Here is a 72,089-nt window from a genome sequence, read left to right on the forward strand (position 1 = left end):
AATTGTGGCTTTAAATTTTTTCCTTGTTCTTTTACTTTTTTTTTTACATTATACATTTAAAGTTTGTTAAAAGAACCAATCTACCCAATTATTGTTTAATGTTATATTTGATTTAACCCAGTGTTTTATGCTTGATTTTATTTTAACCCAGTGTTTTCTCTTCTATCTTACCTTCCTGTTTTATTTTGTTTTGATTAAGGTTTCTTTCTTTCATACTTCAAGCTTCTGAAAGTTAGTCATTCTATACCTTTAGTTATCCCTAAAACAATGACCAAAAAATGTTATTTTTATGTCATCATCTAATATTTTTAAAGATTATTTGACAGAAAGAGAGAGGAGAATATGAACTGGAGAGGCAGAAGGAGAGGAAGAGAGAATCCCAAGCCAACTCCACACTGAGAACAGAGCCTCATGCAGGCCTGGATCCCATGTCCCTGAGATCATGACCTGAGTCTAAGTGTCCAGTGCTTAACCTACTGAGCACACCCAGGTGCTGCACGTCATCATCTAATTTATTATGTGTTATCTTCACACTGAAATATCTTTCACTTTTTTTTTTAAAGATTTTATTTATTTATTTGACAGAGAGAGATCACAAGTAGGCAGAGAGGCAGGCAGAGAGAGAGAGGAGGAAGCAGGCTCCCTGCTGAGCAGAGAGCCCCATGCGGGACTCGATCCCAGAACCCTGAGATCATGACCTGAGCCGAAGGCAGTGGCCCAACCCACTGAGCCACCCAGGCAACCCCAATCTTTCACTTTTTTACCCATATAATATCTCTTAATGAAGAATCAAGAACCTTGATTATCCAATGAAAATGATTTAAAAATGTTAATTACTTAAAATTGGTCCCTCCTTCTATAAAGGTAAAAAGATCCTCTTTTATTTTCAGGTATCTCCTCCACTGTTTGAGGGAAATAAAATATTTGCATTGCCTACTAAATAAGATTGCCCATTCCTTCTGACCCCCAGCATGAACTTAATGGTTTCTTCCACTACATATGGAAAAAGAAAAAAAAAAGCGTTTTCAAAAACCATTTGAACATGTTTTTAAAAAGTAAATTGATTCTAGTATTCTTATGATGAATTGATTCTAGTATTCTTCCTGTCTTCACATTTGGTGGGCAGTAATCTTGACCAGGAGCTTGTAACTTACTCTATACAGACAAGAAGGGTGGGGAGTGAGGGAGAGAGAGGGTGGAGCCAAAGGAGGAGACAGAATGGGAGGAGACAGAGAGGGAGGAGACAGAGGAAGGAGATAGAGGAAGGAGACACAGAGGGAGAGCAAAAAAGAAAGAGTTAAATGTTTTTGAATCAAGAAGCAAGGATAAAATATATTTCTGTTTACTTTAAGATTGTAGATTTTATATAATTTTGTCATTTTCTGACCTCCATAAACTTCACATATAATTTAATTTGTGTGAATTGAAATTAGTCAAAATATCTTCTAAATTTTATCAGATTATTGTCAGATGTAGTACTTATTGTTGAAAGAAATTTTTTTTTGTACTTTAAAGAGACAGTAAAAATTATTCTTGTACCTTGAGATAGTACTAAAAGTATACTATTTTAAATGTGACATATTATTTTAAAAGACACTTTCAAATAGAACTTAACGTGCTTTAGAAAGCAGACATAAGATACCATCTCAATAATTAATCTCATTCTCTTTCTGCTTTGTTAATTTCTGAAAAAGCAGCAAAGAATTAATTATAAATGTAAATATTTGATTTTTAAATTCAGACAATCTTTAACTTATGAATAATCATGTACAATTTCATAAACATTTTCAAACACATATTTAAGTCCAAAAGAAATTTTAGACTAATTTTAAGAAAATGTATCTACATTTTAAAAAAATTAAGAAAATACATATATTTACATTTAGGTTCTAAATGTAAATATGTGTATTTACAATTATTTCATTGGATCAAAATTCAATTAGTGGTAATTTTTACCTGTTTTTCCTCAAGTTTTTATATTTATATGTTTAAGTATAATTATGGATGGAAATGTGTCTCCCTCAAAATTCATATAATTGAAACCTTTATCCTCATACTTTAGAATTGTCTGTATTTAGAGATAAGGACTTTAAAAATATACTTAAGTTAGAATGAGACCTCTTGGGTGGGACTTAATCCAGTCTGACCCAAGGGAGAGACGAGAGACGAGACCATGGAGAAAAGACACTTTGCCATCAGTGGGGGCAGTGATCGGCAAGTCAAGGAGAGAAGACTTAAGAGAAACAAACCTGCAGACACCTTGATTGTGGACTTCTAATTTCCAGCACTGTGAGGAAATAAGTTTCTGTGGTTTAATCCACCCACTCTGGGATTATAGAGTACTTATGTAAAGAATATACTTGTCATAACATAAAAGTACATAAATCAAGGAAAATAAAATTACATTTAATAACTCATGTGATTGTTCACAGAACAGATTAGACTTTCAATAAAATTAAACCATGTCCTCTTTTCACAATAATATTAACCATATATCTTTTATTGCTATAGTCACTGGGAAACATAATATTAAAAAATAATAAAAATAATAAAATAATTATTGGTAAAATTAGCTGACAGAGTCCTATACAAATTACTTAGATTAAAGTCTTTAGCTTCATGGATACTTCTGGCTTTAATTATCTTATTTTATCATAATATTAATTCATGTATTCATTTACTTTTGGTTGAACACTTTCCAAAAACAGCGGGATAAATATTGAGGAAATAACCAGGAATAAGACATGTAACCCTCAGTTCAAGAAAATTCATAGCTTGGATCTGAAGGACATATGAAGTATCGATAGAAAACAACTTTTATAGGTGAGAAATTGTGTTCAAGATAAAGGTAGCAAGATGCAAGAGGTCAATTCTGGAAGAACTGGGCAATAGACTATGATAGTTTGACTTGAAAATTAGCTAGGACATCTAAAAATTCACTTCTTCTGTATTTGGAACAAGATAACTTGAATCAAGAATGAATACTTAAATATAGCCCCAGAAATGGAACCAGCTATTAGTTGAATACTGACAATGGTTTGAACAGTGCAATTCAGATCTGGAAACCATTTCTACAGACAAATCTGTTTCAGCAGATGTTTTGGGAGGATGGGATTTGTTTCTTCATCAATGGTGGAAAATATGTACAGTTACCATAGAAAGAATCCCTAGGAAGTATGACATAAGGCAAAAAATAATGTTATATAACTTGATGTAAAATTTACTTAGTCTTCCACAATCATATGAGCTTATAAATTCATACCAATGTTCATTTCGTATAGAGAGACAGAATAGAAAGAACTAGCTAGAATGAGACTAATTGAATTTTTAAAAATAGATTTGGCTTTTCTCTCCTAGAGATAAATACAAAATATTTCAACAAATATTTCCAGAAATATTCAGATTTAAAGTGTTATCTAAATGGTGATTAAATGAAAGAATTTTTCAATTAATAAGAGTTTTGTTATTAGGTATTATTGGTTCTGAATATGATAATTTCCTCTAATAAGAGAGAGACAATAATTAATACTAAATAATCACCTGTTATTTCACTTTTGATAATTTATTTTTTAACCTTTATTTTTCACATAATTTTAGACTGATAAAATTTTCATGGGGGCTAGATACAAGTTTTTAAGTCCATTATCACAGTAAGGAATAAAATGCTGTTCAAGGTCTCATTTTTCTTTTAGTCCCCCTTCTCACAGGTGGAAAAAATAGAATATAAACTTCAGTTTCAACTCTGATTAACAACGGAAAATTTACAGTAGTTTCAACGAACAGCAAAACCAAAAGATTGGTAAAAAATTGGTAAGTGTCCAGTTCATAGATTAGACCTATTAAAAAGTACTTCCTTGAGGAAACTGTTCTTTACACAACTTCCTTTCATCAACTGCACTCAAAAGGACATACTTAACCCACACATGCACACATTTATTGCATTCAAACCCCCACACTACACCCAAACATACATGGACACATGCTGGTGACCACATACATAAGAATGTACAACTCAGATAATAGCCATTATTATTCTCAATTTTGAAGAAAAGCATTTAATATTTCCTTATTGTGTTTCCTTAGGTGTCTTGTGCATATCTTGTATCAGGATAAGACTTTTGGGTCAATCCCAATTCTTTAAAAATCAATTATACATATGTATTGAATTGCATTAAGTTATTTTTCTGTATAATTTTTTCAAACGATTTTTCTGACTTATTTTATCTTGTTTAAACACTTTCTAGTCATATGTAGTATAAACCAAAATTCAACATGATAAAACACACACACACACACACACACACACATTAGATTCCATGACCTAATATTTTGCCAATAATTTTTGGTCTTGGGGCACCTGGGTGGCTCAGTGGGTTAAAGCCTCTGCCTTCAGCTCAGGTCATGATCTCAGGGTCTTGGGATTGAGCCCCACATCAGGCTCTCTGCTCAACAGGGAACCTGCTTCCTCCTCTCTCTCTGCCTGCCTCTCTGCCTACTTGTCATCTCTGTCCGTCAAATAAATAAATAAAATCTTTATAAAAAAAAATTTTTTTTTGGTTTTATGAGTGAGACTGGATTCTAGATTTAATTTACCCTATCAGCCTTTTTGGAATTTGGTGTAAGATTATGCAATTTTCTTACAAGTTGGAAACTTCTCTTTTCCTATTCTCTGGAAAAGTTTGCATAGATTAGAATTATTTGTATCTTTAGTATTTGGTGGAATTCATCAATGACTCAAGAAATGATATGGTTCTGGGGTTTTGACTTGGTGAATTATTTTGAAATAGTGATTTTTTAAATTACAAATTATAAAGTTTCTTATTTTTTGTAGTCATATTTTTACATTTCAAGAAATTATCCAATTAATGTCTTCAAATTAATTGCATAAATTTATTCATAATATCTTTTTATCATCTACTTAATATTTGTAGTACTGCCATATATATATTTTTTTATTTTTGTATTATTCTTTTGGGTTTTAACTTATTTTTGTTTTCTATTTGTTCTGTTATGTGTTATTTTTTCTCATTCCCTTGCATTTTCTCCCTAATTTACTACTTTAGAAGATCATATATTTATATATATTCTTTAGTAAGTACTGTGAGGATTTCAAATTCTAATATAATTAATATCTATATCATTCCTGGACAGTCCAGGAGATTTAGGACTTATTTCCTCGTTCAAATGTCTATGGCTTTAGAGTTGTAAGATATTATTATATATTAGCTCCTTTTTTAAAACAGATGTTTAATTTTTTTTTACTTGTAAGGTTAATATATATATATAATATATACATTTTATATATATAGATATATATGGATATATATAGCTCCATCCAGTATTTTCAAGACCAGTTTTTATCTTTTAGAAATTGCAAGTATAATTATTACATAATGTGTCTGATAATGAAAACATCTAAAGGATTTTGTGTTTATTTTCTGTTAATTCACATGTTTTGGCTTCTGTTGCCTTCTTTTCTTGAAAGGATTTGTATTTATATTCTATTTTAATTGCCTGGATGAACTATTAATTTAGTAATCTTTAAATTATTATTTTGTATTTTTTGATGACTCATGGAATATGAACTTCAGTTACAAATATATATTGCTAATATTGAAATTATGAAGTCTAAAGGACTTTCTGCTTTGCTTTGCTTAAGAACTGAGCACATATATGACTAGTTTTCATATTATGGATATGGTGTTGGTGAGTTTATTTCTGGTTTATACTTAGTATAAAAAAATTTAAGTACCAGTGTTATAGCCAGTTTCTACTTTTGGACTTTACACTGGATGAGTGCTGGCTTTTGTCTCCATCTTCATGTCCCATAAGATATAAACAAAGCTTATGTTTTATACTTTTAAGAAATGTTCTTAAGGTAAAGTGCCTTCAGAATTACCTTTGCCTCACTGGGTCTCCACTGCTATTTAGCCTTTGACTTTGTCATTCTTAAGTAGTTTGTCATCACATTGCTTTCTTCTTTTATTATTATTAAAAACTATTTAAAAGTATGCTAAGCACTAGGGACCCTCCTTGTCTATGCCAATCCACCTGACCTTCACCAGTGTACCTTTTCATGCAGAAAAATGAAACAGGGTGGGGTGGGAGTTAGCACTTTCTCCAGTTTTAGCCTCCTGTTTCTAATATAGTAGTGGTTAAAGACTTGGTGGTTACTTCCATTTTCTTTTTAAATGCAATATTTTAAAAGCAGTTTTAGGTTCACTGCAAAACAGAGTAAAGTACAGAGATTTCCCATTCAAAGTGTTTCATGGGCTCCTGACCACAGTTGACACTTTCTCTGGGTTTGGCTTAGACATCCCCCAAGCATTCCACAGACTCAGGAGCACTTATTCATTGCCTACAAGATCACACTTGTTTTCTGTTGAGGTTTCCTAAGCACATTGCATCTGACACCAGACCTAGATTTGCAGCCCATGCTACACATCAGTGGGCTCAGTCATTGGAAATATAATGTCCACTGCTCCATATCACCCCAAGGATTATTGAAGTTTTTTTAAGATTTTATTTATTTATTTGACAGATCACAAGTAGGCAGAGAGTTAGGCAGAGAGAGAGCAGGAAGCAGGCTCCCTATTGAGCAGAGAGCCCCATGCAGGCCTCGATCCCAGGACCCTGAAATCATGACCTGAGCCAAAGGCAGAGGCTTAACCCACTGAACCACCCAGGGGCCCCAGATTATTGAATGTTTTGATGAAATTAAAGAACAGACTTCGTTGGCTGATGGGAGAGAATAAGATAACCCAAGTCTGGATTGCATCTTAGGTAAGCCACCTGGTGTCTCCATGCAGCAGTTCTCCAAAAGGACACTTCTCATTTCCATCACATGTCCAATTAGGTGGTCTGCACTTTCATTCAGATTTACAGTGCTTTTCTACAGTTATTGACACCTCAGTCCCCTGGGAAATCCTGTAAGGACTCTCTGCATTCCATTAAGTTCTTTTCTAAAGACTGAAATATATGAGAGAACAAAATTTTCATCAAATAAAGGACAAGAGACTATATAAGAACATTTTGAAAACTTTAAAAAAATCAGGATTATATAAATAAATTCTTAAACATGATGTACCTTTCTCAGTTATATTAAACTATTTTTTTCTAGATATCTTTTTGTCCCTTTTGCAATCATCCTTTCCAGATGAAAGGTTTGGATGAGAATATGGGATGATTTCAAAAAATAAATTTTGATTATTAAATAAGTCACAATGATATTAACAGAAAAAACAAATAAAAAATCTAAGATCCTGGTCCCTAAGGAGGCAAGAAGGGAGAAGGGAAGACTTTAAGGATCTTTGTTTTAGAAGCTGCTCCTTTATTTTAGAAGCTGCACACACACACACACACACACACACACACACACACACACACACACAAAATGCTGCTGGTAGTGTTTTGGATTCAGATTGACTTTAACCCCATAACCATACCTGACAGTGCCAACTATGAAGCAACAGCTCCTGTGTGTTCCTTATAAAGCACTTCACTCCAGATGTTGTCTATATTAGTGAGGATGAATGTCTGATATCATGGACAAGAAAAACTGCTCAAAGCTGATGTTCACAGGCAGTCCTTCTAAAATCAGGAACTAAGCTTTTTTTTTTGAACTGGACTGAAAGCTTAGGGCTGGAGACCTGATAATGGTGCCACCTTGGGCCCTGTTAACATATGCCTTATTTGGGGGTATCCTAACACTGTAAACTCTTTGTTTCTAGGGTTACCCCATGTACCTTCTTAGACTATACTTCCTGTATGTGTTTCCATACCATGATAGAACCTCAGTCCTGGAAGGTTTCAGGTCAGCTTCAACTTATTGGTCAGAGCTATGCTGTGCAGAATTGATGCCTCATACCAGGCAAAAAAGATTCATATAGAATTTGAGGAGCTTTCTTATTCTTTAAAGTAGACCTTAATGGGCCATTATGATCCATCTTTTCCTCCTTAATAACTGTTGTGCCTGATGGTTACCATCAGTCTCACAAGCAGACCTGATTATCCTCCTGAGTGATCTTGTTAACTGCCATGGCCTCCTAACCCAAATTAACAAGGTTATTATCACAGCTCCCAAAGTTCTATTTGGAGTCATGATTGGGTAGCTATGTTTCTTGCTCAGGTCCTAAGAAGCCAAGGAATGGGGTTGAGGAGTCTTGCTCCTGCTAAAAAATTATTGCTGAGTTCTCAGGCCAAACACAGACAGTTATAAAGGCTTTTCCTGATAGACCTCACCAGGTAAGTTGCCTCCTCACAACAGACCTAGTATACAGTCAGTGCCTTAAGTCCCTGACGGTGTGACAGTCATGGACTCGGGGCCCCCTGGCTGCCATGCTCTTGAGCATATCTCTATTCCCACCTATGTGCTTCCATTTAGAAGTCTCCTCACTGGCAGAGGATAGAAAAACTTAAAGATCATTTTCCTCTCTCTGACTCAGTACTCACTGCTTTCCCCAATCTTGGGCTTCCCTCTTCTCCACATCCTTCTGGCCACCCCATTCCATACAACTGAAAAACTGCTCAAGTCTCTTGTTTAGGGCTCTCCAGCTAAGACTGTGCTGATTTATTTGGTCTTGACTGTTCCATGAGAAATTAATGCTAATTCCTAATATATATATATATATATATATATATATATATATATATATACATACAAAGAAATGAACTGATACTTTTGTTTTTCTGAGGGAAAAACACAGTTGTCAACTAACAGTTATATACTCTTTCATTTAGAGTAAAATTAACATAGCATCAAACAAAAAATAAAATAACAGGGTCTTGAAACCATAGACCATAGACCAGCTCTTACAGAATTTTTAGAGGATTTCCTTCAGGTTGAAAACAAACAAACATACAAACAAAAACATCATAAGCTAAGAGGATAGCAAAAAGATACAAACCTGGGGAATTTTAAAAATCTTTTAAAAATAACAATGGTAATATCAATTTGTGTAGGAAATAAGTAAAAATAAAATACTGAGGGTTGGTGGGGGGAAGGGATTTGGGAGAAGGGGGTGGGATTATGGACATTGGGGAGGGTATGTGCTTTGGTGAGTGCTGTGAAGTGTGTAAACCTGGTGATTCACACACCTGTACCCCTGGGGATAAAAATATATGTTTATAAAAAATAAAAAATTAATTAAAAAAATACTGGGCATTAATAACATATAAATGAGGGTATCAGAATTAAGGTATTCCATAGTCAGTGTTTTAATCAGGAGAAATCAAACCACAGGATTCACTTAAAAAATCAGTTAAATGTTTGGGCGCCTGGGTGGATCAGTTGGTTAAGCATCTGCCTTCAGCTCGGGTCATGATCCCAGGCCTGGAACGGAGCCCTGCATAGGGCTTCCTGCTCAGCGGGAAGCCTCTTCTTCCTTTCCTTCTGCTGCTTCCCTCTGCTCCTGCTCTCTCTCTTTTTCTCAAATAAATAAATAAATCCTAAAAAAAAAAAAAATCAGTTAAATTTTAAAGTTAAAGTAGTAAAAAACACTAAGGGAATAAAACTAGTTGTATAAATGCTAAATAAAATAAAGAACAAAAAATAAATAAGAAAGAAAAAAGTACAAAGATTTAATCATCCTAAGAGGAGACAGGAAAAAAGAAGGCAGAAAAATAAAACGTATAACATATAGAAAACTTGTAATCTTATGAAAAAAGTTCAAATATAACATAAATGTAATATATATAATTACTAATATAAATATGAATGAATTTGGGGGAGCTAGGTCGTTCAGTAGGTTAAGCACCCTGCTCTTGGTTTTAGCTCAGGTCATGATCTCAGGGTCATGTGATCATGCCCTGCACTGAGGTCCATACTCAGTGGGGAGTCTGCTTGAGATTCTTGCTCTCCCTCACCCTCTGCTCTTCTCCTCTCCACGAACTCTCTCTCTTTTTCTCTCTAAAATAAAGAAATCTTTAAAAAAAATAAACAAACAAATAAATAAATATTAAGGAACTAAATGCCCAGTTTCAAAATAAGGTGGATTAAAATGATAAAGACTATATATAGGCCTTCTATTTGAAATGCTTGGAAATGCTAAAAAGTCAAGCACAGACGGAAAAAAGAATAAGTATTATCAAAAAGAAGCTAGAGTGACTATATTAATATCAGAAAAAAATAAGTAAAATGATATACTAGCAATAAAAGGCTTACTACATAATAATAATTTTCAATTCACAAGGAAGAAATAATGTTTTAAAAAGTGGATGCCCCCCTTCAACGCTATGGTCAACTAATCTTCGACAAAGCAGGAAAGAATGTCCAATGGAAAAAAGACAGCCTCTTCAATAAATGGTGCTGGGAAAACTGGACAGCCACATGCAGAAAAATGAAATTGGACCATTTCCTTACACCACACACAAAAATAGACTCAAAATGGATGAAGGACCTCAATGTGCTAAAGGAATCGATCAAAATCCTTGAGAAGAACACAGGCAGCAACCTCTTCAACTTCAGCCGCAGCAACAACTTCCTAGGAACAACGCCAAAGGCAAGGGAAGCAAGGGCAAAAATGAACTATTGGGATTTCAACAAGATCAAAAGCTTTTGCACAGCAAAGGAAACAGTTAACAAAATCAAAAGACAACTGACAGAATGGGAGAAGATATTTGCAAACGACATATCAGATAAAGGACTAGTGTCCAGAATCTATAAAGAAGTTAGCAAACTCAACACCCAAAGAACAAATAATCCAATCAAGAAATGGGCAGAGGACATGAACAGACATTTCTGCAAAGAAGACATCCAGATGGCCAACAGACACATGAAAAAGTGCTCTATATCACTCGGCATCAGGGAAATACAAATCAAAACCACAATGAGATATCACCTCACACCAGTTAGAATGGCTAAAATCAACAAGTCAGGAAATGACAGATGCTGGCGAGGATGCAGAGAAAGGGAAACCCTCCTACACTGTTGGTGGGAATGCAAGCTGGTGCTGCCACTCTGGAAAACCGCATGGAAGTTCCTCAAAATGTTGAAAATAGAACTGCCCTATGACCCAGCAATTGCACTATTGGATATTTACCCTAAAGATACAAACGTAGTCATCCAAAGGGGCACGTGCACCCGAATGTTTATAGCAGCAATGTCCACAATAGCCAAACTATGGAAAGAACGTAGATGTCCATCAACAGATGAATGGATCAAGAAGATGTGGTATATATACACGATGGAATACTATGCAGCCATCAAAAGAAATGAAATCTTGCCATTTGCGACAACATGCATGGAACTAGAGCATATCATGCTTAGCGAAATAAGTCAAGCAGAGAAAGACAACTATCATATGATCTCCCTGATATGAGTAAGTGGTGATGCAACATGGGGGCTTAAGTGGGTAGGAGAAGAATAAATGAAACAAGATGGGATTGGGCAGGAGACAAACCATAAGTGTCTCTTAATCTCACAAAACAAACTGAGGGTTGCTGGGGGGAGGGGTTTTGGGAGAAGGGGGTGGGATTATGGACATTGGGGAGGGTATGTGCTTTGGTGAGTGCTGTGAAGTGTGTAAACCTGGTGATTCACAGACCTGTACCCCTGGGGATAAAAATATATGTTTATAAAAAATAAAATATTAAAAAAAAGATTTAAGTAAATAAACTGATTTTATATATATTTATATATATATATATATATATATTAAAATCACTGTGGTAGACAACTCTAACATAGCTTCTAATTGCCCCTTATTATTACATATGTATATATTATATTATGTATATTACATATATAATATATAGATATTATAAATAATAAATAAGCTAAAATTATTGTGTAGACAGCTCTAAGATTGCTTCTAACTACCCCTTAGTATTTGTGCCCTTGTGTAATTCCCTCCCTTTTGTTTTTTGGTTTTGTTTGTTTTTCTGAGAGAGAGAACACGAGCCAGGGAAAAAGCATAGAGGGAGAGGGATAGAACCTGAAGCACGCTCAACAACCAGCATGGAGCCTCACATGGGGCTTGATCTCCCAAAGCCAATATCATGACCTGAGCAGAAATCAAGAATTAGATGCCTGACTGTGAACCACACAGGCACCCCTGGATCTAGCAATTAGCTTTAAAAAAATTTTAAGACAGCAAAAGGGATAACCTGAGACGAGGTTACACAAAAGTCTCCACCTTGCTCTTCCTCTCTTGCTCTTTAGCTTGCTGGCTCCATTGCAAAACTAACTTCCATGTTGTGAGATGTGTTATACAAAGACATTAATCTAGGAAAGAACTGAAGGAGTTACTCAACAGTCAATGAAAACCCAAGGATCTCAGTTCAATAGACACTGAGGAATTTGTTCTGGCCAACAAACATGAGTGAGGTTGTTAAAAGATTGCCCCCAAGTCAAGTCCCAGATGAACTCTTGTGCAAGAGTCATGCAAGTGAACTGTATCTAGTTGCCTGACCCCAAGAAACTTAAGATAATAAACGCTTTTGTTTCGGGCCACTAAGTCTGGGGTAATTAGTTCAATGGCAACAGATAAAAAAATATAAACACAAAAGTACAAAAAGGAAAATAGCATGAAATCTCAAAAAGTGCTGAATCTAATAGCACATAGATGCAATAGCAACAATAACTACTGGTGAGTGATAAGAGTAAATACATAGACTGCATCATAATCACAGTAATGTGTGTCTGATACTAAAGAATTGAGCAATATTATTTAACATTAAAAAACAATTTGAAAAAACCCCAAATGATCACCACAACATATTCAGAAGCATCTAATAAAATTCTGCATCTGTGGTAGAAAAAAACTGGGAAGTGTTAATAAATATTTTTAAGTTAACAAAGGCATTTACAAAAATCTTACAGCAATCATAATATCAAATGGTGAAAGTATTTAAGGATTTCAAAGTATTTACTTTAAGATCAGAAACAAAACAAGTATGTCAATTAGCTAGTCAACATTTTTTTAGGCTTTAGCTAGCAAAGTAAAAGAAATTAAAAGCACTAAAATTAATAAAAAATTAAAAGGAAATAAAAATTTGATTATTTTCTAACCACGAAAGATTTTTTTATTCAACTACATTGAACTTAAAAATATATCTGTTCATAAAAATTATAAAGTGAGTGCAAATATTTGAAGTCAAAATCAGAGATTGACAACATAATTAGTAAAAAGTTAGCAATGGACAACATAAATTCAATTCAATAATAAGAAAAAACAAAAGGCGAGTTGGTAAACTTATATAGACACTTCAAAAAGAAGACATACAAATGGCACACAAACATGTTCATTATCACTTACCCTACTGTTAATCAGAGAACTGTAAATTAAAACTCACAATAGTATGTCATTTCACACTAATCAAATTTACAAAAAGTAAAGGTCAAACAATATCTTGGGTTGTAGATGATGTGCAATTATGAGAACTCCAAACTGTGATAGTGTAAACTAACACAACAATTTTAGAAAATAAATTAGTATTACTCCTAGAATTGACAAAATAATATAGTAATTCTATGCCACAGCACTAGGAAACAAATATAAGCATATTCTTTAGAGCATTTTTCTTTTTCTTTTTCTCTTTTTTTCCTAAAGAGGAAAAGAGAGAGAGAGAGAATGTGTGTGTGAGCAAGGGGGTGAGAAAGGGAGAGAGAGAATCTTAAGCAGGCTCCACATCCAGCACCGAGCCTGATACTGGGCTTGATCTCATGACCCTGAGATCATGAGCTGAGCCAAAATCAAGAGTCAGATGTTTAACTAACTGAGCCTCCTAGGCACCTCTCCATGGAGCGTTTTCCTGTACCAAAGTATAGGAATCAATCTGTACAATTCTTAACACAATTATGGATACGTTTTTTATACATACAATGGAATATTCCACTCTAATCAAAAGGATTACTATAGAATACATCCACTTGGGTGAATATCCTAATCATGACATTGATTGACAGACTGAAATCATAGATGATTTCCTTCAGTAAAGCCCATTTATATAAATTTATATTTATAGAAATATATAGAATTATATTTATATAGAAATTATAAATTATATAGAAAAAAGAAAAAAAAGCCCACCCATTTGTGGGGTTAAGAAAAAGTTTTGTATTGAGAGACCACTTGAAGCTCCTAAAATACTCCCAATATTTTATCTTAGTCTACGAATGTATGGAAGGTGTATTCTTGCTAGCATCCTTTAAACTATAATCACATATTTCAGTATGTACATTTCACAACAAAAACCTCTGCAAACTTTTAAATGAGTTTTAAATTTATGAAATCTTCAAAAATTTTACCTCATTTTTATTCAAGAATTATTTGTTGTGAAGCTTCAAGAAAGTATTTTCTAGCAAAAACATCTACTTCTTAACTAATTTGAAATGAGTAACATCTTTACCATCTCTGAAAAGAAAAAAAAAAAAAAGGAAAGAAAACCAAAACTGAGGTTTTATTGGAGACATTCTTCACCATATGAGATATGTCACATAGTATCTTTGAAACTATTTTTGATTTTTTTTTTGCGTGAACTCATTACTTCAAAGAAGATCATTCTCTATTCTTTATAGGATTCAGAGGGATCTAGATTTATGCTTTGTTGAAAGGAAAAATACTGGTTTCACATCGTGTTAATATCATACATGCAAGAAATATAGAGAGAAGAAAGATGCAATTTCTTTGAGCTTTCTTAAAGTCATGCTGAAATGCTCTTCTACCAACAAAACGGTGTGTGTACATGTCCATGTGTAAAGCTCAGATCAAAGAACTGCTCTAGTGCAATTAAAATACTGAGTTCAGAGGCACCTGGGTGGCTCAGTGGGTTAAAGCCTCTGCCTTTGGCTCAGGTCATGATCTCAGCATCCTGGGATCAAGCTCCGCATGGGGCTCTCTGCTTGGCAGGGAGCCTTCTTTCTCCTCTCTCTCAGCCTGCTTCTCTGCTTCATAAGTAGTTGTGATCTCTGTCAGATAGATAAATAATCTTTTAAAAAATATTAAGTTCAGAATTATGTAAACAATAGTTGTAATCATTTAGGAAAATTTTAAAACCAATTTGACTAAAACAGTTTTGCTGAAATTGTTGTAAAACTCTATGTAAAAGCCCACATGCAAAGAATTTTATTTTATTTTTTAAATATTTATTTGTTTATTTATTTAGAATGCATGAGTCGGGGAGGGGCAGTGGGAGAGAGAGAGAGGGAATCCTTAAGCTGACTTCACACTGCATGGAGCCCAACAAGGGGCTTGATGTCAGCCCCTGAGATTATGACCAGAGTCAAAACCGTGAGTTAGATGATTAATTGACTGAGCCAGTCAGGTGCCCCCTCAAAAAGAATTTTAGATGAGTTCATTTAAATCACTTTATTCCAAAATGTTAATGCCATAAAGGTGTTTAAAATTATTTCTCAATTTTTTTCCTGAAAAACAATATTTTATGCTTAGTTATAAGCACTTAGACAAGTCTTCATACATATAAATCAACAATCTTCTTTAAAACAGTTTTTTGGAACACTTGGGTGGCTCAGTCAGTTAAACATCTGTTCAGGTCATGATCCCAGAGTCCTGGGATCAAGTCCCGCATCAGGCTCCTTGCTCAGAGGGGAGCATGCTTCTCCCTCTCCTTGTGCCTGCTACACCCCCTGCTTGTGCTCGATCTCTGACAAATAAATAAAATCTTTTAAAAATAAAATAGTTTTTCAAACATATGGCATTTATTCAAATTTCTGTTTATGTTCTATGCAAAATCATAGGTAATTTGTGAAAAGAGTGGTTATGCCAATATTCTTCTGAGTGATACACAATAGACCATTAAGTGATCATTTATTTTTTCAAATGTATTTGAGAGGTATTCAGTTCCATAATCATCAATTATTGAAAAGACAGATGAATATACATCAAGGTTTATTTATTTGCTTTTTTTATTATGTTATATTAGTCACTGTATGCCATTGGTTTTTGATGTAGTGTTCCAAGAGGCATTATTTGAGTATAACACCTAGTGCTCCATGCAATATGTGCCCTCTTTAATACAAGGTTTAGATTGGAAAGGTTTGTAGGTCTTTGAGGACCTAAGAAAATAGTGATTATTTGTAAGTGTCATACCCAGATCTTTACACACTGCAGCAAATTACAAATGTTTGAGTATGTTCAATAGTTAGAACGTAAAAGAGATTCATCCTTTTAAATGCATAAACATGCATCATCTTATTCTTCACTATTCTCCATTCATACGGTAAAAACAACAAAACAGCTTCTTGATTTTGTGTGAGCAAGTATGTCTATACATATACAGAGACATATATATTATATATATACAAGCACATATATATACATACATAGATACATAAGAGTGCAAATAAACAAATTCTAATGTTGCAATGTTCCTCATAACAATTATGAAAAGTATAAATTATAAATGATATCTGACAATTCACACGGCTATTGTGAGACAGGGTTTGGCAGGCATGTGCTAAAAGATAATAAAATGCAATGTATTTTGCATTATATATAGGAAATAAAATGCACATAAGAGATATGAATTAGATTCTTGACAAACTCTTAAGGAAGTGTGGTATGTTTTCCTTAAATATATGCAGAAAATATAAGGCTGATGTTCGGGGTTTAACATTTCTTCCAAAATTTCAGCTACTTAGTTATATAAAAATATGGCAGAAATGATGGATATACTTAGCACCATGAGCCTAATATTTCAGGATGATCTAATATAATAGTTGATAGGAAATGTTAATAATAGTGAGGCAAATGTATAAGAATCATGAAAAATTTTTAAGGTTTTACCATAGGAAATAGTCTAACACTATAAAAAACAAACAAAAAACCAAACTGGGACCTGGACAGAGCATTTTTCTAAATACCTCATAAGAATTTTGAGGCAACAGCCCCAAATATCTATGTGCTTCTTCCTCTCTCACTAATCCATTAGTTTTCATTATGTATCCGGAGACATGACAATACAAAATAACTGGTATGTAGTAATGAGAAGTAGAATTGGTATAGAATATCCTTATTTTTCTTTATAGTATTATTTGGAAGCTACTAAATTATTATTTAGAAAGTTAAAACACTGAGAAGTTATGTAAGTTGTCAAAGTCCACAGGGGTATGAAATAATATAGATGGGATTCCAAGCATGTGTTGGCCTCCAGATCTCACAAAGTTCTACAGATCCAAAATAAGCCTTTTGAAATAATTCGAAGAGTGGAAAAACTGCATTTTGAAGTTTCAGAAGAAGAAAGACTATATGAAATATATCTATTGTAACAGTCATAAAATCTTCAAAAAACTGGAAATTTCATAAAGCAAGAAGATACAGCATTTATAAAACAATAAAACAAGTAAAAGAAAATAAGAGAAAAGAGAAAAGATCACAGAATGAAAAAATATTGTAGATAGAGGACAAGGGAATGCTGACTAAAAATGTAATAGAACATGAATTAATATGTAAAACACCTAGCACAAAGTAGTATGCAAGTAGACATTAGCTTTTATAACTATTATAAATCATTTGCCCCTAAAAAAACACAAATTTGATCTAGACTCTATTGTTATTTTTTAATTGTTTTCAAATTGGCAGGAGATAGATGGAAAATCCTTATACTCTGTGATAATTCCCCTTTTCTTATCTGAATCTTGAGCATTGTTTTATTTTCATGACTTAACTTTCAGTACTAGGTTCTAACAATTATTTCATAATTAATATATGGTGATTTTTTTTTCTTTTCTAAACAGCTGTGATTCTTGATTTTTTTTCAGTGATTCTTGAATTAATGAAACTGATCACTCTGATTGAAAGGAGTACTGTAAGCATGATATCTTTTTTTTTAATCCCCTCACTTCTGGTTCTTTACTTATAGATATCACTTTTATTCATTCATTTATTTGATAATACATATTGAGCAACCATAAAGGGTCACACATATTGAAAGGACTATTTTGTTTGCCAGATGTCAGACATTCTGGCCTTGGCTATGATGATGGAGTACATCTGAACTGAAGAGGAAATTCTGGATGCAAAATGACAAATTCACAATAATCTAAAGGTAATAACTGAGAGGTAATGAGACACAGACACTATGCCATCAAATATTTTCAATTATAAGAAGTAAAAATAAGGAGAGAAACAAGTCACATTTCAATAAGAATGGAATAAATATCAATGTGGCCCTACAAATCTCTTCATAAACAAATGAGAAATCTGTGAAACAACGTCTACAAAGTGAGTTTGGGGAAAATTTTGTGATTTAGGATTATTTTGACCAACCAAATTGTAATTCATAAACATTTGTCTTTTGACATAAAGTTTTCTTACATATTTAAGTTTTCAAGAAAACACAATTCAACTGACTCTTCTAAAAAATAGATAAACTAAGTATTTTTGTTAATCCACTTGTGGGAAAAATCAAAATTAGGAACTTAAGAATGCAAAAGAAATAACTGTATTAAAGCAATTAAAATAAAAAATAAATAAATTTAGAAAAATACTCTTCATCTGTTAGAAATCTGTGTGTAAATGTCAATAATTATCACCAATAGAATTAATTCGAATGAAAAATCCAAATTACAGTAGTAGACACATAGTCAACACACTATGTCAACAGACTATCATTGATAGTGCCATTGATAAAGTAAATGATAATATAATAATAATATAAATGATAATATTACATAATATTAACATATGGTAAATAATGAATATTTTAGTTTATCCTAGTTTGAAAATTATAGGGTAAAAATTATAGGGTGGAGTTAAAGGAATTATTTAAATCATTAATAAAATTTTAAATAGATTATATCATTTTTAAAATACTAGAAAGATGAGAAAGCATATTATAATCTTTAAAGAAAAGGAATAAAGAAATGTGTAAAAAGAAAAATTTTAAATATGTTTCAGTAATAGGACAAAATATGAGTTTTACCAATAAGTATTGATAGTTTACTACTTCCCACTTAAAACATCCATTTAGGGGGGCACCTGGGCGACTCAGTGGGTTAAAGCCTCTGCCTTTGGCTCATGTCATGATCCCGGGGTCCTAGGATTGAACCCCACATCAGGATCTCTGGTCGGCAGGGAGCCTGCTTCCCTTCCTCTCTCTCTGTCTGCTTCTCTGCCTACTTGTGATCTCTGTCTGTCAAATAAGTAAATAAAATCTTTTTAAAAAATAATAAAAATTAAAAGAAATAAAATATCCATTTAGGAAATAAAGAAAACCACTGATAGAAAAATTAATATGATTAAGCTATAAAACGGAAATAGAAAAGACCACAACATATGAAGAATTGTTAAATTCACTGCTAATTAAAGAAACATGAATTAAAATATCAAGTAGACACTATTTTCAATTGTTATATTGGAAATCACATATTTAAATATCATCTAATTATTTGATGTGATGTTTTCCACATATTACATGATCTACCTATTACAGATAAATAATCCTTTCTATGTAGAAAAAACTATAATCTGTATAAAGAACAGAAATGTATTTCTATGTTGAAAGAAAGAAGACTTAGCTATACAGAACAGTTTCTAGATGGTAGGTTTTGCATGCTTTTCATTACCTGATTTGCATTCTTTTGGTAATTTCTAGAGTTTAAAAAATAAATATGTATTTCTTTTGAATCAAAGTAGGTTATATTAATTGTCATAATGTATAAGAAGAAAGTAATACTTTGAATGATTAAATTATGGGTTTACAAAAGACAGATGGCAAGTCTAATGTAATTTATCTGTAGAACTTCATGACTGATATCTTTTAGTCTATTATACAGAGGTGAATTCTTCTATATTTAATCCTAGATCCTCTAGAAAATATGTCCTTTATCTTTAGATCATTATTAAATAGGTACATTAATCCAGTTTTATTGTGGGTCCAGTCCTAAAGTTTCTATGTTAGATGTTTGTTATTTGTCCCCTATTTATCCTGTCACACTGAGAAACCGTCTGGCAATCACTTTTTTCCTTAAAAATATTGTATCACCCTGAAGCATTACAGAAACTAAAATATTACAAATGAGCTCCAATAAACATTCCAGTAAATTTAGTACTTAGTAAATAAAGCTTTCAATTGCAGGTAAATCAAACTAGTATCAAATTATCTTTAAGCAAAAAGTCAGAGAATGGGTTTAAATAGTTAAGACATACAGAATTAGACTGGTTTGTCACAGCTGGATCCAGCTCAGTTAATGTCTCCCATTATCCATCATTTCTCTCATGTTCTACCATCTTTTAGCTCTGTGTTGTAATATGTAGACTTGGTTCTCTAAGCAGACTTTCTGGATAGATTACCCTCTACCCCAACACACATACACAGGAGTTGCATTGTTTTTATATTCCTGATCAAAGAAAAGTAGAGGCCCTCTTACCAACCATTTGATTCTCCCAATGGAAATTTGACCCTGCTTGAGAATATGCCCAGCAAACCAATCACTATACTCAGAGGACTGGCTTTGATCAAGTAACGTCTATAGAAAGAGCTGTAATGACTTAACTCCCAGTCCTACCGGAATTAAGGAAGGAAGAAAATATCAAAAGAAAATTATGTGAGATAGAAAAAAAAAAAAAAAAAAAAAAACCTTGGAAACTTAGCCTTTTACTTATTCTTGGTAGCTAAGACTCTAAAAGGTCAAAACAAGTATGACATTTCATTTTTAGGACTGTCTTTTTAAGAAACTTGGACTGTACTTTTCTCATACAGGTAGAAGAAACCATAGACACCTCTTGTTCTAGTACTTCTTCCTCTTCCCATCAGATAAGTGTGGCAACATGCCCTAGGTGAATTTTAAGATCTTGCTTAAGGTCATTACTTCATAATTATTGTGAATATTCTATACATTCTATAGTTTGTTACATTCTCTATCTCATTAACTAATACATACATTTCCCCATGTTCTCATCTAAGGACATAGCTTCTTCAATATATTTTGGTTTGGGGAGAAGAGATATTAGTCAATTATGAGCAATTTATCACCAGTAGGCCTGTCTGCTGCCTATCAAAAAGCGTGTGTTAAGAATATTAAAATGCCTTAGAATATTTCAACATGGTTCCTTTTACCTTCAACTTTCCAGAAGATCAAGGGAATTTTTCTGCAGTATTCATGGTTAGAACCTGTTTGAGTTCCCATAGCTATTAACAATTTGGTAAGATGTACCTTTCTGAACAAAGATGAAACATTTGTCCTTTTCTCCCTACTTGAGCTCTCCAGAATTTGAAAACTAACAAAATGACTTATTAAATACCTGATTGCACCATATAAGCCTAATTTGGAGAACTATCTGCATCACTATTTCCTGAAATGAAACTTAAACTTTTAACTAAACTGACCTATCCTCAGAGCTAAGAGACTGGTTCAATGAGATATGGACTGTGATACCAACTCAGGACAATCCTAAACCTTACTTACATTCAATAGCCCAAGATGCTAAAATATTTCACAAATCTTTGAACAAATTCTTATGGACCTTGAAATCACAGGCATAGCTTCATCGTGGATTCATTTGAGTTTGAAACAATGGTTACAAACTAGCTTTTAGACCATGGCTGCATAATGATTATAGGACTTATACTATAAACCCCTTAGATTTGTACTTTCTAGGTTACAATGTGCCCTACTCCTGACTTTTGGCATCTCAGCTTCTACCGAGGCAGTTAATGTCCTCATCATTGACTTTAATGCCTTGGCCTTATCAGGGTGGATTGTAGTGTAAGCCCTGACAGTTGCTTTATTACTATTATTTTTTCCTAGCTTTGTCATGCAAGGGACTGGCTTAAGTTTAGATTGCTGAGAAATCCATTTCAGGAGACATCCACTTCTAAGAGGCTATGTTGAATAAGCATACTGCCATTTGGCCACTTGAATAAAGAGCAAGGTTTCCTGCCCCACTGAGGTTCCTTTGTGTTGGAGATCTTGTTTTATTGCAGTAACTGATCATTGGGCTGTGTTTTCTCTCTTCTTGAAATTTAAATTCTAGTTCTTATGTTTTAAAGTGACCAATAAAGAATGAGACTGAGGAATCAGTCCCCACCCTCAACTCCAGAAGAACACCTAGTCTAAGCATGGTCACTTTCTCTCTCTCTCGATCCAGAACCTCAGTGCATGGTACCACGTATGCTGTGCAATTACCAGGACTTGTAAGTAATAAACAGTATTTTTTTTTTTTCTTTTCAAAAGAAGCAGCAGCCACAGCAGCCACAACAGCCACAGCAGCCACATGAACGTTCCACAGGGTCAACAGGTAGACTTCATTTGTGAGTTTATGTGGCTACCCACCAGGAGGCACAGAACTATAACTAGGCTAGTATGTTACATTCAGCATATTTTACTGAGTGAATTACAAATTTTGTTGTGGACAGTTCTACTTTAAGTGGAGAAGGGAAACTTGCCTAAGTTTCTACTAGTTTAGTGGGCTTCTTGTGTTTCATGTCAAAAAAATCTCAAGAGATCATTAGTGTATACATGGAGACACTTCCTTGTATTGGTTTACCTTCTAGTCATTTCGTTTCTCATATTTTTAATCTCATATTGTAAAAACAGTAGTAAGATTGTTCATGTTTACTATTAATACAGAAAGTAATGTTGTGGAGCAATCTTATCAGTGGCAGATTCACTGATGATATCCTTTCTTTCTCTTATAGACAGCTGAACATGGCTTCCCTCCAAGGGATAAACTTTTGTCATTTACTATTCATCCCGAGGCCCTAGAAACCTGTCCACTGGAAGATAAATTTCCCTTCATAATTCCTTCAGAGTCTGTCGGGGAATTTATATTACTAGTATTTAAGAATTAGGGGACTTAAAAAGATGGAATCCCTGGTGATCTTATAAAACTCCTAGAGCTTTTATTTCCACTGTGTTTTATAAGTCAAATAGATTATTGGATAAATATAACTTTAAACAGCTCATGAAAAAGCTGTGCAGCAAAATACATGCACCAAGATTTCAAGGCCTGAAATAAATACGTATAAGCAAGAAAAATAGAGCAAGCCAATCTTCTAATCTTCTAATCATGAGCAATTTTTTTTCCATTCTTAGTTGGTCAGTCAGTATATTTAAAACACATGCAGAAGTCTTTCTAATTATATCACAGTAAGGCAAAACACATTTTCTGATAAAGGTTACTAGATAACGCATAGTTTCCTAAGATGGAGTTCTAAAATATTCTAGGTCATATCAGTCCAGTTGCTTTACACACCACTAATTGTTTCCATTAAGCTGCTGGCATTTTAGAATCATTGATTAAACACCCATGGTGCATTAAACAATTATGCTATATACAACTCTGATATGGATATATTTAATTGCTTCTGGCAAGCTTTAGTTAAAAATAAGCATACATTTTAAAATACAATGCTGATAAAATTAATGAGTATAATCTTAAACTAGAATTAAATAAGAAAGGACTGATACTGAAAACTCAACAGAAACAGGAGAAGTATAAGTCCCTCATCTTTCCGGAATCTTTGTCACTACCCATCAAAAACAAAAGTGGGAAAGCTTTGATAAGTCCAGTTAGTGCAATGCATGGATCAAAGTGTCAGACTGATAGGATCAAAGGGAACAAAATGAAGTGGTAATGTTGTGCACCAGATTTGAAACCATGGCAATGATGAGAGGTTCTCACAGGATGGAACAGGGAAGCTTTGATTAGTGCACCTTGTTTGTACTGTGAAGGCATCAAAGTGGCAAATGCGCCTGGATCAAATGGGGCAGAATGCAATGGGTAATGGAGCACTCAGAGCTCACTAGAATTTAAGCAGAGATGTTGATGATGTGGTGGAGACCAATGCACACATCCCCATCTGGCAGCTGGGAAGAAGAAAAGAAAGGAAAGGTGGGGGGGGAATAATTTTAATCACTTGAAAGCTAGTTGATTAGGGCACAACCAAAGAATCAAATAGCATTTTCAAATATTGTATGGGATGTGAAAACGAAACCATTTTTTAAAACTAGGCAATATTACCAATTGTTTATTGCTAATTGTGCTTCATGTATTCTTTGTTCATTTCCAGCAGTTCTATTATGTCTGTTAATTCATGAAGTAGATTCTCTTTGACTGTATATACATCTAAGTTTATATTTGCTGGGGATCGTTGTCTGTGTTTTATCGCTTTAGAGTACAATGCGTGGATAAGATTCATTTTACAGTCAAATTTCGCTTACTGTATTTGCAGGGATTTTGCATTCCCTGGGCATCAATTCCATTTAAAAGTTAAGTCGTAAGACATCTGTCTAACTCTCTTGATTAAATTCTCTTTTTCCCCTCATTCAAAAAGTTACAAGTCACAAGTAGTGTTTATAAATAAAAAGTAAGCATATTATTGGACTATTGGAATATTTACATAAAATATTCCCTAATATAGCATAGTGATAATGCCTCAGATTAAAAAAGTAGAGAAAAATGCTTAATTGTATTAACACTACAACAAAATTAAATATGTTTAGCATTCATATGACTAATTTATTAGTGACAGAGTGCAACTTCTGAGGCTGTGTGCTGGCTGTTTTACATTTATTCTCACTTATCCTTACTACATCCCCATAAGTGGGTATTGCCATGATGGGTGGGGGGGATTTCCCGGTGATTTGGGAAAATAACAAATGTATTTTTCAAATAGAAGGGAAATAAACCATTGTGACCAAGAGGGCAGAATTGTATTGCTTGCTTAAAATCGATCCTTTGCTTCTCATCTTTCTTATGGCTGCCTTCTGTCAGGTGAGTGAACTTGACTACAATGAGTTTGGATGTAAAAGTAAGACTTACTTTAGCCAATGGAGTATTAGCAAGCATAGTCAGTTTAGGGATAAATGTGCTCTGATTGTCTGGTTTTCACTCTTGCCTTTTTGCCTTTCACTTTGAGAAGGATATGCTCCAGGAAGCCACTGCTTCAAGAGAATGAGCAAATAAAGTAGACCGCTCTCTGACACAAAGCCTTTAACTGAGCAAGCGAGCTAATCTTTAAACTGAGCCTAGCAGAGCCATGACCTACCCACTGAATAATGAGCAAAACCAATTTGGTATTAATTGTTACAAAGCGTTGGCAAAGGTTCTCCAAAACATCATTACGATATTTGTATGTTCACATAAAAGGGTCATTGACCAAATATGCACAATTATTTGACTGAATCCAGTATCCTTTTAAGCAGAGGTTCTAGTTGTTACCCAGGTACTATGACTTCTTCCGTTATTATTCTGCCCCCCTCCTGTTTTCTCCAAAAATACTTTGCATGGGCTATTAACTTGTGAAATCTCTGTGGAATGCATTTTGAGATTTGTTCTCACAAGAGCAGCAGGGAGTGGAGAAATCTACTGCATGTACCTCTTGAGTACTGATACTCACACAGTGATGCTGACTGTACATCTGTTCTCTCAGGTCTTTGGGAAGTCTCTGTTCTCAAAGATCTTTTATTTGTTTTTTTCTACTATCATTTCATATCATTTTTTAAAAGATTTTATTTATTTATTTGACAGAGATCACAAGTAGGCAGAGAGGCAGGCAGAGAGAGAGGAGGAAGCAGCCTCTCTGCTGATCAGAGAGCCAGACGTGGGGCTCGATCCCAGGACCCAGGGATCATGACCTGAGCCAAAAGCAGAGGCTTTAACCCACTGAGCCACCCAGGCACCCCATTTCATATCACTTTTGAAGGTAAGTTTATATTTTATAATAAAACCATCAAATAATTGAGTCTCAAAAATTACTTATATTTCATTATATTTTCTTCATTGATTACATAAAGTTCAAATGTGGACAGATGAGTAAACAGCCAGATTTATGTTTTAAATATGTATTGATGTGCTTCTGGAAATGAGGGAAATCTGTACTTATGAAGAAATTATAGGGTTATGAAACCTTGCCCAAAAAATGGTTAAACCCATTGCAATATATTTCTTTATTCATCAATTGAAACTCATACTTTGGGAATATGGAAAAATTTTAGAAGTTTTTTTTAGCAATGAGCTGATTAGAAGATTTAATAAAAATTAGAAATCTTAGGTATATAAACACTATAGTATAAAACCAAATAGTAGTGAAGAGTAGAAATCAGGAAAGAACAAATTCTGTTTATTTTTTTGACTACTGTTTTAACCTTAAATTGAAGGTGATTAAATTAATTTTAAATTATTAAATTCAAATGTCTCTGCTGAACTATATTTATAATTTGATGAAATGTCCTTTAACAAAAAGTGACAATATAAACATAAATAATACTTCAATTGACAAATTTATTAGTACAAATTGTTAACCTCCTCCAACTACGTTTACTAATATCCTGACTTACACACTTAACTATGCCAGGAAGTGTTCATAAAACCCAGCTGCACAATAAATATCTGCAGTTAGTTAAAACTCTTTCAAATAATGAAACCTACAGCTCATAATATTAGGATCATAACATTGGCTAATTTAGTCACTCAATTTTGTACTAATTGTCCTGAACAGCGCTAGGCATTCTGTCAGTAAAAAGACAGCTCATTTTATAGAAATCTGAATATGGCATAAATGAAATTAGATTCTCTAAGCCCAAATGAACTATATTCTCCAAACCCAAATTACTAAGTGATTAAAAATCAACGTACAACCCGCCCTCAATATTAGAAGGATAACTCTTGATTAAAATTAACAATATTTATCAGAAAGGTTAAAAATCAGAATCCAGGACATTATATTTATCCTCAGATATAAGAGGAAATTTTAGAGTATATGAAAAAAAAAAAAGAGTGCTCTTGTTTTTTTCTTGCCTATACTAGAGTATTTAGACATGCGCCAATATTCTACATACTTTAACTTTGGTGCTGTAACTATGACTTTGAATGCAAGTGTTTCCAATAAAATATACTTCAAAACATACATAACATATAATTAGTAAAATTTTAATAAAACCTAAAATATTCTTAATACTTTCTGTTTATGTTGGAAAAGATAACCTTGTGATATTAAAAAAAAAAAATGTTTACCATGACTCATGATAAGCGAAGGTAGGAATCCAGGAAAACAAACAAACAAACAAACTTTTTTTCCTGTTTATATTCTTGTAATTTCTCACCATGTAAGAGCAACGTTTAAACCATGGTATTTAATTTATTTGAGGAGGCTAATATTCTACTTTTTAAAATCATTGAATAAACTTATTTTATAAAAACATTATTATAGTTGGTTTAGTTAAAACTACTGAAGTGAATGTTATAAGATATAAAGTTGATATATATTATTTTAACTGAAGTATTAGATGTGTAATTTTTAAACTACCAGATATATATGAAAATTGGATAATAACATTCCATTTCTACACCCTTTCCTTCATTCATTTATTCATTTCCCTCTCATCAGTGTCTTATCCAGTGCCTATAATGAGATGCACAGTTGTGAAAGGAAAAGAGCATCTATACAAAGTCAGATAGATGCTTTATATATGAACCTCCGTTTGATCATCTATAAACATGGCAAATAGGAGAACTTGCTCTTTGGTTTTAAGACTTTGACATGAGTTACATCAAAACTTAGCAGAGTGCAAAGCATGTGGTAGGCATTGCGGAAATTGAGTATTATTCCATTATTATTTGTCTGTACAAAGCCCCATTATTTGCTCTGGCCTCATGGGTTTGCTTTTTACATGAGTGTTGTGTGTAAAAAATGCTTAAAGTTGGCTGCCTGGATTCCTATGGGAATATAATTAAATCCACAGGCATTGAGCTTGGTTGAACTAGTCACAGAAAGCTAAATTAAAGGAACTACTATTAATTCAGAAAAACACATGTTTGCCATGGAAGCTATTAAAACCCTTTGATATTCTAAGGCCCTTTATCTCAGACTATTCAGATAAGGGTTGAGATCATGAGTTTTACATGTGGAGACTGTAGGTTATTTATATCCACCATATTCACTGCCTCAGAGTAAGACCTTAAACTAAGACAGTGATGGTCAATTATATCTCAATAAAACTGGAAAAATACTTAAAGATACACATAGAAAGGACAAAAGGGAAGGAGGAAGAGGACAGGGAGAAGAGAAGACAAGACTTGTGTAGCTTCCCATGTGATAGGGAATAGTAAAGCCTGCTCCATACGTTCAGCTCAATACATACAAGGCCGTCTCTGACGGTGCTGCAATTCAACAAATACTTAAACCACAAGGAATTACATGTCTGTGCGTTGTTTACAGTCTTCCTATTTAAATGGTACCACTTAAAGGCCTGAAATTAGCTTCTTCTTCATCTCTGTTTGATGACAAATAGAAACCAGGTAGTCACGACACTAGAAGAAATGAAATCTAGTCTTCAGCTGCTTTGAAATTTATAATGAAAATATTTCAGACAGCAAACAGTTTTCTTATTAATCTTTAAAACTAATCAGTATCTATGTCTATTAAATAATTCTTATCATATCTCTTTAAAATATCAGTCCTGTGTTTTATGCTGATGATGGTTCAATCACCTGGGCCAGGCAATCATCTTGCTTTATGTCTGCTGTGGAAAGGTTCTGGTATTATTTGTGGAATAGGCCATTTGTTGGAATGAATATCAAACTGTTGCTTTTACAGGATCAATTTTCTTTATAATTGCTACTGGCATTAACAGTCATCTCTGAAACTGCTCCTAGAAATCTGGCTGATGGATTGATATGCAGAATAATCAAAAGAGCTACTGGAGATAATGACATTTCTTTATAGGGAATTGCTTAAGGAAGATTTTCCCTTTTAGCAAGATTTCTACCGCATATGGCTAGAAAGTTGAGAAAGGGCTTTCCTTTCCTTTTTGGCTTAAGGCAAAACTATAAGCTCAAACAGGCTTTGTCCCTTGTAAAATGTTTGCTTTCTTCAGCAATTCTTAGATTAATGGGCATAACAAGAACGGGATTCTATTGTGTGAAACAGCAGGTCAGCATTTGCTCATGTTCTGCCTGCTCCTGAAAAATCGGATGTTCTTGCAAACAACAGTTAAAACATTTTCTTTTACTAAGTACACTAGTTAGCGTTTTGTTTGTTTGTTTGTTTTGTTTTGTTTTTGTTTTTTTTTTAAAGATTTTATTTATTTACTTGACAGAGAGAAATCACAAGTAGATGGAGAGGCAGGCAGAGAGAGAGAGGGAAGCAGGCTCCCTGCCGAGCAGAGAGCCCGATGCGGGACTCGATCCCAGGACCCTGAGATCATGACCTGAGCCGAAGGCCCGGCTTAACCCACTGAGCCACCCAGGCGCCCCTAGTTAGCGTTTTACAAGGCTGATGAGAAGTAACAGGATTAGAAATTTCTCCTTTTTGTGTGCACTGCCCTCAATTCCTTTTCACACATTCATTGGAGTGCAATATGGCAGTAAAAATAATCCATGTTCTTTTTACTAGACAAAGTAAACTTAAATGAACCACAACTTTATCTTTTTCCCATACTGTTGGCATTGTCTTTTTCATCCATTTCCTTTCGTTCTTAGGTCGAATTTGATGAAGAAATGTGTTAAGAAAACTATAAATCACTCAAATAGCAAACACCAAAAGTTTTCCAAGGTGTATGCTGGTTAGTGTTCCTTCCTACCTCTTCCAGATGCAACTTTGTTCTCTTTATTTCCTCTTACTTACCTCTTTTCAGTGACCTCTTCCCTGGGCTATCCCCAACATCCATGCTATTTTTATCCCTCTTTTTACCTTTCCACAAGCAGAATCAGGGTTTAGGATGGTAAAAATGATGTTGGTTTGAGGGGAAAAACAGTAATTAAACGCTATAGCTCAGTACTACTGTCCGTTTTATCCCAATTCCTCTTCTTTCCTACACACACACACACACACACACACACACACACACCCATACTCCTCACACACAAGACCCCAACTAGTCTTCTAGAATGATGCTATCCAGTAAAAATATGATGCAAGACACAAAGGTAAGCCATGTATCTAATTTTAACATTTCTAATAGACATATTAAAAGCAATAAAAAAGGAGCGCCTGAGCAGATGACTTACATAATAAATAAAACTTAAAACAAAAGAAACATAAAATTAATTTTAAAAGATATATTATTTAAACCAAGAGATTTAAAATATCACCATTTCAATTTGTAATTGATATATAAATATTACTGGGATTTTTGTGATTAATGTGATTCTTTTTTCTGTCTGGAGTCTTCAAAATCCAGTTGCACTTTACACTTGAATAAGTAAGACACCTACACAGGAAGGGTGGCCTTGGCAGTATGGATTTTGCCAGAGGTTTCTAGAGACCAGCCTCTCTTGGCCCTCCCTATTTCCTGAGTCACCTGTCCAGTACACATATAAATTCTACTAACTACGCACTACCCATCTTAAAAGCTATTTTTCTACTTGTGTTTTCGGTTATTTTGTTTTGTTTTTTGGGGGTTCTTTTTACAGGTGTTTTGCCACTAGAGGCCCTGATTGATATGAACTCACATCTCTTTCAAGGGCTTCTTTTCCTCTGCATACATTTAAACCATCCTTAATAAGTGAAATCATTATTAGTTTGTTCTAAATAAATTGCAGTCAGTCATGCTTATCAAATTAACAGCCTAATTAACTAGATATACTGCTGTATGTATAATATATGGATTGAGCCAAAATGGAATGTTAATGCTCTATCTTTAACCTTTTCTTCATTTCCCTCCTAAGCAGATTTCTTTTGATACTATCATATAAGTGCTACTCTTTCCTACTCTCTTCTCTTTTTCGTACTTACTTTGAATCAATTTTCATTTGCATGAAGGCAAAAAGCATATTTAATCTCCTTTTTCCAAGATATTCTTTATACAATATTAGGCTTTCTCTGCTAAGTAAGAAGCTATTTTTGGATACTCCTTGTCTAAAATTCTTCAAAGTCAATATCCTTCTGGCCCCTATAAATTTTGTAATATGCAAATTCCTCAAATAGAGTTCTAAGGCTTTTCCAATTTTAGACCTTTTATCTTCATATCCAGAATCATTTCTAGGTGCTCCTCATTTCAAAAATGACATTCATATAAACTTTTGTGATACATTTTGTCACAAAACAGGACACATATCTCACACTCTTACTAAATATTTCATTTAAAAACTTCCACAATACCTTTATTGCAATGTTCCTTCATTAATTACATCATATTGTAATTTTTTATTCATTTTAATGTCTTCTTCTTGTATACTCTAAAACTTTTAGAAAACAGGCTCAATGAATATTTATTGGATAAATTGAAAAATAAATAGGCAAGTCAGCAAGAAAACCCATTTAATAAAGATGTACATATTTGTTTTAAATTTAACTATTATTGATGACAATTGTTCCACTCTGCAGTACTTGTTGGAGAAAAAACACTGGTACTCTGAAATTGGACTTGAGTCTGAATAATTGTTATACCACTTAGGAGTCCTATGACTTCAGGAAAGTTATATGATCTATGTGAGGTGGAATTCCTTCATCTCTACAATGGAGATAAAATGTCTGTTACAGACACTATGCAGATTAAAGGAAATTAAAAAAAAAATGTATTAAATGCTCAATGTAGCAAATACCTTTTAGTAATTGAATTTCAGTCATTATTTCTGATTTGCTTAAAATATTTAATATTTTGATTATTTGATAAATCTTATGCCTACTGCACACAAAGCAATAATTGTGAGCACTTGTAAGACCTAACCTAGTGGTTAAACTTTCAGAAGAAACAAAATTTAAAAATCACAAGAGATAAGCTATCTCTTACTTATAGTACTTTTGTATCCGAATGTGGGGTGTGTGTGTGTGTGTGTGTGTGTGTAGATAAAGAGTAAAAACTATTTCTATTTTCAAAATTTAACAAGGCTGATGTAGTTTCTTCATATCATTTTTTACTAGAAACAATAAGGTACAATTTGCTCACTTGCAATAAACATATTTAGATCTCAATAATTCTTTTCACTAAGGCATTCAGTATCCTTGTTGAAAAATCTTCCTGGTATGCTTATGGGTATCTCTGTCTAATATAATGAACTCACTTTTCTCTCTCACTATTGAGTTCTGCTCCCCTTTGTTTACTTGAATGGGTAGGTCTTAAGTGTGTCTCCAGGAGCACTTACTTGAATAAAGAATAAAAGCCCATCATTACAGGACCTTTGATCTTAATGGTATTTTCTGGGACAATAAGAATCACACTGTATTTCCTAGATTTAGGTAGATTTTCAAAACTTTGTATGAGTGTATGTTCATTTAGATGCCAATTGGTAATGGGTACAAGAAAATAATTTGTTTCCATTCTTAATTTCCAGACTTCATTGATAGATCATGTGATTAAAACAAACAACCAAAGTGTTGCTTAATATTCTAATATGGTGTTTCCCTTATGGAACACAGAGGTCCTGTCCTGAATGAATTCCCTTAATTTATTAAGATTTTACTCATCAAGGGTATGCTATTATTCATGCACAAATGAATTCACAAAATTTTTTCCAATTATTGATTTAGTATTTTTTTTTTTTTAAGCAGAGTGCTTTTTTTTTTTTTTTTTATAAACATATATTTTTATCCCCAGGGGTACAGGTCTGTGAATCACCAGGTTTATCATGCTTAGCGAAATAAGTCAAGCAGAGAAAGACAACTATCATATGATCTCCCTGATATGAGGAAGTAGTATTTTTTTTTTTAGTATTAAGATCACTCTGAGTTGTTATTATACTATCTTGGCTTCTCCATGACATTTGGTCTAGGAAGCAGTCACAAGTTTAAATATGATCTTATATTGGATTTACCTGAAAATATTTGGAAATGCCTGGCTTTGAAAGGATAAATTTTTAGTAATTCTCTTATTTCCATAATATAGAATCACACATGGGAAAAGATTAAACATGTTCAATTAAAAAAAATAGAGAACAGGTTGGTAATTTAACGGTAAATGTGCCTGATTACAGAAAGTTAATTATGTCAAAATATCCATTCCTTAAAGGTGCTGTGTGTATTTTAACATTATCATATATTACATCTTTAGTTCTTACAAATTTTATGAAATGCATTGATTTTTATGTCATTTCAAGAAGTAGTCCCTATAAGGTGACATTGCTGAAAAGTAATGTCATAGAATTAACCAAATGCATTTGCCAGGTATTGACATTTTGACTGAAGGTAGCATCTTCTGTGACAGTACTACTGGGACTCATGAAAAACAAGAACCTGAGTTCATTTAGCTGAGGAATATTCTGTAGGTAGGATGAAAGAGAGAAAAAAAAACCATTACATTCATGGACTTCTGAACATGTTATGACATAAAATAATTGCATTTCTTGGAACAGAGTCACTTTAGTTTTATCCATTACCTATAAACCCAAAGACTACTGCTTCTTAGCATTTTGTCATATAGTTAACTTATAGAGTTGACCTTGAAACTGAAATATAAGAACTATAGGTACAAAAACTCAGTTTCTCAGCAACTTTTAAATTGAAGATTCACATTGATACTATTATTATTAATCCTCCTATATTGCACACTAAAAATCATAAGTAACACTACATAATTTGAATCATACTTTTATTGAAAAATATGTGAAAAGATTACTTAATTAAAAAACAAACAATGATTTATTGTCTTCCAGCTTAAGACACAGGGGCCTTAAATCAAATTTTTCTGGGCCAATATTTCTTTCTCTTGTTTTTTCAAATTAAAGACTGTTAAAGCCTATTCACTCACAAAGCCAACATTTATTAGCCAATTAAAAGTGCTTGGTGGAAATAGAATAATGAGCAAATAAAGACTCTCCTCTTTTCAGTAATCATTACTTTCAGTGCCAAAAACTCATACTAAATAAATGTTATAATAAAAATATGTTCACTCACAGAATTCATAGTAGGGCACAAAAATGACACTAATGAAGTACAAAACAGAAGATCTAGATCTAAGTTTACCCCGAGAAATCACTTCTATACCAAAATGCATACACGTTAACAATGTAAATGGGGTACAAAATGAAACAAACATCAAGAATAGCAAATGTGAGGACCTGTGATCTGAGAAGTCAGTTGGGATGGCATACTAATTACAAAGCTGGGAGTAATGGCAGGTATACGTTGAGAGAAAGCCAGAGACTAGACCATGCATCAATGGCAAACCTGCTATGTTAAAACTGCATATTTTATCCAGAGAGAAATGGGAAACTGAAAGTCTTGTCTTTTTTTTTCCTGTCTGTCTCTCTCTCAAAGATTTTATTCATTCGAGAGAGAAAGAAATAGCAAGAAAGAACACAGGTGGGAGGGGCAAGGGGCGGGGAGAGAGATCAAAAGAATCAGGCTCCCCACTGAGCAGGGAGCCCAATGCAGGGCCTGATCCTAGAACCCTGGGATCATGACCTGATCTAAAGGCAGCAACTTAACCAATTGAACCACCCAGACACCCTTGTCCTTCTTTTCACTTTTTTTTTTTTTTTTTTTTTTTTTTTTGTAATGAGGGCTTGACTCAGTAAATTTAAATTTTGAAAACATCATTTTGATTGCAGTGTAGAGAAGTACAGGAGAGGAAGTTAAGAGGAGACCCATCATTTCCTTGTTTTTCACAGATTTATCTATTTTTATCTGTACTACTGTTTTCCTGGAATGTTTTCTTTCTAAATGTTCTAGGAATAAAATATATTATTGATAATATTTATCTTTGTATAATCTTCTGACGCTCAACCTGGTGAGCACATATGAATCTCTTATCTTACTGCCAGTGTGTAAGAATCAGATAGCTCTGCGGGATGTTACTGATCCCAAGTTACCAAAATCTGTAGATTCTACATAAGATTATCAGATGTTTATATGTATAATACTTCAGAGTTGAGAGTTAAGGTCCTATCTGAAGATTTTACTGTCCCAAATATTCACCTATCACAATACAGTTTGTCATGAGAGATGGATTATTCTGCTGAGAAATAGCAAGTACTAAGCCTTTTAAAATGTTTTTCAAAATATATTCATCAAAACTGGGCTTGTGCCACTACATCTCCTGCCCCTCTCCGCCAGTGGGGGAGTCATTTTGGTCTTGCCCATTTTACATTCTTACAGTGATATCAAGGAGACCAAAAGTACTAAGAAGGCATATCACATTTGGAAAATGATTGACTCTACCTTCCTAAATATCAACAAGAAACAAATAACTATTCCTTCTTTTTCTCTAAAATATTAAGTTCTGGGGCACCTGTTCAGTGGGTTAAGCCTCTGCCTTTGGCTCAGGTCATGATCTCAGGGTCCTGGGATCAAGCCCCACATCAGACTCTCTGCTCAGAAGGGAGGCTGCTTCCCCCCACCCTGCCTGCCTCTCTGCCTACTTGTGATCTCTCTCAGTCAAATAAATAAATAAAAATCTTGTAATAATATATAAAAAAATAAAAAATAACCAAATCATATGTTTGTGTGCACTCATGTATATGTAACTACAGATTTATTATGTAGAAAGTTACTAATTATTAATATAAACAAGAATAGATACAAATATTAAAGATAACTGAAACCAGAAGAAGATTGAAAATAGATATCTGATTATATTGACATTTTATAAAACAATCCAAATAATTTTGTTAAAATATAAGTAAAAGAAAAGTTTGGTATAGAATAGTTAGCAAGGTGGGAAGAGGAAAGGAGTGACTATCAAAAAAAAAAAAGGTACAACGAAATAAATCTCATGGAAAGGGGGATTATTTTGTTTACTTGTATACCAAATCATAGAAAGGAGAGAGATGAAAGAGAGAGAGAGAGAGAGAGAATGCAGTTTTAAAAAATATTTGTTTTAGAAAATAAGACATTTGATCCATTCATGAACATGGTCAATTTGTCCTTCCAGATAATTCAAAGACAGAATGAAATCATTTCAGTCAGTCTCTAGAAGGATACACTATCTATTGTGTTTCAATAAACACAAACTCTCCTTTCATTAGGATAAAGAGCTCTTATGTTGTTAAGGACTGGGGCTTATTCTTTCCTTTAGAACCATTTTATTGTGGCATGTTGGGCCTTGGATTTAGGATCCTAAAGAAGTTAAAATGGATAAAGAACCTGTTTTTATGAAACTTGGAGAATACTAATAACAGGAATAGAAATAAAATTACAACTATGATCAGTTCCATAAAAAGAAGTTTATAACAAATAAGAAAATGTTCTTTTATGAGAAAAATTAGACAAACTATTGATAAGGAAGCATAGATTGAGCTGGCATGTAAAAGATGACAGAGGTCAGATCATTTAAATACACATAACAGTATATATAAATATCCTTGGAAAGGAAAAAGGATCATAGCACATGGATTAAGAAAATGTTCTAGCGTCCCTAGACCTGAAATAGCTAAAAGGAGATTAGGCTAAATGGAATTTAGGGAACAGAAGAAATTTCATCCAACCCTTATAGTAGTTGTCTTTTCTCTTTCCAATAGATAATCAGTCTCCAGCATATAAATAAAAACAATTAGATGAAAATTTATTGAGTAAGGACATAGGTAGGGGGTTTTATCAGGAAAGAAAATAAAAGGGTAGAAGAAAAAGATCTTAATAGATGAGGTTTAGATGTTGGGCCCCATCTTTAGGAATTCTTGCCTAAAGAGCACCAGCCAGTGTCCTAGAAGACTCCCTGAGACCATTTCAAGTGACTGGCCTGTCAGAACCCAGCACAGCAGCTCTCATACAATTTATTATGGCAGCTTCTCTATGGAATTAAAGAAGCATAAAAATAATAATAACAACTTTCCCTCAAGATTTTACAACCCAATTTCCACCTAATTTGGGATGGCATTAACATGGTAAGATTTTGTGTCTTAGTATTCCATATTACTTGATCATCTTATAAGAAAACCTTCCTTCCATACTCAAGTTACTCAAAATCATTAACACAGGATAAGGAGAAACCCTTATGTCTGGAACTGGAAGACAAATTAAGGTGCATTAATTCCACTACTATGTTGAATAACAGTGGAGATAGTGGACATCACCCACCTCCACCACCCATGTTCCTGACCTTAGGGGAAAAGCTCTCATTTTTTCCCCATTGAAAATGATATTCACTGTGGGTTTTTCACAGATGGCTTTTATAATATTGAGGTATATTCCATTTATCCCTGTACTGTGAAGAGATTTAATCAAGAAAGGATGCTGTACTTTGTCAAATGCTTTTTCTGCATCTGTTGGAAGTATCATATGGTTCTTGCTCTTTCTTTTATTAATGTAGTGTATGACATTGTTTAATTTTTGGATGTTGAACCAACCTTGCAACTCAGAAATAAATCTCACTTGGTCATGGTGAATAATCTTTTTAATGTAACTGTTGTATCCTATTAGCTAATATTTTGGTGAGAATTTTTGCATCCATGTTCATCAGGAATATTGATCTGTAATTCTCTTTCTTGATGGGGTCTTTTTTCTGGCTTTGGTATCAAGGTAATGCTGGCCTCATAAAATTAGTTTGGAAGTTTTCCATCCATTTCTATTTTTTGGAACAGTTTCAGACAAAGTAAGTATTCATTCTTCTTTAAATGTTTGGTATAAATCCTGTGAGAAGCCATCTGGTCCTAGGCTCTTGTTTGCTGGGAGATTTTTGATTACTGCTTCAATTTCCTTGCTGGTTATGGGTCTATTCAGGTTCTCTATTTCTTCATGGTTCAGTTATGGTAGTTTATAGTCTCCAGAAATTTCATCCATTATTTCCAGATTGTCTAATTTGTTGGCATAATTGTTGGCAGAGTTGTTCATAATATGTTTTTATAATTGTTTGTATTTCTTTGGTGTTGGCTGTGATCTCTCCTTTTTCATTCATGATTTTATTTATTTGGGTCCTTTCATGAATAGACATTTCTGCAAAGAAGACATCCAAATGGTCAACAGGCACATGAAAAAGTGCTCAACATCACTTGACATCAGGGAAATAAAAATCAAAACCTCAATGAGATACCACACTTTGCAGCAGTCAAATGGCTAAAATTAACAAGTAAGGAAATGGCAGGTGTTGCCAAGGATGGGGAGAAAGGGGAACCCTCCTCTACTACTGGTGGGAATGCAAGCTGGTGCATCCACTCTGGAAAATAGTATGGAGGTTCCTGAAAAAGTTGAAAATAGAGCTACCCTATGACCCAGCAATTGCACTACTACATATTTACCCCAAAGATACAGATGTAGTGACCTAAAGGGGCACATGTACCCCAATGTTTATAGCAGCAAGGTCTACAGTAGCCAAACTATGGAAAGAACTTAGATGTCCATTGGCAGATGAACGGATAAAGAAATGGTGTGTGTGTGTGTGTATGTGTATATATATATATTCCATTGTGTGTGTGCATGTATATTATATATATTATATACATTCTATAATACATACATATAATACATACATTATATAATAATATATTATATACATTATATAATTATGTTAAAATTATACAATTATATATAATATACATCATATATTATATATTATTATATAATGTATGTATCATATTATAAAATGTATACATAATGTATATATTACACAGCCATCAAAAATGATTTCTTGCCATTTGCAGTGACAGGTATGGAACTAGAGGGTATTATGCTAAGCAAAATAAATCAATCAGAGAAAGACTATGATTATAATCAGGCTGATACGTTAATTTGACAAACAAGGCAGATGATTATGGGGGAAGAGAGGAAAATGTGAAATAGGATAAAACCGGAGAGGGAGACAAGCAGTAAGAGACTCTTAACCTCAGGAAACAAACTGAAGGTTGCTGGAATGGAGAGGGGTGAGAGGAATGGAATGGCTGGGTAATAGACACTGGGAAGGGTATGACCTGTGAATTGTGTCAGACTGATAAATCACAGACCTGTATCCCTGAAATAAATGATACATTATATGTTATTTTTTTAAAAATTAAGGTGAATTAAAAGATCCAAATTAGGGACAATGGGGAAAATACAATGCTCTTAAGATAATATGAGCTATGCTGATTTATTGTGCATTCCAAGCTACACATTGTGATACACCCTGTACATATCATAATTTTACTTTCTTCCCATTTAAATACAACTACTATATTCAGAATGCTAAAGATTATGAAATTTTATCAAAATAATTTAGCTATGTGTATTTTTCAAACCCACATCTTTGTTTATACTGAACAACAGTGTAGAGCGAAAAAGGTAGATTGAGTTACGTGATGTCTGAAGACATGTCATGGAATATGACAAGTGGATGCTTTGGCAAGGTTGATATTCATAGCATGGTGGGAAAAGAAAGTCAGGTGCAGGAGGAGGACGAGTCAAAGAAAGATGAGAAAGTGGAAAGTAAATGCTTGGTTTATACATAAGACAGTTTATAGCAAGGAAAATTGTAGACACTGAGGTCAAGACAAAGGAAATTAGTTTATCCTGAGGAGACTGAGTAATGAATTTTAGGAGGAAGGGAAAGAAGTAACAACAAAAAATAAATTGAAGAATACAGAGATAGAAAATATAACTAATGTCAGAATTTTTCAGAGATGGCAGGCAGTGATATGATTGATGATGTGTCTGTGGAGTATTTTGCCTTAGAAGGAACAATGGGTAAATTTTTGGTGCAGAAGGGAGTACAGTAAGACCAGTTAAAAAAATACAAACAAATAACTGCAAAAGAAATTATTTTCCTCCATAACAATACAAACATTCCATAGTCTGGAATCCAAGCTCTCTATTAATTGGTACTAAATCGCCTTTCCCTCTCATCATTTCAAAAACCAATTCTTTATACAGGCTAAATCACTGCATTCATTGTAATCATCATCTGAATCCAAGTCCTGTTTTTCCATTTCAATGTCTCATCCAAGTGATCCTCCTAGCACAGATGTCCCTCCCTTCCCATCAGAGCCACTCTCTTCTATTACTGTCCAGTGCAAATCTACCTCCTCTGGGAAGCTGCCCCTAAAAGCACATTTTAAAATTATTAGGCATTCCTTTTAAGAAGGGACTGCATGTACAAGTATTAATCATTTATCTTAATACTTTTAGATATTATTTATTGCATTCTATGCAGACAGAGTTATATCTATATTTCTAGTTCTATATAGAGTTATATTTGGGGTCATATCTATCTATGCATCTTTCTAGTTAATGGGATGACTTGTGACCCTCATAATTCATATTTTGAAGTTTTAAAATCAGTATCTCAGAATGTGATGGTATTCAGAAATAAGGTCCTTAAAGAGGTAATTAAATTAAAATATGATCCTGAGATTGGGCTTAATCTAGTATGACTAGTGCTCTTATAGGAAGAAGAAATTAGGGGACAGACACACACACACAGGGAAGATCATGTAAAGACGAAGAGAAGATGGCATGTATGAAATGAAGTGAGAGTCATCAGAGGAAATAAACATTGCTGTCACCTTGATCTTTGACTTCTAGCTTTCAGAATTGTGAGGAAAAAAAAATTGTTTATGCCACAGTCTGTGGTATTTATGATGACATCCTAGCAAACTAAATATAATATTATATGTTATACAGAAATATAATCTCAACAAATAAATTATATCCTTCTTGATATTTTTATATATCACCCTTAATGTTTCCCACAGTGTTTTTTATATAAAGTTGTAGTACAATGTAGTGGTTAAAAAAGTTCAGATTATGGAGTAAAACAGACTTGAGTTTTAGTAGCTTCCACATAAAAACTGTATGAACTTTCACATAATATTTAACTCTTTGTATCCTAATTCTTTTATCTGTGATATAAGGATAATAAGGGTCTCTTCCTCATAAGGATATTGTGATTATTAGATGAGGATGTTTATATAGAATATAATATATACAAGGTCTATAGCAATTGTTAGCTAGTACTACTTAGTTCTTGATGAATTATTTTTGAATTTTATAAATTATTTAATATGACCTAATTCATTTTAATAAAGTCACTACTATATTTTAACTATTAAATATTTTTCAATATTTTATTTCTTAAATTACATATTTTAGATTATAATTTTAACCTTGGATATTATTTCTTAGACAGATTTCTGTTGAAAAGCTCATATATATGATTTTCTTGATAATCAACATTCATAATAAAGAAGTTTAAATGACTATACTACTGGTACCTTAAAATGAACACTCAACCATTTATAATGTAGAGTGAGCTTATACATTGACTAGATGTTTCTCACATTAAAAACAGTTGTGATAAGAGATGAAGCACACTAAAAATCCATTTCCAAAAATATTCTGAGTTCAATAAGGATAAACAATATAAGGGAGCACAAAGTTACATTTCAGTGGTTAAGTTTCTGCCACATTCCTGAACCACGAAACTTCTTTGTGCACCCAGAAGGACAACAAAATATAAAGCTTAGATTCTATACACTGTGCTGAATGTAGTAAGAAACCCAATTAACTTAGAAGACAAATGTCTGCATCTCATAAAGTGGAAGAGTTATTTTTTTTTAATTTTTTTCAAAAACATCTAGGGGCCGGATGCCTGGGTGGCTCAGTCAGTTTAGCATCTGCTTTTGGCTCAGGTTATGATCTCAGTGTCCTGGAATCAAGTCCAGTATCAAGCTTCTTCTTCAGTGGGGAGCCTGCTTCCCTCTCTGTTTGCCTTTCTCTGTGCTTGTGGTCTCTCTCTGACAAATAAATAGATAAAATCTTAAAAAAAAAAAAAATCTAGGGGCACCTGGGTGGCACAGTTGGTTAAACGTTAGACTCTTGGTTTCATTTCAGGTCATGGTCTCGGGGTGGAGATGGAGCCTGAGGGACTGTGCTCCACATGGGGCTGTGTTCTCAGCACTGAGTCTGCTTGAGATTCTCCCCTCTCTCTGGCCTTACAACAGAAACAAATTTAGCCCCAGATTAAAAAAAAAAAAAATCCCCTCAGAAAAAGGGACAAAGAATACAATCAATACATAATTAGAAGCCATAAGCATACAAAACAACACAAGGCAGGTGAATTGAAAGTAGCAGAGAAAATAACCAGTGAAAAATACGTAAAGAGAAGATTTCAGAAGGCAAAATTTACAGAAAAAAAAATTTGAAAAGCATGGCTAATTATGTTTAAAGAAATAAAAATGTGGAAGTATAAACATGGAACTAAAGATGATAAGGAAGAAACTGTGAAATTTTATAATAAACCACAAGAAAAAAAATAGCTAGAAATGAGCAGACTCCACACTGAACATGGCACTTGAACTCACAACCTTGAGATTGAGTCGCATACTCTACTGATTGAGCCAGCCGGGCAAATCTGAAAAATACAATTGTTGAAAAATTTAAAACAAGTAAAAATATCAATAGCTTGATAGAAAAGGATATTAGTAACCTGAAAATTATTTCTGAAGGAATTTTCTAAAATATAGCACAAAAAGACAAAAAGTTGAAAGGGGTGTGTGTGTGTGTGTGTGTGTGTGTGTGTGTGTCAATAAATAAATAAATATAAAGAAATAATAATTACCCAACAACAAATGTCTCGGGTCGGGGTGAGAGAGGGAGTTCACACATAACCTATAACACACAGTTTTAACTGGAATATTTTATTAGTAATTTAAATAACTTTAATTTTGTCTACAAATACATTTTTATTTGGATTTCAAAACTAAATGTATAAATGCTTACTTTTAATTTTTAATAGCAATATTTTAAAAGCATAGGAAAACTGGAAATACATTTAAAGTAATTACAAGCTTTGACAAGTCCTGAAACACAATCTCTACAAATCTACTGATCACAGACTAAGAAACTTGTCTTACATTTGAAATTGAAAAGCATCTGCATTAAATATAAAACTATTCTTCATGGAATTGAAGTTTGTAAGGATTAATTGAATTTAGATTCAAAGCAAGTAGAAATCTGAACAAGTATATGAAGAGTATTTTTCAAAAATAAAATTTGGCTTTCTGAGAAAAAGCCCACATATGTAGATATGCAACTATTTAATGGAAATTTTGTATTCTTTTGGTTAAAAGAAAGGTAGCTTTGTTCAGTTATGTCCAACTGAACAAACATTTGAATATAGCACATTGTGTGAAGCAGTGAACATATAAGCATAAAGCTCAGAAATTTTTCTTTCAGGAACTATCTTAGATTTAATATTTTAGTTAGCATATTCATTTATATTATCTTAGATTAAAAATATAAACTGATATATAAAGTGAAAATTAGGGAACTTACATTAGGTATATTTTGTCACATGGTTGGAAAGTGAATTAGAATATAGGCAGTCCAAGAGACCAAGAAAGTATCTTAGAATCTTTACATTAAAAACCTATATGAGGGCGCCATGTTTTTTTTTTTTTTTCACTTAAATTCATTAGGTATATAACCCACCTGAACACTGTACCCACAATGAAATGTAGACCATGGATGCATAGGGAGCACAGGGAAGAATACACCTTTCAGAAAAAGGAAGGGGAACAGAAGGCTTCAGATAAGAGATGACATGTAAGTTGGATTTTGAAAGATGAGTAAGACACGGACAAGCCTACAAGAGGAACATTTTAGACAGAATTAACTTCATGAGAAAAGCTCACTGATGTCAGAGTCTAAGGCAATAACTTATTTTGCAGTCTATTCTTTTCTTTACAGTATCTATAAATTATCATGACAAAGCTGACTCCTCCTTGTCATCCAGTTCTCAGCTTAAATATCACCTTAATTCCTAACCAAGCAGCAACCTTCTCACAGACTAAGTCAATCCTTATCACAGCACCCAGTTTCATTCATTTTCTTCTTACAAAGATCACTACCTGCTATGTTAGGTAGGGTGGCTGGGAAAACCCTCCAGAAAAAGTGACATTTAAGCAGGGACCTAAATGGGGTAAGGTAATAAATCACATAAAGCTGTTGGAATGCTCCATCAAAAGAAGCAGTAAAGGCAAGGGCACATATTGACTCTCCTCATTATGCTCGGAGACTACAGGAAAGGCAAATTTGGCAGAACAAATGAGGAAGAAAGTCACAGGCTATGTGGTTAAAGGCTGGATGATAAAGGGTTTTATAATCATGGGAAGTGGCTTGGATTATAATCTGGATATTAGGAAAAGCCTCAGAGGGCATTTTAATACCATATCATTTATGCTCAGCTTTTAAAAAGGTGATTTATGGAAAAATGATTGTATAGTAGGCAAAGTAGTTTCAACTCAGCATACAAAAGAATTGTATCTATTATATAATCACAAACTCTTTTTTTTTTTTTTTTTTTGGAGAGAGGGGGAGGTGAGTGAGAAAGTGCATGGGAGGGGAAAGGGTCAGAGAGGGAACCAGACTCCCCACTGACCAGGGAGCCCAATGTGGAACTTGATTCTGGGACTCTGGGATCATGACCTGAGCCGAAGGCAGCTGCTCAACTAACCGAGCCACCCAGGTGGTCCACAGTCACAAACTCTTGGTAATGGTAAGGAAACTACTGGTAAATGTATTCATAAAAATGTTCCAGTCATTCATATTCACCCATTTAATAGTTTAATGTCCCATATACAGCAGGATGTAGGATGACCAATAAGTTAGATATTGCAATAATCTAGGTGAAAGATTATGAAATCTTAGTCTTGTTAGCCAAGGGTGAGAGAAGAAACTCTCAGTGGTCTTAGGAAGTTATGACAAGAGACTTTTCCTAGAAGAATGAAAATACTGCACTAACAACTGTATCTTTGCAGCCACTTAACATGTGATCAGAATTGGATGAATATGGTTGTGTTTTTTGTTTTGTTTTGTTTTTTTGTTTTTGCTAAAGATTTTATTTATTTATTTGCTATAGAGACACAGAGACAGAGAGAGCACAAGTAGGGAGAAGGCAGAGGGAGAAGGAGAGGCAGGCTCCCCTGCCGAGCAAGGAGCTCCATGTGAGACTTGATCCCAGAACCCCAAGACCATGACCCAAGTGGAAGGCAAACGCTCAACTGACTGAGCCATGCAGGGATCCCCAGAATGGGATGAATCTTGACAGACATATTACTTTAGCATTAACCAGACTCAAAGTTATAGTTGCCTGCATCTCTGTTTATCTATCACTGCATGTATACCTAGTTCCACTTTATATTTCTATGAGAATTTTCATCTTATTAGACTAACAAGAGAGCATCCAAAAAATCCCTGTATTAGACCAAAAAGGGACCTTTAAATTTAAACATAGCATATTGGAAATACTGGCCAGTTTTCATTAAAAACAGTTGGAAATAGCCGATTGTGACTAATGTGTATTAGTCCTAGAAAGTCATACCAATACCTCTGTACCCATTTTAGAAATGAGTCTAGCAACAATACCAGGATATAAATGTAATTCTACTATTTTTTAATTAAATAATTCTATTTTTTAATAAATTTGTTGGGCTGATTTTCCTGGTAACATGTCCTATGTTAAAAAGAGTACTGAGAAACTTGTATTTGGAGTCTCAATAAATGTGAAAGAGATGTAACCAGATGTAATCAAAAGCCCACAGTTTCTTCCACAGAAACACATAATAAATGAAATTTCCTTGAGTGAAACAGGTATCCAATCATTTACATTTATCTTTAAATAAACTAAAGGAAAGCTCCTTGATGCCCAAACACCATCACCACATGAGCCATCACCTTGAAGTCATTGAATATATTGTGCCACTTTTACCAGAACTCATGAAGCAATGTGGAAAATTTCTATCTAATGCTTAATTTCGAATGAAATAAGGAAAGAAGGAACAGTATCAATCCTTGGCATCTAAAGTCTCTTGGTATCCTGAGACTTCAATCATGTCATTATTTTAAGAAACCAAAATGAAGTCTGGAAGATGGGACTTTTAGAATGGCTGGAAGAAGGACTTCTGAAAATCCAGTCCTCAGTAACAGAAATGTTCATGTGTCCTAATGACATAGCCCTGACTATAGCAAAAACTGAAAGAACTAAAAAAATAGGCAATTTCATAAAACATAGTTGAAGATTTTAAGACTACTCTCATAGTAACTGGCAGAACAAGTAAACACAAAAATTAGCAGAGATATAGAAGATTTAAACTACATATGAAACAAGATTGACCCAATCAACACATAAGTAGAATATAGGCTCAACAACTGCAGAACTCATACTCTAAATGAACATGCAACATTTAGCAAACTGACCATATGTTGGGCCATAAAACAAGTCTCAACAAATTTCAAATGTCGAAATATCACAGTATGACCTGTGATCACAGAGAAATGAACTAGAAAGTCACCGAAAGATAACCAGAAAATTGCAAAGTGTTTACAACTTAATACATCTCAGGAAACCAATTAGCTAAAGAAGAAACCACAATTGAAATCAGATAGTACTTTCAGCTAAATGATTTATAAAAATACAACATATTGTGCATTTAAGAAAAAAGGCTGTCACAAATGCAGTTCCTGCTAATCATTAAAAAGAGAATAGAAGATTTAATGAAGTCCCCTCCAAATTTATGTTGAAGTCTTAACCCCCAGAAACAGTGAATTCGACATTAGTTAGCAATAGGGTCTTTGCAGATGTGATTAAGATGAGGTCATACTGGATCAGGTTTAGCCCTAATCCAATATGCCAATATGAATGGCTGTCTTTTAAGGACACAGAGGAGACACACAGAATAAGGCTATGTGACACTGAGGATGACAAAGATTTTTAAATTTTTTTTTAAGATTTTTATTTATTTATTTGACACACAGAGAGAGAGTAAGCACACACACAAGCAAGGGGAGCTGCAGGCAGAGGGAGAGGGAGAAGCAGGCTCTACACTGAGCAGGGAGCCTAATGCGGGGCTTGATCCCAGCATCCCGGGATCATGACCTGAGCTGAAGGCAGATGTTTCACTGTGAGCCACCCAGGCACCCTGGGGATGACAAAGATTGAAGGGACACAGCTACAAGCCAAGAACTCTAAGTGCTGCCAGCAACTCTCAGAGGCAATTACAAAGAGGCAAAGAAGAATTCTTCCTTATAGTCACTGGAAAGAACATGGTCCTGTTGACACTTCAATTTTGAAATTCAAGTCTACAGAAATCTGAGATTAAAAAAAAATCTGTTGTTTTATGTCAAAAAAATGGTCAAAATTATTGTTTTTTTGAACTCTGGGAATTAACAAATATTTGCAATCATCTAATGAGCATTGTTTTGTGTGTGTGTGTGTGTGTGTGTGTGTGTGTGTGTGTGTGTGTTTAGTGTCTGAGTCTGTGTAAGAATGGTGAACTTTGTGGCAACTTAATTTACCCTTTTACCAAACTCATCTCCGTTGTATGTTGTCCCCCCAACCCCCCCAAAACCCCCACTGAATCACAGTAACTCAAAAACAACAGTAGAAGAGCCAGTGAAGTGGGCAGAATGGACTTAAAACCTCTTCAAAAAGCCTCATTATTAGTGAGCTTTCATTATTTAGCATACCTGTTAGGTCCTTGGGACCATCCCACTTGCCAGGCTTGTCATTATTTGACCTGCCTTTTTTTTTTTTTTTTTTTTTTTTTTGGTTGAAAAAGCTTTAACTGTAGGACATTTGTCAAAAGCTACGTGTAGCAGTTGTTCAAATTACAACTACCAGAGGTGGCAAAACTAGTTGTAATAAAAGAGACTGATATAAAAAAAAAATCATACACGAGGATATGATGAATCAGGTGTTCCTTAGGGGTTTTAAAAAAGCTCCAGCGTTCTTAGGGAAAGGAGGCCACATGTATGTGTAGGTCCCTGAGCTTGGCCAGAAAACAGCTGAGGAGGCCCAACAGTCCTGATTCTGGCTGATGTCAGACAACTGTGAGAACTAAAGACCCAGATAAAGTCCTAAAGTGCTAGAGGATTGCAGGCAAGAAGCCGCACACACACACACACACACACGCACACACACACACACACAGCTTCACATTAAAAGCCAAATGGATGATCCTTGGTTCACATTTGTAAGTACGAGCAGCGATATGAATGATGATACAAGAATACAAGAAAGGGCTACACTTTAGAAAATTAGCTTAGGAAGATCACAAAAAACCAAACATTGACACCAGCAAATGATTAGTGTATAATTTATTTGAGACTAGATGAGTTTTCCAAAGGGATGAGTAGACACTAAAATAAATTAATAAATACAAAGTAGAGTGGATTTTAAAAAGGGAGAAAGAAGAAATCATAGAAGTTAGGTTAGACGAGGAGAAACCAGAAAAGAGAAAATAGGAAGAGGCAGCTAGAGTAAAGATACATGTGTGCTATCTTGGAAGTCAACTGAATAAAGGGTGACCAGGAGAAAGGAGTTAGCAAATATGGCAAATTCAGCTCATAAGATGAAAATGAAAGAGCGGGAGGTGAGATCAGAAAAAGGAAACTGATGGCTTAGAAATTCCTCACTTCTTAACATGACTAAAGATTGATAAAAGAGCATAACAGTAACGGTGGTGAGGCTTCATTTGGATGATCACTAATTAAATTGATATTAAGACTTCTTTACAAATAATATATACAATTAAACTCATTTTAGTCCCCACAATAGATATTTTCCTAGAATTTCATGCTTCATATGGTTTTTAGTGCTAATTCCACTACAGAATATAAAACAAATTTATTTTTAAAGAGGATTTTTTTTTAATAATAGAGAAGTATAGCCATCTACATAGTGTCTCTAGTTAAAACAAAGAATATCCTATAAAGCATTTTAACAGAGAAAAAAATATAGAGGAAATTAGTACATAGGTGTTGGGGAACTTAAAGCACAAAAAAATAAAAACTAGATTACCAAAGTGATTAAAAACTGGAGGAAACAACTGCTGGAAGGTCTGTAAGAACAAAGGAAATATGCAGGATTATCAGACCCTGGAAGAGACCCTGCAGAGCTGGCCCTCAGAACACCTTGTAGTGGGCTTTGCAAGCTGGCCCTGTGACACTGGCATGATTAGGCTGGTCCTGAGAATGATGAAAGAAGCAAGAGGTGTGAACTATTGTCTTCTTGCAAATGAAGGGCAACTTCTCTCTCATGAAAGACAACAGTTTAATAATCTAGACAATATGCATGCATGCAGCTCAATATATTTTATATCGCAAAGCATTACTAATTAATGAAGAAATTATGCTATAAAAATCTATATTGAACTCTCTATTTTAACTTTCAAGATACACAGATCAGGAAAAAGTACATTATTCAACAAAACAGAGAGAATTCTGGGTCAGAGATCTTTCATTTTCATTAGACATGGGTATATAAATAATAAAAGTTACATTTATGGCAGTTATTGTAGGAATTTTAGTAAGCACCCATTTATCCAAAAATAATCAGAAAATTGCGTCTTTTGGTTAATTGAACATTCTTGTTAATTGACATTTGTCAAATATATCATACATGGATTAACAGTGCTCAAAGAACTAGAATAAAATAACAGGCACTTGACATCAAAATTTTAACTCTACAGCTCTTCCTAGCTACATAATTCAGAGTCCCTTCAGGATATACAAGTGTTCAAACTACTTAAAGTATGTCATTGATTCAAATTAATCAACAAACAATTACAGTGGTATAACATTCAGAAGTAGAAGTTGAAACAAATAAAACTGAATTGTTACTGACTCTTGGACAGAGCTTGGAGTTTGATTATATAAGTAAAACTTTTTTTTTAAGATTTTATTTATTTATTTGATAGAGAAAGAGGGAGAGATCATAAGTAGGCAGAGAGGCAGGCAGAGAGAGGGGGCAAGCAGGCTCCCTGCCCAGGAGAAAGTCCCATACAGGCTTTGATCCCAGGATCCTGAGATCATGACCTGAGCTGAAGGCAGAGGTTTAACCTACTGAGCCACCCAGGCACCCCTATAAGTAAATCTTTTAAGTAAAATTAAATGAAGGTAAAAAGTATTATGAATATAAAAATAATTTTGTATCTTTAGTTGGTCTTCTGGGGTAATAGGTGTATACCCTACCACATTTTAAATAATGATAGGGCTCTACCTCAGCAAGATACATTTTTAATATAATTATTATTTTCTTTATATCTAGGTGCTCTTCATGTTTATTTTTATTTATCCTTTGAAAATAATTGCTAGTAATTGTTTTAGAATGTAATGGAAATAAGAATTTCATATTTTTACTATAAAATCTATTTTATAGCAAACTGATTAAAGAGACAACATGCCATTCTTTCTGTTTTCTATTGATTATCACCAATTACAACTAGTTTAGAGAGTTTTAATAATTCTTTGAATATAATGATAGTGATAGTAAGATGCATTATGTTCACTGAAAAAACAATGACCTTTTTCCTTATCGGACCTATCAAAAACTACTATAGTAACCACAGTTTAAACTGGTGTAGCAGGAAAAAAAAGTGGTATTTTAATGAATCAAAAGGTCATTTACCCTCTAACTTTATAGACCACAGGTACAGAACACAAAGAATGAAACTTTATTACTGGTTAAATAGAGTTTGTACTATAATACTACCGAATGAATTTTGAAATCAGAAGGTTAGAATTAGCATCAATCATGCCCACTGGTTTTATTTTCCTTTTATTTTACTTAAATAAAATAATTAGGTGGCTCAACCAATTAAGCTCTACCTTTGTCTCAGGTTGTGATTCTAGAGTCCCAGGATCAAGCCTTCATTGGGTTCCCTGCTCAGATGGAAGTGTGCTTCTCCCTCCCCACACCCCTCTCATTCTCTGTCTCTGTCTCTCTCTTTCATAAATAAAATTTTTGAAAAAATAAAAGAATTAACAGATTTATTGAGGTACACTTGGCATTTAATAAACAGCATATTTTTAAATCTATAAAAATTTGGTAAGTTTTGACATATGTGCATACCTGTGAAACTACGAAAACAATCATAACAGACACATACAACACATGCAAAAGTTTCCTTAAGACCCCTGGTAATCTCTTCCTCCTATATTTCTACCCCTTTTCTAGCCCTTGGCAACCTATCATTTGCTTTCTGTCACTACATATTAATTTGGATTTTCCAGGACTTTATATAAATATAACCACATAGTATGTACTTTTTTCATGTAACATTTTTCACTCTGAATAATTATTTTGAAATGTATTCATACTGCTACATGTATCAAACGTTAATTAATTTTTATTGCTAACTAGTATTCCATTATATGAACATATAACAATTTATCAATTTACTTGTTATAGGCAAGTTTCCAGCTTTTGGCTATTGCACATAAAATGACTATGAAAATTCATGTGCATGTTTTCATGAAAATTTGCTTCCACATCTTTTGGTAAAGGAATGACTAGGTGAAATAATGGGTATTTGATTATCATTTTAAGAAATTGTCAAATTCTTTTTAAGGTGATTGTCCCATTTACATTCCTAGGCACAGTAGATGAGAGCTCCATTGCTTCAAATCCCCAACAGCTGATGTGATCAGATGTTTCAATTTTAGATATTCTAATAGGTATACCATGATATTTCATGATAGATTTAATTTTCACTATACTAATGCCTAAAAATGTGTCTGTCATTTATAATTCTAAGCTAAAGTGCCTATTTATATTGTGTCTTTTTAAAATTCTGTTGTTTGTTTTCTAACTGGTGAATTTAGAGTTTTTTCTATATCCTAGATTCTGGTCCTTTGTTAGATGTGTGATTTGCAAATATTTTCTCCAGTTTGAGGCTTGTATTTTGATTGTCTTAACATTCTCTTTATTGATAAAGTCCAATATATCTTATTCAACAGACCCAAAGAAAATTCCACAGATGAATGTAAAAATATCACATGACATTATGGTTGCACTTCAAAATGTAAAACAATGTTCTCTTCTAATTATTTGAATCCTAATTCTACATAAACGTCATCATCATCATCACCATCATCTTTCTCTTCATCACCAACATGATCAGTATAAGGAGGCCTCCTCAGTCTTACAAGAATTATTAAAAATTGGTAATGTGTTATTACTTTTCATTTGAAGCCAGTCTCCTTTGTATTACCAATGTGCACAAGTTTTTCACACTTTCCCAAAGTCTTCTCCCAGCAAAAATAAAATCTGAATGTTTTATTTCCGAAAAGAAGTAATATGTGATAACCACTATGTGAAAACATGCATCTCTCCAGTGTATTCACGTTTAGAATATTTTAACCATCCTCTCCTTTAGTAGACTGGATTATTACTCTCAATTCATCACTTTCTATGTGTATTCAGACCTTTTATTTTTTTTTCTTTTTTCTTTGCTAAGTGATTTTGTTGTACCTCCCTTTAGAGTGATTAAGAGTATCCCTGACACCATTAATTTTGGGTGTGGTCAAATGACTTGCTTTAGTTGATGGAATATTAGTGAATGTACCATGAACAAGGTGTTTGCATGTACATGTAAACTCTGACTTTTTACTTGCTCTGACTTGCCTTTGGGTTTCTACAGGCACCATGAGAGGAGCATGCCCTCCTGTAGCTATTGTTCCTTTAGTCTAAACCTCAGAATGGACCAGTAGTGGACCAAAGCCTGACCTGAAGCTTGAAGCCAATCCAGTTGATTCACAGCACACCCTGAGATAGAGCTGCTCCTGATACTTCAAAAAACAGAGTAAGAAAATACATGTGTGTTGCTTTGACCTCTGAGTTATTATTGTAGGCATTTGACCTCTAAGCATTATTGTAGGAATAGACAAATATGAGGGAGAAGGTCTTAATAAACAACATTTACCCTTCTTTTATAAAGAAGTATCACTCCATTTTTATGAAGGAGTATCATTCTTAGAAATGGAAAAATAACATCTTCATTTCAAGAAAGAAATTAAGATGCCAAAAGAAATTCCATAAATAAATTTTCAGGTTTTTTTTTTTGAAAGAAAATCAGGAAACAAATAGTTTAGAGTAATAAGGATAATGATATCAACTAGCTGGCATTTCTTGAACTTTACATTGTTGGCACTTGATGATAAATGTCTTGTAGATAATACATCTTTCAAGGTTCATTAACAATCCTTTGAAAAACAATTAACAACATTATATAAGGCAGTGTTTCTCAAAGCATAGTTCCCCACACCAATAAGATCAACTTTATTTAGAAGCATGTTAGAAACACAAACTACTGGGACCCTCCTGAAACTAAACCACAAACTCTGAAACTGAGGCACAGGAATCTGTATATCAACAACCTTCCAGGATACCTAATGTATACTCAAGTTGGAGAACCACTAAAGACAGTGGAAGGTAGTAGGAGATACAGAGGTTAATTTATACAAAACAGCTACTTAATGTTTGTTTAGGATTTAAACCAGATAGTCTTACTCTAAGAGCTTTAGTTATTTGCTGGGTGCCGTGTACACATAATCTCACTTAAAACCTAGCAAAATACAAATTAGATATTTTCATTCTAATTTTTGCAGATGAGGAAACTGAGCTCCTGAGTTAATAGTTATTAAGTTGTGAACTGGTATCTATAACTAGATCTGTCCAACTCCAAAAGCAATTATTTTACTCCTTTACAGAAACTCATTCATAACAGATTTAAAATAAACAGAGATCAAGTAGATCAGACACAGAAAATATAAGACTAACTATCCTGTCACAGTGTTAATGAGCTGGGTCCTATACAGATATATAAAGAATCAGAAAGCCTTCAATTTATGAAACACTTCTACAAATGCTGTTCTGAAGACAGTTTTGTGAAAGTTACTTTAACATAAATTTTATTAATGAAAAAGCACAAATAGCTTATGTTACTTACATGTTAATTTGATTTTCAACTTAAGTGCTCAAAGTGCTCAAAATACTAGATGAGTTTTCAAAAGGGCTGAGTATACACTTTTTTTTGAAAGTTTATAAAACACTGGTCAAGGACCATTTTTTAGCAAGTAGAAAGTTTTGTTTAGCTCACAAAAAGTAGGTTTTTGTGTCTGGTTGTTTTATTTATTTGTTTATTTATTTAATTTTATGTTATTTGTGTGTGTGTGTGTGTGTGTGTGTGTGTGTGTGTGTGTTTGAAGGAGCTTAAGGCTAAACTTAAAAAGTAAGAGAGCTTATACAGAAGAATCCGTATATCCAGCTTCTTCTAATACATTAGTTCTGGCAACATTAGAACAAAGTTATAGCTGATATAACCGGTAGAGCTACCCCATAGTAAGATTTCTCTCTCCTGTTAGCCATTTCCTTTTTTTTTAAAGATTTTTTTTTTTTTTTCATTAGACAGAGAGCACACAAGCAGGGGGCGGAGGGAGGCAGATTAAGCTGAGCTGGGGGTCTGATATGGGGCGGGATCCCAGGACCTGGAGATTATGATCTGAACCGAAGGCAGAAGCTTAACCATCTGAGCCACCCAGGAGTCCCTCCTGTTAGCCATTTCCTATTAACAAATGTTATTTGAGTACCTATTGAGTGTATATGCCGGAGTCAACCATCCTTGGCTTCAATCCTTGCTTTACTATGTACAAGCTATGTGAGCTGGGGCAAGTCCCCCAGATTCCTCATGTATAAAATAGAAGTAACAATAATAGAACCTGCATTCATATGTGAAAAATTAATGACTTAGTGCATGAAAAGTGTTCAGATTATTTCCTAGCATCTAGTAAGTGCTCAATAAAGGTTAGCTATCATTTATCTTTTTTTTTCCTTCAATAGGAAAAAAACTTTTCGCTACATTCATGTTTTTTTCAGAGACATGTAGGCCTGTCAGTCAATGGATTGGATGCTCCCAATTTAAAAAAAAAATGATAGTATGTTCAGATAAGGTAATTATAGGAAAATTTAATAAGACTTTTAAAAAATGAGCAGGCTACAGGGAGCTTCCAAGGAATAGTGAATGGTGTCACCCCTCCTAGGACTAAAAAGAAAGAAGAGGTACTGGCTACCAGCCTTCTGAAGGAAGGAGGAGTCTGCACGGAGAGGGATGACTTCAAAAGAACTGTGGCTTTTGGCTGAGGGAAGTAGGTAACCTGAGAGGATCCTATTGGGGAGACCAAGCGAAATAAATCCTGAGATCTCCCTTTCGTCTTTTTGTTCTTATGACTGAACTCAACAAAAAGCCAGAGGAGTAAGGAGTTCAATAATAATAGTCTCTACAGTCAGTCACTGGATAGTGACCCAGCTTGGTGAAGATTAATTGAAAAAAATTCAGGTATGTAAGTTAGAAGATTGCCCAGCATATAAAAACCATAATGTAATACTAAATGATTATTCATGCCAAATTTTCCAGAGCTTCAGGGCTTCTGTAAAAGCATTATATATTTTTGCTTTTTACCCTTTACTATTTGGTTCTTCTTAACTTGTCATACCTTCAAATTCCTCAGAAAATTAATCTGGGTTATTAAGTTAATTTTTATCCAGATAATGTGGATTTCAATTTCTGATACCTTAAAGATAATAGAGAAGATAATAGAGAGCCACATTACACCCTTTTAACTTTTAAAGTTCCAATAAGCTTGGTATTGGTAACTGGGATCACATGATATAAACAGGAGGCTCTCAGTCCAAAAACACCTCAGCATGGCTTTTTGGATAAGACTCCAGAAGGTGGGGCACCTGGGTGGCTCAGTGGGTTGAGCCTCTGCCTTCGGCTCAAGTCATGATCCCAGGGTCCTAGGATTGAGTCCCACATCTGGCTCTCTGCTCAGCAAAGAGCCTGCTTCCCCCCCTCTCTCTGCCTGCCTCTCTGCCTACTTGTGATCTCTCTCTTTGTCAAATAAATAAATAAATAAAATCTTAAACAAAAACAAAACAAAACAAAAACTCCAGAAGACACTCTGCTGACAGATCTACCATCTCTTTACATTTTGTGGTGTAAACTGATGTATTCCTTTTTTTACAGGAGTGTCCTTAAAAGACGCAAGCAGAAGAGAAAAGGCCTCCATATGCCAACATAGGGCTCCCTGCCTCTAATCAGGTGCACACCTTCCTGTTGAGTGCTCAGCAAACTAAGCCAACACACAGCAGTTTCAATTAGCAATTCAATTTCTCCCACTTAAATATCGATAGGCACAAAAGATTGTCAGACATCTGGAAAAAATCTAACATGAAGGGTAAACCAAAAATAAAAAGAAAAATAATGAATTTTGAATAAAACAAGCAAAAATTATAGCAAAAGAAAAGATAAAACTAATTTAAAAAACAGTATCTTCAGAGAAATAAGAGGAAATCTCTGATCATGAAACAGAATAGTTCAGACAAGTTAAAATAGCAATTTTGTTTTGAGAAATTCCAGTTGCAACTGAGAACAGGACAAATCTTGCTAGTGAAAAAGAAGAAAGAAAAAAGGAAGAAAGAAGAGGGAAGAAAAAGAAGGAGAGGGAGAAGAAGCAAAAGACTATTTGATAAGTTAAGTCTCTGAAAACCCTTCCTATGAGCATGTCCTTGAATTCTAGGTACTAGGCTTATCCTTCAGACCACTGTAGAAAACAAGGATGATGTGTTTTTTTTTTTATTATTATTAAGTTGGTAATTTCAAGAAAAAATAAAAGAAATGGGAAAATAAAGGTCAAGGTTTTATTTATTTTGAAAACTACAGGTGAACCAATTGTACAGGTTGTCTAGGATTTTTTAAAGGATGCAATGTGGTTACTTGGCATTTGTGCTGGCCAATATCTCTGAATATTTCCCCTATTTTTGAGGTAAAATAAATATCTAATCATAATGATGCCAGAGCAAAGTATAATCTTTGTTTTCATACTTCAAATATATCAACATTTTCTTCCAAGCACAGATAAACCTTTTTTTTTTAATTACAAACAATTGCTTCTGTGAAAAAATGGAGTTTGAAGTACCCTGAATAGCCAATAAATTGAATAAAGTCACTAGGCACATGTGTCGAGATTTAAAAGAAGAAAGTTTAAGGTTGTGCATATAGAAGAAAGGTTTTTGGGAAATTTCTGAGCAAAGCTTTTATTTCACTGTTAAGTCTCAGTCTTTCCTAGGTAAAAAATATAAAGTCATTTTGATTATTAAAGTCCATAACCAGAAAACAGAGTTTCATAGGGTTTGAGAGCTAAATAAGAACTTAGAAGGCCCTGTGTCCTACTCTCAGAAAACTAAATTCTATGTAAGGTAAATTACTTCCTAGATCCCATATCTTCTAATGACAGAGCCAAGCAGAGCCAAATTCTTATGTAGCCCTACTGGCGTAGATTGTTAATTGTCAGGACATTTAAGTAACACCTATTTGAAAAACTGAAATGAAACTATTTCATCAGCAGACTTGCATTCAAATTTCTTTTCCCATACTCATGATGTGACCCTGGGGAGATAATATTTTAGTTTTTACATATAAAATTGGAATCTTAAGGTGCCTGGGTCATTCAGTCAGTTAAACTTTGAGCCTTTGGCTCAGGTTATGATCCCAGGGTTTTGAGATGAAGCCCTGCATTGGGCTGTCTACTCAGAGGGTAGCCTGCTTCTCCCTCTCCTCCTCCCCCTGCTTGTGCTGGCTGAATCTCTCTCTGTGTGTCAAATAAATAAATAAAATCCTTTAAAAAAAAATAGAATCTTGGGACACGTGGGTGGCTCAGTCAGCTAAGTGTCCAACTCCTGATTTCAGATCAGGTCATGATTTCAGAGTCCTGGGATTGTGCCCGATGTAGAGGTCTGTGCTCAGCAGGGAGACGGCTTGAGATTCTCTACACCCCTCCCTGCCAGCTCACATGCGCACATGCTCTCTCTGTCCCAAATAAATAAATCTTCATAAAATTAGAATCTTGATTTTACTATATTTTATGTTGGACTTGTGTTAAACAGTGTGAAGAAATAACTTTCTTTGAAAGTGAACTTTCAATCTATTAGGGGATAAACTAAACATAAACTCTAAATGCAATACTAAATTCTGAGCCATTACAGAAGTAGACAAATGTTTTAGTTGTACAAAAAAGGAGGAGTGATGAATTATATCTTTGAGAACCATGAAAAACTTCACAGAGGAGGTTATATGAACTAACTCCTAAAAGAACTGTGTGTTTTATCTGTAGAGATAAGGTGGTCTGGAGACTGCGGATGGCAGGAAGGGAGTGGTAGTTGTAGTATGAGGAGCATACTAGTATGGGGAGCATTTCAGAAACTATTCTTAGCAAAAACAAACCCCAAGAACTGCAAAAATTCCAATACTTAATGGTGATATCTAAGGAGAATTTCAGTAAGTGTTGATATTAAAAAGTCAGTAGAAGCAGAATTTGATGTCTCCTTAGATAATATTGAGGTGATTGGATATTTTGTTTTCCTTTTATGAGCAAAAGCAGGTAACTAAAACAGACAGTGTAGTATTTATGTTTTATAAATTTATAAAAACTGTGTGAACAATGGATTGGATGGACTACACACTCAATTCTAGGAGAATCATTAGGCAATTACTTTAACAGTCCTATCTCTAAAGTTAGTGCAGTCACTTACAGGAATGTAACTGACTGAATAAGATCACAGGCTTTAGCAGAGGTAGATTAGAAAGTGATGTTGACACACAGAATTTGAGAAAGAGAATTACGATCTATATTCTGGTCACTGACTTTCATGACCATCCAAATTGTGATACGATTCCTTGAGATTGGAATACTGGGAAATGGAGTATTTGGCAGGGAGAAAGTAGGGGAAAATGGAAATGTTAATTAGCTGCATATGTAGATGAAATCCAGGAAAAGGAAAAAAAATGTTTGGGACCTAGAAATCAGCCAGGTTTAACATGTATAATGAGAAGAAAAGAGTGACAATAATAAGATTCCTCTGGACTTTAAAAAATATTGATAAATAATAGAACATTTTGCTAACGCTAAATTTACATCTCACAGATGAAGTCTAAATTTCACTTGAGCTCTGCAAATGTACCATAAAAAGGAGGGCACTTCCAATTTAAGTTTGCTGAATCTATAAGTAGCTGTGATATTTTTCTCCACTTTATTTTTGCAAGAAAGGGCTTTATCAGAGCAACAAACTCCGAAAGTACAAATTTAAAGCAGAAAATGTTAGACTTTTTTACTTGTTATACACATTCAGAATCAGTTTTCTTCTGTACATGAAAATGTTTCTGGGAGTCCCTGAAATATTCTCAATAATCATAACATATTCACTTAAAACTAAAAAATTCTTAGCCATGAAAATTGCTAATTATTTAACCCAATTCTTCCCAAAAAAACCCATAAACTTTGAGCCATTTGTATTTTATTCTAATAGACTGCATTATTCATGTGATTGAATGAGTGAATAGGCAATGAAACGGCATATGATACAGGATTTCTCCAGATTTATGGTTAGTCATTACTCAGATAGCTGATTGTTTCTCTGGGTCAGAATCAAATAGCTGTCTCCAAATGTAACTCTTTTCCCCAGTGGAATAAGTCATGTCTATGTACCTTATATTTGTTGCTCTGCATCATTTCTGTAGAACCTTTAAAACTATACAACCCAGAATGAATTTTAGTATACCACAATAAGGACGGTAATGCCAAATACCTGCATCTACTTCCATGATCAAACTATGCGTTTGAGTGGTGTTTTAAGGAATTTAAATCACAATAATCACAATACAAGCCATATATCTGTTTAAACAAGTTGTTTAAACAAGATTTTTAGAAGTTTTTAAACACAATATCCTTTGTGGACATTTAAGTCTCATAGTAAAGAAAAATACTATAGCATACTTAAACTGGCATCCAATTGGGGCGCCTGGGTGGCTCAGTGGGTTGAGCCTCTGCCTTCGGCTGGGGTCGTGATCTTGGGGTCCTTGGGTCGAGCCTGACATCGGGCTCTGTGCTCGGTGGGGAGCCTGCTTCCCCCCCTCTCTCTGCCTGCCTCTCTGCCTACTTGTGAGCTCTCTCACTCTGTCAAATAAATAAAATCTTAAAAAAAAAATGACATCCAATTAAGCAATATTCACGAGTAGTGTATATCCTTTAGTAATATTAAGAAAAACATACAAGATATTTTAATGTTGTATTTCCCAAATGTCACAACGGAATGAATAATTTTGTGATGATAAAGTAATTTTCACATTCAGTTATAATTTTTAAATTATTTCACTAAAATTCTACATAGAACTTTTGTGTTTCAGATGTCTGGGAATTTATAAATATCACCTATGAGCTCAATTGTGATTATGATTATTCAATTTCACATAGCTAATTTCTATCAGTTTTGCATATTAAAAGAATAATTTTGACTATTCTAAATTTGAAATCTTTGATTTGATATCAACTTAACAAATATACCTGATTGTACATGATATGTTTAATTAGTACGATGAATATTTATGGTTGGTTTATGTTTGCTTATTGGGTATTTAGAAGGTAAAACTTTCTTCTTTTTTTTTTTTTAATCTACTGTCTTAAAATGTACCTTAGTCTATGCCAATATAAAATTAGATATTCAACTACCCTTGTAATGCTAGACTAAAAAGATTTTTACCTTAAGTGTGAAATTCAAAATAGCGTATCTTGAAAATGTACCAAAATATTTCATTTCACTTTACATTTGTAAACCCAAGGTAAGACAGATCAAAGATATGCATCTTTCCATTAGGAAAATCTTCCTCTCAAGAAAATATGTCATGATGATAAACCAGATATTAATCAATAAATTATATTCTGTGCTCTATTGGTCATTATGTAGGTCATGTGTACATATAAAATGTGGTTATGAAAGGGAAAATGGATTGGCAAGAAATACAGTGCTGCTTATTTCCTTAAGTTCTATTACTGATTATCTAAACTCTGAGAGAGAAAAGGCACTCATCCTATGTTGGTATTCCTTTATAGTTGCCTATAAAATACTATGAATATCTCTATTAAGAAACAGTGGGTAAAATCTGCTTTTAATTTAAATATTATAACAGATTGGAATAATGTTTGCTACAAACTAGAGGAGTGTTTTACATCCATTCTTAGTCAAAGTCTACAAATCTAAATAAGTAAATTATCGATATATAATATGATAAGCATTATTGATATATAATTAATGATAAGCATTACTCATGATTCAGACACTTTGGAATAAAAAATAGACCAGTAAAAGCCAGGCCTAGTTATAATGGACAAGAGTCAGGGTGGCAAAGGGCCACTGGGGAAGAGGGATGAGAGCAGTTCTATTCTGATAAATAACTGTCCAGATTTAAAAAAAAATCTATATTTCTAGTCCACTACCACCACTCCTGCCCTGAATGTGTGGGCACATTGGCTCAGAGTAATTTTATCTGGGCCATGAAGAAGGGTATATACCATCCCAAGGATAGTTAGTGGAAATCGCCCTGCTAATAAACACATGGCCAGTACTATTCTACTTTGATTTAGTAGAGTAGCAATCTCCATTTAGGTAGAACTTGGCATAAGCATGGAATGTTTTTTCTGCCCAGTTTGGCTGTAAGAGATATGTACAATATTAGTTTTTTAACCAAAATAGAAGTTTATTGCTTTCTGACATAAATATTTTACGGAAGAAAATGGAAGATTTGTCTAGTGAAATACTCAGGAAGTAAGACTAGTTCTACTATGTTACTTGGTCCTGTGCTAAACCCATTCTTAGGGTCATCTCATAATTCCAAATGGCTGTTCCAGCTCAAGACATATTTCCTGCGTTCCCGAGAGCAGGATGTTAGAAAATAGAAATAAGAACAGACAGGAGTCTTTCACTTTTAAAGATTTATAGAAGCAACTACAGGACATTTTATTATTACAACCCATTGGCCACACCAAAGTATCAAAGAGGATGAGAAGTAAAAACTATTTCAGGGTAGCCAGTCCTTCATGGTAAAAATACTTATAATATAAACCCATCCTAAAAATACCTATAATATAACACCCAATGTTAAGCATTTGATTAAGTATTTAAGAGAAAGTAATATTAAGAAGCAACGCCAGGGGTGCCTGGGTGGCTCTGTTGGTTGAGGGCCCAACTCTTGATTTTAGCTCAGGTCATAATCTCAAAGCCACGGGATCTAGGCTTGTGTCATGCTCAGCAGGAGTCTGCTGGAGATTCTCTTTCCCCCTCTGCCTCTGGCACTCCCCACTTCTAAAAATAACTGAATAAATCTTTAAAAAAATAAGAAGCAATGCCATACATTGTGAAAAGTAAAAAGATTAAAGAACTCCAAACAAATATAGTTCTACACAGTTAATAATCATTGCTATAATTCCTCATCACTTATGCAGTTTATATTTCTCCACATTGACAGAAAAAGAAATATAACAATAACCCATTGAGCTATCTAAACTTCATCACAATCATTTAATGTTTTAAATAAACTAACATAATGTCAATTTTGTCTCTGTTCAAAATTATAATTTCATGTAAAGGATTTCCTCTCCCTCCCCATTTGTATAACTCAGAGTAAAATTATGCTTTTAAGATCAAGATCTGACTTAAACCATTTTAACTGGCAAAATAGAGGATTTAAAATTAACTGTATAGAACTGGAAATAGAAATAGAGGGTTTGCAATTGACTGTAGGGATGTAAATGAAGAATAAATCAGGCCAAAGAAACATCAGCTCCCATCAATGATCAGAGAAATTCAACCTAAAGCAATTTTTTGTCCTGAACTATTCAGAGAACTGCAGCTCTCTAAATCTGTTACAGATATGCTTGCAAAATAATTCTTTCAGACTGCAATAATTTGAAACTACCCCAGAAAATACACACATCTGCAACTGTCTACTGAATTCAGACTATGAAGTCGACCAATTTAAATCATATCTCCTTTTTTTTTTTTTTTTTTTTGCTGACTAGATATTTCCTTCTTGTCTCCTAAATGAGCAAAACTCTATAATTTGTAAGTTTTTAAACTGTTTAATAAAGGCTTTGAACAGGAAGTTGCCTCAAACTGGTAGGCCACAGATTTTGAAGAGCTGACAGGTAGGTTGAGACTGTCTTCTCAGTTACTTGCCAGTGCTATATTTTGAGCAAATAATTGGATAACACTTTTCTCTTTTCCAAAAGGCCTCAGGATTTTACAATGACATTCCCAGTGTCAGTGGTGGCTTCATCAACAGTTACATAAAATGTGAAGACACCACCGGGAAGTCCTGTTTCACACTTCAGAAAACTAATGTTAGTAGATGTGTGGGTGTGGGAAAATAAGCTGTGTATTGTAGCAGGTTTCTAATGGAATGTTTTGGGGGGAAAAAAAAGAAAGAAAGAAAATGTTTCCAGAATACCATTGTCTAGGCAGTGGACAACCTCGTGATTCTCTGAAAAATGAAAACTTTTGAGGAAGAAGGTATTTTTTCAGTCACAAATTTCTTCTATTCCTTGTGCGAACTATATGCAATGGAGATTAAAAATAATTTTATAAGTGGTAGATAATTTATATTGTCAATTCCAGTCTTCCTATTCCTCATAGGCAGAGCTTTTAGAAAGCTAAAAGTACCATCAATAAATAGAACACTACACCAGGATTCTTTAAATAATAATTCTAAGAGTCCAAGTTAATGGCCTAAAGTACACTAGAAATGAAATATTAAGTTTAACCTTTCAATGCACAGTGGACAACTGAATAAAGAAAGAAGTAGAACTTAAGATGTATTTTTGATTAAAAAAATAAGCATGAAAATACTACTTTTGTTCCTGTATGAGCCCTATTACAGATAAACACAATAATGATATTTGATGGAAGACTATCAAATGAGATTTCATCTTAATTAACTTACAAGTGCATGTTTTTAGCATATGATTTTTCCAGTTTGCAAAAATCTCTTTCTAAACTGTTGAATGGTCAATGATTTTATGCTACTTCCCTCATACTTCAAAAAAGCATTTTCCATAAAATATTTCAGTTGTAGTTCAACAGGGTAGCTTCTATCTCAGAATAGCTTCTTACTGAATACTGGCTTTCATTTTCAAATCAACCTCAAGTTTTTACCATAAATACAAATTATTACTTAGAATTATGGTTTTGTTTACTTACTTATTTATTTATTTATTTATTTTGAGAAGAGTGTGCTTTAGGGAAAACCACACAGGCAAATTCAAACTTCTAAAGATAGGGATGTTTCATTGTGGTAAGATCAAGGAGACCCGTAAACTACTGAATAACTGAAAAGTTGAGATTGAAAGTTGCCTCACAGGATAAAGGCATTCTAAATCGCCTTGGAAAAAGAATCTACCCATAGTTTGCTTTTCAAAACTTCTTGACAGAATACCACGAAAGAAATCATCCTTAAGATTTATTTTACATATCCTAATGTGTCTCCAAAAAACAATGCACAGCTTCAGCTCCAACATGCAAAGAGTTTTAGAGACATCATTCAATTCCATATAGGTAAAATAATAAAAATTGAACACACCAAAAATTAGTAATTTCTGGGACCCATCAGAGAAATGAATTCCCAGGACAAACACTCCCTGAGATCTGGTGAAACAAGTGAACCCGGAGTGACAGTCAGGATCTCCTTACCTGGAGCACAAGCCAATGGAGCCCTCAACTGACAGGGTTACAATGTGGCTTCGATGGATTGTTAGAAGCTAAGTATGGGCTTAAGTGAAAGTGGGAAACTTCTTGAGGCTGCAGTCTTATTTTTTTTTTTTAAGATTTTTAATTATTTGTTTGATAGAGAGAGATCACAAGAAGGCAGAGAGGCAGGCAGAGAGAGAGGGAAGCAGGCTCCCCACTGAGCAGAGAGCCCAATGTGGGGCTCGATTCCAGGACCCCGAGATCATGACCTGAGCCGAAGGCAGAGGCCTAAACCACTGAGCCACCCAGACACCCCGAGGCTGCAGTCTTTAGGTGATTCCATACTTTCATGGGATTTGTGTTCAAGAACCCCATTGGTTTTCCTGGTGAAGATGTAAGAAAGATCCCTACATAGCTCTAGGAGAGGGAAAAGAGTAATTCTTGTTAATTATGCCACTACACCACAAGCATTCTCCCTAACAAAGGTCTACTATTCTGGGGACAACTTTATCAGAATCTTGTTCCAGAGCCTTGATGAAAGATCATTACTCCCATGTAGCCCTCTTCAGACTTTCCATCCTACATAGGAGGGGAAACATCTATAAGAGATATCATGAAGCTCAGAGGCCAGAGACACAGGCCCACTAAAGGACTGAGGTAAATTGAAAGTTTATAGTAAATTCCTCCTCAACATATTAATACCACATCAACAGGATCCAAATATAACAACTGTGGGTTACAGCTGAAAAAACTATGGGGCGCCTGGGTGGCTCACTGGTTTGGGCTGCTGCCTTCGGCTTGGGTCATGATCTCAGGGTCCTGGAATCGAGCCCTGCATCGGGCTCCCTGCTCCGCAGGAAGCCTGCTTCCCTCTCTCTCTCTCTCTGCCTGCCTCTCTGCCTACTTGTGATCTCTGTCTGTCAAATAAATAAATAAAATCTTTAAAAAAAAAAAAACAAAAAACTAAACGACACAGATTCTCTCCAAGGAGGACTACTAAGGAAGCTCAAAGTCAAGAAGAGTGCCAAAAATAAAAACCATCAAGAAACTTAAAGCTTCTGGCATTTAAACTGCAACAAAAAGAAAACAAAGCCCAATTCCTACTCTAATGAACAGAAACTGTCACCCTAGAGAACTATTTTCTTCCGTCCTATTACTGGAAGCAACATGTTTGGTTCCTAACAAAAATCACAGGACACGCCAAAGGCTAGGGGAAAAATATTAGTTTGAAGAAGAAAAGCAAGCATGAGGACCAGACTATGATATAACACAGATGCTGGAATTACCACACAGACAACTTAAAAATCAATATAATTAAGAAGCTAATGGCTTGGAGGGACAAGATGGCAGGGAAGTAGGAGGAGGCGTCTTTTCAACCTGAATCCTAAAGTGAGCTGATTACCTACCAAAGAACTCCAATCACACATGAAATCAGCCTGAAATCAGGATATATCTGGATCTCTACAGGGGCAGATCTCTACCTGCCAGTGGGCAGGTAAAGCAGAGTGAGAACAGTGGACTGATATCGAAAGATAAACAAAAGGGGGAGGGAGCCACCAGAGTTGACAGGTTGGAAAGTAATACCCCTAATACGAGCGAGAGTGCCCTGCCTCTGGGGACCAGCATAAACTTGGAGACTGGTTGAAAGCACTCCAAAAGAGCGAAGGATTGTGGGAGGAAAATTGTGGGAATCAGGGCGGCTAGGGACAGGCGCTTAAGTCCCTGGTCCCAGGACAGCCTCCCCTGGTGCTCAGCCAGAGAGAGTGCGGTGGAGAAACCAGGCCTTGGTCCCTGAGCCGCCAGTGCACCCGGATTGTGTGGGGTCTGGCTCCTGTGAGGGGATGGGAGCCACACCAGACAGCAGAACACGTGAGCCCTGCTACAGAGCCCGAGAGGCGCACACCACTCATCCTCCCCTGAGAGAGGTACAAAGGCCCAGCCGGCGCTCTTTGACCCGAGCCATTGTTTCAGAGCCTAAGATGTGTGCCCCAAACTCTCCCCTAAGAGAGGTGCCTGAGGGCCCAGCCTGGTGCTTTCGGACCTGCACCCCGTTCTTGGAGACTGAGATGCGCGTGCGACACACAGCCTCCCCTGAAAGAGGTGCGCGCAAGCTGGGCACTCTTAGATCCAGAAAGACCAGGCATTCCCAGCCAGGGCCAGCGGGAAAATCTCAGTGTGCGATCACTGCTTGGAACTTCTCTGGTGGGGTAGGGCTGCCCAGCCAGCACCGGCCTGGTTTTGGGTACAAGCAGAAGATCCTGCGTCCCAAGGGACCACGACTTGGAACCTGCTCTGCCAGCAGCCAAGGGGAAATTTATATGGGCTCTGAAACACCCACAGAAGAATAGACTGAGGCTTCTCTCTGAGAGGGTGGTCAGGATGCAGTTTGCTTTCCTCTAAACCTACAAAAACCATCAAAAGCGGTCAAGGCGAGAGTTAAAAAAAATAAATAAAAATGAAAATAGTGAACAAACATAAAAACCTCCAGAGAACAAAAGCCTGAAAAAACCAGTTTCCTCAGAGCCCACCCCCTTGAGGGGGATGGAAGGACTTAACTCAGGGAACACCATTGACTGAAAACCCATGTGGCAGGTCCCTCCCCCAGAAAAGCAACCAGGAAAGTAAAAAAAAAAAAAAAAAAAAAGGACTACAAGAGAACCACCACCACTATTTCATAGGACAACTTTTATTTTTAATTTGTTCCCACTATCCACTATTCTGGCTCATTTTTTTATATAGAAGATTTTTTAATCTATTTACCATCACAGCAAGCTGTCCAGTACATCAAATTCCATAATAACCTTCTAACCTGAACTTTTTGATACATACACCTGTGTTTTTCTTTTGCATTTCTATTTTTTGAATTTCTTTTTTTTTAATTTTAGTTCAGTTTAGTTTAGTTTATTCCTTTTTTATTTTTATCTTCTAATATTCATGTAGAGTTAAACTTCAAAGTAATCCCCTTTCCCCAATCAATACTACCCCTATTGGTAAACCAATTTTTAATCCCCCTTTATCTTAGGAAAGTTGAGTCCTTTAACAAAGATATCAAGATACATCCAGGAAGAATCAAAACAACCCTCCTCGCCCACAGTGAGAATTATAACCAATCTCCCATCTTTTTCTTCCACCACTGTTTCTGTGTTTTTGTGTTTGTCCTGATAGTATATAAATCTTGGGGTTCTTTTCGATGAGGTTCTTCCTTTATTTGCATATATATATATATATATATATATATATATATATTCTCTTTTTATATACTTTTATCAGTCTTTTTGTTTGTTTTTGTGTGTATACCTCATAAATCTTACCTAGGGGCCCATTTGGGCTGAACCTTCTCTTTCATCTTCCCTTTTTTTCCTCTCTCTCTCTCTTCCTTTTTCTTTTCTTTTTTCTCTCATTTGGGTGGGGAATCCTGATTGCTCAGAAGTGTTCCAGGGTGCACCCTGACTGCATCACAGTTGATACATCCAGCTACATTTGTTCAGTCATCTCTCACCAAAATGACTAGGAGGAGGAATGCCCAACAGAAGAAAAATACAGAGGATGGACCTTCTGCAACAGAGCTAATGGCTATCAACAGAGACAATAGGTCGAAAAGAGAATTCAGGCTAACAATTATCCAGGCAATAGCTAGGTTGGAGAAAGCCATGGATGACCAAATGGAATTGATTAGGGCTGAGCTGAAAGCTACCAGAAAGGACGTTCACAATGTTAGGGCAGAGCTAAAAGCTACCAGTGCTGAGGTTCACAATGCTCTCAATGAGTTCCAATCTAATCTAAATTCTCTCAAAGCTAGGGTAACTGAGACAAAAGATAGAATTAGTGATCTGGAAGACAAACAGATAGAGGGAAAGGTTCAAGAGGAAGCTTGGAACAAACAGCTTAGAAACCACAAAAACAGAATCAGGGAAATAAATGATGCCATGAAACGTTCCAACGTCAGAATTATTGGAATCCCTGAAGGGGAGGAGAAAGAAAGAAGTCTAGAAGATATAGTTGAACAAGTTCTTCATGAGAATTTTCCCAATCTCACGAATGGAACCAGTGTTCATGTACTAGAGGCCGAAAGGTCTCCAACCAAAATTATAGATTCCAGAAAAACATCAAGGCACTTGATAGTCAAATTGAGGAATCATAATTGTAGGTATAATCTCTTGAAAGCCGCTAGGACAAAGAGGCTCCTTACTTACAGAGGAAAGCCCATCAGAAAAATGTGAGAGATCTGGCAAGCTAGAAAGGGCTGGCAAGATATATTCAGGGTGCACTAAATGAGAAGAACATGCAGCCAAGAATACTTTATCCAGCAAGAATGACATTCAAAATGGATGGAGAGATAAAGAGTTTCCAAGAACAGCAAGGCTTAAAAGACTATGCAACCACCAAGCCGACACAGCAGGAAATATTAAGGGGGGTTCTGTAAAAGAGGGAAAATCCTAAGAATAGCATTGTACAGAAATAGAGAGACAATATACAGAAAGAAAGACTTCAAAGGTAACACAATGTCAATAAAAACATATCTATGAATAATCACTCTCAATGTGAATGGCCTAAATGCACCCATAAAACGGCACAAGGTTGCAGGTTGCAGGACCCATCCATATGTTGTCTACAAGAGACCCATTTGAACCTAAAGATACACCCAGACTGAAAGTGAAGGGATGGAGAAGCATCTTTCATGCCAATGGGCCTCAAAAGAAGGCTAGGGTAGCGATACTCATATCAGATAAATTAGATTTTAAACTAAAGACTATAGTCAGAGATACAGAAGGACACTACATAATTCTTAAAGGGACTATCCACCAAGATGATCTACCAATTGTAAATATCTATGCCCCCAATATGGGAGCAGCCAATTACATAAGAAAACTGTTAATCAAGATAAAGAGTCATATTGCTATGAATACATTAATAGTATGAAGTTGCGGGGGGGTGGGAGGTTGCGGCAACCAGGTGGTGGGTATTAGGGAGGGCACGGATTGCATGGAGCACTGGGTATGGTGCAAAAATAATGAATACTGTTCTACTGAAAATAAATAAAAAATAAATTAAAGACTTAAATCCATTTACATTTAAAATAAAAGAAGCTAATGGCTTTAATGGATAAAGCAGATAATTTTAAAAAATGGATAATGTAAGTTGAGAGGTAGAAGTTTTAAGAAAGAATTAAAGGAATATGTTACAAATAAAAATATTCTAATAAAAATGAATAATACCTTGATGATCTTAATAGTATATTGGATTTGGGAAAGAATGAAGTATGAGAAATATTTGAAGCAATATGGCTGTGAAATTTCCAATATGAAGGAAAGTATTAAAGCTCCAGAAAGCTCAAAGAATCCCAAGCAGTATAAATAACAACAACCACTCCCAACCACAAAAATATCCTTATACTTAGGCATATCATAATCAAACTATAAAAAAATCAAAGGTATATTCTATTTAAACTCCAAAAAAACAAAGAAAAGGAAGACAAAATTTTTTCTAAAAGCCAAAGACAGGTAAACCAAAAGAATCAGCACAAGTATTTCCTAAGAAACAAGGCAAGCAAGAAGACACTGGTGTGAAATATTTAAAGCGTTGAAAGAAAAGGAAAGGAAAAACCTGAAATTCTATGCCAATGAAATTATGCTTCAAAAGTTAAGAGTAAAAAAAAAAATTTTACACTGAATACAAAACAAAACAAAATCTAAGGAAATTTATCAACAGCAGACAAGAGCTATAAGAAATATTCAAAGTTTTTTTTTTTTTTTTTTTAGGCAGAAGAAAAATTATATAGGCTGTAAGTGTGGATCTGCATGACAGAAGGAAAAGCAATGAAGAAAGAATTAGATGAAAGTTAATCATTTTGCTTTCCTATCTTTAATTGACTTAGAAGATAATTTAAAGTAAGAATTATAACAGTGTATTACATGATCATAACATATAGTTAAGTAAAAAGAATTAAAATATTTATCATAAAGGAAAGGAGGGAGGGATTTGGACTACTCTACTACTAGTGTGAAGTTGAGTAGTGTCATTTTGAAGGAGATACAGGCTATTTAAAAACCTTCAGGAAAATTTTAATTAAAAAAAAAAAAAAGATAACCTGGGGAAGAAAATAAAATGGAATCATATAAAATGCACACTTTAAAAACAGAACATAGAAAAAGGGTCTCTGTCAATAAACAGAATATAAATATAAACCTGGTTATTGATCCTGGTTGTTACTGTATATCAGTAACCATTTCAAATATGATTAGTTTAAATATATCAATAATCATTTTAAATAGGATTGGTTTAAACATACCTATTAAAAGACAAAAATTGTCAGAATTAATAAGGAGAAAAAAAGAGATAAAGAAATACATAATAATCAAAAGAAACTTAGGGTAGCTATTCAGACAAATCTGACTCCAAATCAGAGAAAATTCTCAGGAATAAAGATGTACATTACATAATGATAAGGAAGTCAACCCTTCAAAAAGACATAATAATCCTGATTATGTATGCACTTAACAATACAGCATCAAAATGCATCAGAAAAAACTTAAAGGACTGAAAGAACAAGGCAGCTGGATGGCTCAGTTGGTTAAGTAACTGCCTTCGGCTCATCTCATGATCCAGGGTCCTGGGATGGAGTCCTGGATTGGGCTCTCCCTACTCTGAGGGGAGCCGCTTCTCCCTCTCCCTCTCCCTGCCACTCCCTCTCCCTCTCCCTGCCACTCCCTGTGCTTGTGCTCTCTCTGTCAAATAAATAAGTAAATAAATATTTAAAAAGAAAAGAAAGAAAAAGAAAGAAAGGACAACAGATGTATCTATTTTAAAGTTGGAGAGTTTAACATTTCTCATCAATACTGAATAATCTGAGGGGAAAAATCAGTAACGCTACCTTTGACCTGAACAGCACTATTATCAGATTGATCTAGTTGATACTTTATAGACTATTCCACCCAAAGACAACACAATGCACATTTCTTAGTCTCACATAGAATATTCACTCACATAGAACACTTTGGGTCTGGGCACCTGGGTGGCTCAGTCAGTTGAGGATCTGCTTTCAGATCATATTATGATCTCAGGGTCCTGAAATCAAGACCCATGTCAGGCTCCCTGATCAGCAGGGAGTCTTCTTCTCCCTCTCCCTCTGCCCCTTCCCCTGCTCATGCTCTCTGTCTCTCTCAAATAAATAAAGACAATTGGGTCATAAAACACACTTTAATAAATTTAGAAGAACAGAAAGCATATAAAGTCTATTCTCAAACAATGTGGAATTAAACAAGAAATCAAAACAGAGGGCACCTGGGTGGCTCAGTGGGTTAAGCCTCTACCTGTGGCTCAGGTCATGATCTGGGGTCCTGGGATCCAGTCCCGCATCAGGCTCTCTGCTCAGAGGGGAGCTGGCTCTCTCTCTCTGCCTGCCTCTCTGCCTACTTGTGATCTCTTTCTATCAAATAAATAAATAAAATCTTAAAAAAAAGAAATCAAAACAGAAAGATAGGAGGCAGATCTCAAAAATTAAGGAAATTAAAGAATATTTCTAAATAACAGAAAATACAAAAAGTCAGAGAAATTTAAAAGATTTGAACTAAATTATAATAAAAATACAACTTATCAATATTTGCAGATTGCAGTGAAATCTGTGTTTATTTTTTTTAAAGATTTTATTTATTTATTTGACAGACAGATATCACAAGCAGATGGAGAGGCAGGCAGAGAGAGAGAGAGAGAGAGAGAGAAGCAGGCTCCCTGCTGAGCAGAGAGCCCAATACGGGACTCGATCCCAGGACCCTGAGATCATGACCTGAGCCGAAGGCAGCGGCTTAACCCACTGAGCCACCCAGGTGCCCCTGAAAGCTGTGTTTAAAGGAAAATTTATAGCTGCTAAAACATTAGAGAAGACAAGGATCTAAAATTAAAAACCTAAAGCTTTCATTTTAGGAAACTAAAGAAAGAAGAGAAATGCAAACCTTAAGCAAGAAAGAAAATAAATGACAAAAATTAGTGGAAATTA

The 72,089-nt window shown here is 34.5% G+C and overlaps 1 long non-coding RNA gene across 1 annotated transcript; it reads left to right on the plus strand.

The window, feature by feature from the left end:
• Window positions 1–25,270: 25,270 nt before the first annotated feature.
• Window positions 25,271–56,268, plus strand: LOC132014579 (uncharacterized). The gene is made up of 3 exons (XR_009403324.1): window positions 25,271–25,608; window positions 52,167–52,328; window positions 55,551–56,268. It is a non-coding gene; the product is annotated as an uncharacterized LOC132014579 (long non-coding RNA).
• Window positions 56,269–72,089: the final 15,821 nt, after the last annotated feature.

The sequence above is a fragment of the Mustela nigripes genome, chromosome 1 (genome assembly GCF_022355385.1).
Source record: "Mustela nigripes isolate SB6536 chromosome 1, MUSNIG.SB6536, whole genome shotgun sequence".
NCBI classification, from domain to species: domain Eukaryota; kingdom Metazoa; phylum Chordata; class Mammalia; order Carnivora; family Mustelidae; genus Mustela; species Mustela nigripes.